At 46.4% G+C, this 71535-nt stretch overlaps 2 protein-coding genes and 1 pseudogene across 2 annotated transcripts; all 3 read right to left on the reverse strand.

The window, feature by feature from the left end:
* Positions 1-19339: 19339 nt before the first annotated feature.
* On the reverse strand, positions 19340-20356 carry LOC149521255 (olfactory receptor 5AP2-like; annotated as a pseudogene).
* Positions 20357-31576: 11220 nt separating this feature from the next.
* Positions 31577-32554, reverse strand: LOC102444880 (olfactory receptor 5AP2-like). Its single transcript, XM_075912164.1, has one exon. It carries the CDS (start codon positions 32552-32554, stop codon positions 31577-31579), a length of 978 nt encoding a protein of 325 aa, XP_075768279.1.
* Positions 32555-42502: 9948 nt separating this feature from the next.
* Positions 42503-58681, reverse strand: LOC102445121 (uncharacterized). The gene is made up of 3 exons (XM_089774408.1): positions 57726-58681; positions 57609-57651; positions 42503-43474 (listed from the first exon to the last, which is right to left on the reverse strand). The coding sequence occupies exons 1-3, from the start codon at positions 58664-58666 to the stop codon at positions 42503-42505; spliced, it is 1956 nt and encodes a 651-aa protein (XP_089630534.1). The 5' UTR covers positions 58667-58681.
* Positions 58682-71535: the final 12854 nt, after the last annotated feature.

Genomic DNA, 71535 nt, shown 5'->3' on the forward strand with positions numbered 1-71535 from the left:
GAATTAAGCTAATTCAAAGTAACACATCTATACACCAAAACTATTTCAAAATAGCGCGTCCACAATGAGTGGACCCTGAACCGAAGTTAAGGCTGGCCGAAACAAGTGCCGGCAGGGCATCAGGTTAGGACTTAGTGATTGGGGCTGCTGTCCCAGGCTAACTGAGCTCCGTGCTTAAAGGGACCTGACCCCCACCCCGGACAGACAGTTCTCAGGGTTCCCCACTTGCTTGTCTACCTTGATGAGGGAGAACAAAGCAGTCTTATCTTGGAGTGCCCTGAGTGCCCACACTTGGCACATCACAGCACTCGGCCACATGGAGTCAGAGTTGCCCCTGGGCTTGCTGGTGTATCTTGTGGGGATGTTGCCTTCAGCCCGGCTGCACTTGCTGCAGGCTGCCATCCGGGGGAGCCATCGAGGGGCTGTCAGGATCCAGGGGGCCCTGCGGGAGAGAGTTCACCCCAAGGAGCCCGAGGAGCCTCCCCAGTCCTCCCCACCGGGGGATCGTGCCCCATTCCTCCCCACCGGGGGATCGTGCCCCATTCCTCCCCACCGGGGGATCGTGCCCCATTCCTACCTCACGTCCTTCCACTTACCCGTCCCTAGCCCCCTTCCTGATGTCAAATAAAAGACACGTATGTTCAAAAATAGAAACTGGGTTTATTGAACAAAACTGGGGGGGATCAACCTCTGGGGAGACTGGGAAAAGGAGATGGGAGAGGAGAAGAGAGAGGGTGGAAGGAGGAGGGGGAAACCTGGGAGGAGGGAGCTGAAAGGGGGAAGCAAGGGGAAGATGAGGAAGGGGAAGCTCAGGGCTCAGGGTTGGGATCTCTCCAGACCAACTTGATTTTCATGCAAAGCTGCTCCTGGGTTCGCATGTGGCCTTTGGTGGCCAGGCTGGCAGCTATCCTACCATAGGCGGCTGTGTTCCTCCGACTAGGGCTGAGATCATGGAAGGTGGGGGCATCCCCCCCAAACCTGAATAAGGTCGATGATCTCCACTCTGGACCAGGAAGGTGTCCGCCTTCTCCAGCCCCTGTCAGGCTCCTACGAGCTGGCAGACTGCTCCTGGGGAGCGGTGGAGGGCTGGCTACCACTGGCTTGCTGGCTCATGTTTTGGGGCCAGTGGGTCAGGGGCCCCGGTGGCCACTGCTGGCTCTGGGCTGGCAGGCTTGGAGCTGGCACAAGTCCTGTGGCCAGGGTTGACCACTTTAATGTCTCCAGGGCTGGGGGAGAGGAGAGCAAGTTTTCCTGGTTGTGCCCAGAGTGGCCACCAGGGCTCCCTGGGAAGGGCTGGAGGCCCCCTATTTAGAATTAAGTGTCTACAAAGCACTAAATTCAAAATAGCTATTTCGAATTTGGTGTTACTCCTTGTAGAATGAGGCTTACCAAACTCGAAATAAGGGCTTCACTATTTTGAATTTATTTTGAAATAGCTGTTTGCCTGCATAGACGCTATTAAAGTTAATTCGAAATAACTGCTGTTATTTTGAATTAACTTTGTAGTGTAGATATACCGTTGTAGTCAACGATACAGACGTTGGTTCTGCCCCAGGATTATTAAACCGAAGTTGCTGGCATAAATGAAGCATGTATGAGCGAAAGAATGGCTTGGTCTCTATTTTGAATTGAGTAATTAGGTGCCATTTTATACCTTAGAGCAGGGGTAGGAATCTTTCTTGGGTCACGGGCAGCTGACCCACAGAAAATCAGTCAGGGTCACACACAAGACAGAAGCAATGCTCCCTCCTGCCAAAATTGGAAAACCCCCAAACCAACTCCTCATTGATATGACCCCCGACTGAGAAGGAGAAAGACACTCCTCATATTCCCCTTCCTCACCACAGCCTGGAAGGTCTGAGCTATAGCTTTTTGATATTCCGACCCCATGGGGCCATGGTAAGGGGCTGTAGCGTTCACACAGGCTTCCCAATGCTGGGGGGAGCCTCTAGCATCAGGGGCTGGATTTAGACAAGCCAAGAGTCACATCCATCTCCTGGCCCTTATTTTCCCCACCCCCACTTTCAGGGGCTAGGTGGTGATGTGAAGTTGACACATGTGGTACGTCTACACAGCAGTGTTATTTTGGAATAACTGATGTTTCAAAATAGCAAAGAACTACGTCTACACAGCAAGCCATTATGTGGCCATAATGTTGAGCTGGAGGACTTCTTACTCCGATTCCTGTCACCCTCGTTTCATGAGGCGTAAGGAGAGTGGAAGGACAAGCGCTCTTCTTTCGACTTCCTCCCGTGTAGACCGTGGCAAACAGCCGAAGAAAGCTCTTCCGATTTGAACTACGCAATTGACATTGCTGAAGTTGTGTAACTTCATTCGATTTTAGCTCTGCTGTGTAGACATACCCATGGAGCTATTGATCTGATAACATGGTCAACCAGTCCACCAGACATCATACTCTTTTCAATCATTTTACAAGCACTGCAATGTTACACAATATGGACGCATTCTATCATAAATCACTTCATGTATTTGGTTCCACTGTATTTTGACATCTACCATGTTCTTATGCTAACTTATGAAGAGCCAGCTGTTACCGGGGAACAGCCCCTTCTGCTCTTACGTATTGAGTAACGCAGGGTCCTACATCCAGGAGATAACTTTCTGTAGCTCCCAGAGAATCAAGGAAACATGTTTGTAACATGCAGCCCCTATGAGAAATTGCTCTGTCCCCAGCCAAATGACTGTCCAGTCCTGGACGTGCCAGAAGAGCACGCTCAGTTGTGCAACATGAATCTCCATGGGCACCAGCCTGCTCAAGTGCCCCACCGCCAAATATCAAGCAGGCCATGCCTGTGAGGGACTCACTGGCTGTTCTGTCTTGGAGCCTGGATCACCTGTTGGGAGGCCTGGTTTCTCCACCCTCCTTTGAAACCCTGATTCCCCGATAACCTCAAGGTGCTTTGGGCTACTTCTGCATGATGAAAAAGAGCAGGAGCAAATGGTCCATCTAAATGGGGATTAGTTAGATTGGAAGGGCTGTGGGGCAGGGACTGGCTCTTGGGTCTCTCTTTGCACAGGGCCTACGGCCATAATGCACAAGGTTATTAGGCTCGTGATCCTAGTAGCTGAGTAGCCCTGCCGGAGAAGTGGGAAGCACCTACAATGCACTCTTGAACATGCCTTCTTTACTTGTACCTATCAAAGGGTCAGGTTAGCTGTGTTACCGCATCACACTATTATAGCAACACTATCTGGCATTGCTACTGTCCTCCAGGGCAAGGGGTTCAGGAGGTGGTAGTCCTGGACAGCAACACACAGCAAATCTGTCAGGATTCTGCCCCAGTGAATCCTGAATTTACTGTCAGTGATGATAAGCCTTTGGCAACATATGAAAATGCAGTTTCGGTATCTCATGCCAGCTCGATGCAGGGAGCCAGCAGAATAGACTTCATGAGAGTCCCCAAAGACCACAGAGTCGGATAAGATAAGATGGCATCCAAACTAGGCTTATTGTTGAACAAAGGACATTAATAGGTTTCGCTAGCCAGATGGCTTCTGAGCCGCTATGTATTTGTATCCAGGACAATGGACCCAGATCTGTTAAAGGCCAAAGAGTTAAGTGAGGTACCCCAACATTTAAAGACAGAAATGAACAATTTGTGATACACACAAACATATCACACGTTTGGCACCTCCCCTTGGACTTTCCTCCAAAGCATTCACTGCTCATTGTTCTGCTTTCCCTCTTGTTGTTTTAAACTGTTTTTATTATGTACTTTGCTGGGGGTCCCTGTACTGTCCTGATAGCAGGTATTTCCACACTTCATGGGCAGCTAGCAGTGCCAGTTGATCTAGTGCTGAGAGACACGGACTTTCAGGCAAATATCTGCTATGAACACGGCCTATTACTCAGGGTATAACTCCTGCGGATTTTGGTTCGAGCAACAGGCCACGCTTCCAGCTCTCTGTGTCGCCTACAGGACATGGCATGAGTGGAGAATGAATGTTGTTGGAATCCGTGGGAGTTGAGAAGACATAGAACATTTCAAATATGTTAAACCCTGAAGAATTTGGGCAGTAAAGTTTACGTGCGGATAAATGAAATAGAGGAAAAAAAGAGATCAATTTGGTTAAAAATAATCATACGGTATCAAGGTGTGCATAAAGAGATGTGTATTAAATGTATAAAAGATGAATACTCCAAAAGTAGCAGAAAGCAAGAATGCAAGCAAGCAAGAACTGGAACATGTCTTAGGGTATGTTTATACTGCACGGATATTTTAGGATACCAGATATATCCCGAAATAGCTACCCTGCATCTACTCAAAATTTTCAAAATAATGGGCACCCTGTTTCACCATCTCAGTAAACCTCATTGCATGAGAGATGAAGCATTGCTTGAAATAGCAAGTTATTACAAAAGTTGGTGGTGCGTAGACGAGCCAAATTTCAAAATAAGTTCATTGGAGACAGATTTGAAATAAGATACACAATTTGCATAGTGCAACTTGCGTAGCTCATTTCAAGTTTAGGGTGTTGTGTACATGCACCCCACATATCTCAGTTCATGTCTATTACATTTTAGGCTAAAATTTATGCTTTCAGATTCTATTCCTGTGTCTGACAGCAAGCAGTGTACGAATAGCTTTTTTCAGTGACTCGTTGACCTCCTTGTTTCTCAGGCAGTAGATGATGGGGTTAATCATGGGAGTCAGGACCGTGCAGAAGACAGAAAATACCTTTTGTGATTCATTGGGAGTGTTGACTATTGGAACCACATAGACAGCAAACACAATTCCATAGTAAAGTGTCACCACCAAGAGGTGGGAGGAGCAGGTCGAAAAGGCCTTTTTCCTCCCGATACTGGAAGGGATTCTCAGGATGGTGGCGATGATACAAACGTAGGAAGCCAGAGTCATTACACAAGGTATAAGTGTCACGATGGCAGCATCAATAAATGCCACTAGTTGCAAAATCTGGGTGCTGCTACAAGAGAGCGGTAGCATGGGTGCGAAATCACAGAAGAAATGGTCAATTTCTTTTGAATCACAGAATGTTAATTGGAACAAGAAAATTTGTACTAGGGCACAGCCCAGAAGGCTACCTATCCAGGATGCTGACACAAGTTGGATACACACCCTGCCGTTCATCAGAGCAGCGTAGCGGAGGGGGTGGCAGATGGCTAGATACCGATCGTATGACATGGCCGTGAGGATCATATTTTCAATAGTTGACAGGATACTAAAGAAATATAATTGAACCAGGCAGCCCTTAACGGAGATGGCTCTGTCCCCAGTCAGGAGGCTGGCCAGCAGCCTGGGCAGAATAGTGCAGGTGTAGGAAGTCTCCAAGAAGGCCAAGTTTCCCAAGAAGAAGTACATGGGGGTGTGGAGGTGCCGATCAGCCACCACTAGCGCCATAATGAGGATGTTCCCTGTCAAAGTCACAAAGTAGATGACGAGGAACACCAAGAAGAGAAGGGGCTGGAGTTCTGGGCCTTCCCCAAATCCTAAGAGGATGAATTCTGTGATGAGTGTCTGGTTTCTTCCTTCCACTTTCTCCATCAAATGTCTCTAGAAAAAGAAGAACATTAAATATTGAGGAGCGCACAGTTGGGATGAGTGGTCAGTTTCATTGGTAGAATTTTGGGGTAGGTAACCTGCATCTCTCCACTGGAAAAATGAAATTGTTAATATACTGAGGAAGACTAAAAATAACTCTATAGACAGACTTGGAGGCGTAGTTGTGTTAGTCTGTAACTAAAAACTGGAAAGGTGTAACGCAAAACCAGCCTCGCCTACGTTTAGCAGCTCATTTTTACATCAAAAGCTAAGGATGGGACATTTTCAGTCCAATTAATTAGCCTCCTTATCAAAGTTGAGAGGTACCTTCCCCCCCTTTCATTTTCTCTTGTAAATTCGGAGTTTGTGTTATCCCTCTCCAGCGCATCTGAGGAAGTGGATTTTGCCCACAAAAGTTCATGATACTATAGATGTGTTAGAGACTAACAAAGGCGCTATAGGACTTCTCGGGTACGTCTAGACTACAGGGTTTTGTCGACAGAAGTTTTGTCGACAGATACTGTCAACAAAGTGTCTGTCGACAAAGAGCGTCTAGACTACATTCAGTTCTGTCGACAAAGCAAGCCGCTTTGTCGACATAACAGTGTGGATGCAAAGGACAGTGTAGATGCAATAATGCCTTCTATTGACAGGACAATGTAGCACTTTAAAGACTAACAAGATGGTTTATTAGATGATGAGCTTTCGTGGGCCAGACCCACTTCCTCAGATCAAATAGTGGAAGAAAGTAGTCTTCCACTATTTGATCTGAGGAAGTGGGTCTGGCCCACGAAAGCTCATCATCTAATAAACCATCTTGTTAGTCTTTAAAGTGCTACATTGTCCTGCATTTTGCTTCAACTACCCCAGACTAACACGGCTACATTTCTATCACTATTCTATTGACAGAACTCTGTCAACAAAAGGCGTTATTCCTCGTAGAATGAGGTTTACACACGTCGACAAAACTGCTGAGTTTTGTCAACATTATGTTGACATAACTCAAAGGCAGTGCGGACGCAGGTATAGTTTTGTCGACAAAAGTCCACTTTTGTCGACAAAACCCTGTAGTCTAGACACACCCCTCGTTATTTATCTAGACAGAATGAGAAAAAAAATACAGGTTGTGTGTGTCTGTGTGTGTGAGAGAGAGAGAGAGAGAGAGAGGGAGGGAGGGAGAGAGTTATAAGCAAACTATTCAGTTATGTTTAAACATGGTGTCACCAGGAGGGATTCGGCTTCCTTGATCACGGGGTGCTCTTCCAGGAAGGACTGCTTGGCGGAGATGGAGTTCACCTTTCCAGGAGCGGGAAGGCCTTGTTTGGACACAGACTGGCTAACCTTGTGAGGAGGGCTTTAAACTAGGTTTGTCGGGGGCAGGTGAGCAAAGCCCACAGGTAAGTGCTGAATGTGCGGGACTGGGAGATGGGTTGGAAATGGGGGGGACTACGGCCTATAATGGCAAGGAGAAAGGAGGGTCAGGGCACAACAGGGAGGCAAGATCAAATCAGTATCTTAGATGCCTATATACAAATGCGAGAAGTATGGGTAATAAGCAGGAAGAACTGGAATTGCTAACCAATAAATACAACTATGATATCATTGGTATTACAGAAACCTGGTGGGATGGGACGCATGATTGGAATATTGGTATGGAAGGGTACGGCTTGCTCAGGAAGCACAGACAGGGAAAAAAGGAAGGAGGGGTTGCCTTGTATATTAAAAATGTACACACTTGGACTGAAGTGGAGATGAACGTAGGAGATAGCTGTGTAGAGAGTCTCTGGGTTAAGCTAAAAGGGGTAAAAAACGAGGGTGATATCATGCTAGGAGTCTACTACAGGCCACCTAGCCAGGTGGAAGAGGTGGATGAGGCCTTTTTTAAACAATTAACAAAACTATCCAAAGCCCAAGATTTGGTGGTGATGGGGGACTTCAACTATCCAGACATATGTTGGGAAACTAACACAGCGAGGCACAGGCTATCCAATAAGTTTCTGGACTGCATTGGAGACAACTTTCTGTTTCAGAAGGTTGAAAAAGCTACCAGAGGAGAAGCTGTTCTGGATTTGGTTTTAACAAATAGGGAGGAACTAGTTGAGAACTTGAAAGTGGAAGACAGTATAGGGGACAGTGATCACGAAATAATAGAGTTCATGATCTTAAGGAAAGGTAGAAGGGAGACCAGCACAATTGAGGTAATGGATTTCAGGAAGGCAGATTTTGATAAGCTCAGAGAACTTGTAGGTAAGGTCCCATGGGAAGCAAGACTGAAGGGAAAAACAACTGAGGAGAGTTGGAAGTATTTCAAAGGGACGTTGTTAAGGGCCCAAAAGCAAACAATTCCGCTGTGTAGGAAAGATAGAAAATATGGCAAAAGACCAGCTTGGCTTAACAAGGAGATCTTGCATGATCTCAAAATAAAAAAGGAGTCATATAAAAAATGGAAACTAGGACAACTAACAAAGGAGGAATATAGGCAAGCAACACGGGAATGCAGGGGCAAGATTAGAAAGGCAAAGGCACAAAATGAGATCAAACTAGCTACAGGCATAAAGGGAAACAAGAAGACCTTTTATAAATACATTAAAAGCAAGAGGAAGACCAAGGACAGGGTAGGTCCACTGCTTAGTGAGGAGGGAGAAGCAGTAACAGGGAACTTGGAAATGGCGGAGATGCTCAATAACTTCTTTGTTTCGGTCTTCACCGAGAAGTCTGGAGGTGTGCCTAACGTAGTGAATACAAGCAGAGAGAGGGTAAGTTTAGAAGATAGGATACACAAAGAACAAGTTAAAAATCACTTAGGAAAGTTAGATGTCAGCAAGTCACCAGGTCCTGATGAAATGCATCCCAGGATACTCAAGGAGCTGATAGAGGAGGTATCTGAGCCTTTAGCTATGATCTTTGAAAAATCATGGCAGACAGGGGAGATTCCAGAAGACTGGAAAAGGGCAAATATTGTGCCCATCTATAAAAAGGGGAATAAGAACAACCCAGGAAACTACAGACCGGTCAGTTTAACGTCTGTCCCAGGGAAGATAATGGAGCAGGTAATTAAGGAAATCATATGCAAACACTTGGAAGGTAATAAAGTGATAGGGAATAGCCAGCATGGGTTTGTGAAGAACAAGTCATGCCAAACTAATCTGATAGCTTTCTTTGATAAGATAACGAGCCTTGTGGATAAGGGAGAAGCGGTGGATGTCATTTACCTAGACTTTAGTAAGGCATTTGATACGGTCTCGCATGATATTCTTATTGATAAACTAGGCAAATATAACTTAGATAGGGCCACGATAAGGTGGGTGCATAATTGGCTGGATAACCGTAGTCAGAGAGTTGTTGTTAACGGTGCTAAATCCTGCTGGAAAGGGATAACAAGTGGAGTTCCTCAAGGGTCTGTTTTGGGACCCGTACTGTTCAATATCTTCATCAATGATGTAGATATTGGGATAGAGAGTACGCTTATTAAGTTTGCAGATGATACCAAACTGGGTGGGGTTGCGACTTCTTTGGAGGATAGGGACATAATTCAAAATGACCTTAGCAAGTTAGAGAAATGGTCAGAGGTAAACAGGATGAGGTTTAATAAAGAGAAATGCAAAGTGCTCCACTTAGGAAAGAACAATCAGTTCCATACATACAAGATGGGAAGCGACTGTCTAGGAAGGAGCATGGCGGAAAAGGATCTAGGGGTCATAGTGGACCACAAGTTGAATATGAGTCAACAGTGTGATGCTGTTGCAAAAAAAGCAAATATGATTCTAGGTTGTATCAACAGGTGTGTTGTAAGCAAAACTCGTGAAGTCATTCTGCCGCTCTACTCTGCACTAGTTAGGCCTCAGCTGGAGTACTGTGTCCAGTTCTGGGCGCCACATTTCAAGAAAGATGTGGAGAAATTGGAAAGGGTACAGAGAAGAGCGACAAGAATGATTAAAGGTTTAGAGAACATGACCTATGAAGCCAGGCTTCTTGAACTGGGCTTGTTTAGTTTGGAAAAAAGCAGATTAAGGGGGGACATGATAGCGGTTTTCAAATATCTAAAAGGGTGTCACAAGGAGGAAGGCGAAAATTTGTTCCTCTTGGTTTCTGAGGACAGGACAAGGAGTAATGGGCTTAAAGTGCAGCAGGGGAGGTTTAGATTGGACATTAGGAAAAAATTCCTAACTATCAGGGTGGTAAAATATTGGAATAAATTGCCAAGGGAGGTGGTGGAATCTCCCTCTCTGGAGATATTTAAGAACAGGTTAGATAGACATCTGTCAGGGATGGTGTAGACGGAGCTTGATCCTGCCTTGAGGGCGGGGGGCTGGACTCGATGACCTCTAGAGGTCCCTTCCAGTCCTATTATTCTATGATTCTATGATATGTAGCAGATTTTTTTTCTGGTAAAAGCAAAAATTTTCGCAGCAATAAATCTGCAATCTCTTCCTTGCTTTTCTCTGACACAGATCTGGGACCAGCAATGGTGGAGTCACACCAGTGCAGCATAAATGCATAGCACAAAATTGGAAATCACTAGAAACCCATACAGAGATTAGGGGCACATATATACAGCGGCACTAATTTAGGACAACATCTGTTCTCCTGAAATAACATTCTGCGCTTCTTCCCAGCACACCCTTTCTTTTGAAATTCATTTGAAATAACAGGCTTCTTATTCCAGCTTCCTGTAAACCTCATTGCACAAGGATTAAGAAAGACCCCAGGAAATAGATTTATTTCAAAATTAGCACTGTGAAGATAGCGCCAAATTTTGAAATAAGCTATTTCAAAGTAAGCTATGCAATTTGCATTGCTCAAATTGCATAGCTTATTTCGAGAGATGCTCTGTTGTGTAGACGTACCTTAGGTTGTCTTTCAAAATAAAACTCCCAGGGTGAAAAATACAATGTCCGCCCAAGGAGCCCGTAAACAAGACAAATTCATGGAGAATGATTTCATCGGTGGCCACTAGGCAGGGAGGGAATTGTTGGTGGATCTGTTGGTTGCTCAGAAGTTGAGTATGGGGGGTATCATCACTACACGGAACATTAGACGAGTGCCCGTTCTGTTCATTTCCTCGGAAGCACCTGGTGTTGGCCACTTTCAAAAGACAGGATAGTAGGCTAGATGGACTTTTGGTTGGACCCAGCATGCTTGTTGCTATGTTGTAAATCTTTCTTAGGCAAGATTTGCTCTAACCCAGGGCTGGCCAACCTATGCCTCTTGAGCCATGTGGTGCTCTTCGGTTACCAGCACCTACTTATGGCCGGGCCTCTCTGTGCGGCATTCCAGCAGGAGCTCACAGCCGGGCCACTCTGCGCATGTGCCCGGTGCCTGGAGGGACATGGTAGCAGTGGTGGCAGTGGCTCTGGCTGTGGGACCCAGACATAAGGTTAGGAGGAGGAAGGGGGATTGGGTTAAAGTGTGTGGGAAGGTGTCCCTGGCTCTGGGAAAGGAGAGGGGAGGGGGATTGGGTTGTGGGGTGCGCGTAGCATCCCAGCCAGCATGTGCTCAAGGCTGGCCGCTCAGTGTACACGCCACAGGGCCTGGAGGGAGATGCGCATGTTGGTATCAGCAGTGGCTCTGGGACCCGGGCATTAGGTTATGGGGGAGAGGGACTGGCTTAAAGCCAGGGGAGGAGAGCTGTGTATGCCTGGATCTATGGAAGGGGAGGGGATGAGGATTGGGTGGGGGGGGGGAGTAGGAATCCCGGCACTGCATACCAGCTCCAACTTCTCACAAAGCCCATGGCTGTCATGGGGAGCAAAGGAACAGCATGCACTTCCTGAGACGTTGGAGCTGGCATGCAGTCCTGGGACCCCTACACACACACACACACACACACACACACACACACACACACACACACTCACCTGCGCAGGCAGGCAGCAGAGGGAAGGAAGTCTATGGCCGAGCAACAGACCTGGCGTTTCAGGAAGTACACCCACAGTTTAGGGGAGGGGTGGGGGAGAACAACCCGCATACTTCCTGAGCCCCGGGATTCCCACGTACTGGCCGAGCTGTCCCCTCTGCCTGGCCAGATCTCCCCCATGAGCACCCTTCCCCAGCACCCATCAGCACCCTGCCCCAGCATCTAACAGCACCCTGCCCCCTACTTCCCCCATGAGCACTCTGCCCCAGCATCCAACAGCCCCCTGCCCCCTACCCCCTACCCCTCCATGAGCACCCTGCCCCAGCACCCAATAGCACCCTGCCCCAGCATACAACAGCCCCCTGCCCCCTACCCCCTACCCCTCCATGAGCACCCTGCCCCAGCACCCAATAGCACCCTGCCCCAGCATCCAACAGCACCCTGCCCCCTACCCCCTACCCCCTACCCCTCCATGAGCACCCTGCCCCAGCACCCAACAGCACCATGCCCCAGCATCCAACAGCCTCCTGCCCCCTACCCCTCCGATGAGCACCCTGCCCCAGCACCCTGTTCCCTGCCCCCACCATCACAGTTCGGGCTTGTGTGGGTTTGGAGGGGTTGTTATTTTGCATCTCACTTTTGTGTCCCCGACTAACTTCTCTGTGGGTCAATGACTCCTGACTCAAAACAGGTTCCCCCGCCCCTCTTATAAATAAAGATAACACTGAAACATGTTGGCTTCATCTAGACTGGCATGATTTTCCACAAATGCTTTTAACTGAAAGATTTTCCATTAAAAGCGTTTGTGGAAAAGCGTCCGTGCCAATCTAGATGCGCTTTTGCGCAAAAAAGCCCCGATCGCCATTTTTGCTTCATTTGCATAATCACGTTATGATGCTATTATGAAATCGTGCTATTTTGAAACAAAAAGCACTGTGTAAACGCGTTATTTCGAGCGAAAACCCTTCTCTTGAAATAACGTTTATTCCTCATAAAATGAGGTTTAACAGTTATTTCGAGAGAAGGGTTTTCTCTCAGAATAACACATCTACACAGTGTGTTTTATTTTGAAATAGTGCCATAACGCGATTATGCAAATGAAGCATTGGATATTTAAATACTTAAGAACATAAGAACATAAGAACGGCCCTACTGGGTCAGACCAAAGGTCCATCTAGCCCAGTATCCTGTCTGCCAACAGTGGCCAGCACCAGGTACCCCAGAGAGGGTGGACCGAAGACAATGATCAAGCGATTTGTCTCCTGCCATCCCTCTCCAGCCTCTGACAAACAGAGGCCAAGGACACCATTTTATCCCCTGGCTAATAGCCTTTTATGGACCTAACCTCCATGAATTTATCCAGCTTCTCTTTAAACTCTATTATAGTCCTAGCCTTCACCGCCTCCTCTGGCAAGGAGTTCCACAGGTTGACTACACGCTGTGTGAAGAAGAACTTTCTTTTATTAGTTTTAAACCTGCTACCCATTAATTTCATTTGGTGTCCTCTAGTTCTTCTATTTAGGGAACTAATAAATAACTTTTCTTTATCAGCCCTCTCCACACCACTCATGATTTTATAGACCTCTATCATATCCCCCCTCAGTCTCCTCTTTTCTAAACTGAAAAGTCCCAATATCTTTAGCCTCTCCTCATATGGGACCCGTTCCAAACCCCTCATCATTTTAGTTGCCCTTTTCTGAACCCTTTCCAAGACCAAAATTGCTTCATTTGCAATTTCGAATGTCTTCATTTGCATCCCTATTTTGAAATAGGGTGCAAGTGTAGACATACCTTCATGGGTTGGCCACCCCTGTTCTAAACCATTTACATTCATTTCCACACAATCCTGTTCTTTCCGACATGGTGGATGCTTGAGCAGATACTTTTTTCTCTTTCTAAACACTTTCATTTTAACTCTGCTGCTTCCCATTTCATGCCCATGATCTATTGCCAGATGCTCTCTGACTCTGACCCTTCCTCTGAATTCCCCAAGACACAGTTATTGTCTTTACAATACATTTCCCATTTTCTTCTACCACGGATATTCTTTCATTCTCTTAGTAAACTGAGTTTGAGGTTCATACCTGGAAGTCTGGCTCCTACAGCACTTCTGGGTGCAGTTTGTCGATATTCTTGTTCACGAAAATGAATGCCCCTCCTGGTGGGATATATCTCCTTCATCTGAATGATGTAATCTCCCATGGTATTTCTGCTTTGGGAATTCACAATTATTGCATAGAGGACAGTCAGTGTTAATATGTGAGGGGAAAATAACAGCACTAGGAAAGTATCATTATTAACCTCCAAGGGGAAGTCATGGAAAACAACTGATTGAACTGGGAAAGTGATGGGGACTGGGGAACTGTTAATCCAAGAGACAAAGCAACGGGGAAATCAATGGAGATAGATTTTCACTCATCTTAGAAGTTCTGAGTTCATCTGATGCACTAGATGAATAGTTCTGCTAGGAACAATAGAAAACAATCAAACAATGTGAAGTCTATGTTATAGAAAGAACTAAATTAAATGTTGCTAGGATAAACCAATTCTGGGCTCTAGCTCCTGGGTCAGTCTGATCTCCGGACTTAGAACTCCAAAGACAGGCCAAGGACACATTTAAGACACCGCATCAACCCAATTTTAACCCCCTAGTTAACATTGGCTGCCATTTTTTAAAGAACCTAAGGGCGTTAGGCTAAGGAGTCAGGTCCCTAAGATTTCTATGCTTGTTTAAAAATCCCTGATGGACTAATTCGCACTTGTCCATCTGCTCTTGGCTAAAAGAGAGAGAGGCCCCTCCTCCCACAGTGAACATAAGAACGGCCAAGGGTCCATCTAGTCCAGCATCTTGTCGGGTGACAGTGGCCAGTGCTCGATGCCCCAGAGGGAATGAACAAAAGAAGGAATCACCACGTGATCCCTCTCCTTTCCCTCATTCCCAGCCTCTGACAAACTGAGGCTAGGGTTTGTCTCTTGGATTAACAGCTATATCCCACCAGGAGGAGCATTCATTTTCGTGAACAAGAATATCATCATTCCTACCCATCCTGGCTAGTAGCCACTGATGGACTTATCCTCCATCTATTTCTTTAGCTCTTTTTTAAATCTTGTTTAAGTCGTGGTCTTCACAAAATCCTCTGGCAAAGAGTTCCATGGGTTGACTGTCTGTTGTGTGAAGAAATACTTCCTTTGGTTTGTTTTAAACGTGATGCCTATGAATTTCATTTGAACACGCCTACTGTGTTACGGGAACAAGTAAATAACTTTCTCCAGTGTGGGGGAACATGCAGTGTATGCGCAATGGGAAAGGTGGAAGTGGATTCCTGTATTGTAAAATGTGGACATGGTCTATAACGCTTCATTTTGAACATGGACCCAGGAGACATGGATCCTTGGACCTATCTAATGTGGACAAAATCACTGTTGCCTTTCCTCCGTATGGAGCCCTGGCACAAAATCCCTTGTAGTCAATGATACAGACTTATGCTCTGCCACATGATTCTTATACTGAAGATGTTGACGCATATCATAGAATCATAGAACCATAGAGCTGGAAGAGACCTCAGAAGGTCATCAAGTCCAGCTCCCTGCTCTAGGCGAGACCAATTCCAACTAAATCAACCCAGCCAGGGCTTTGTCAAGCCGAGACTTAAACACCTCTAGGGATGGAGCATCCACTACTTCCGTAGGAAACCCATCCCAGTGCTTCACCACCCTCCTAGTGAAATAGTTTTTCCTAATATCCAACCTGGACTCTCCCACCACAACTTGGGTATGTCTAGACTACAGGCTTCTGTCGACAGAAGTTTTGTCGACAGATACTGTCGACAAAACTTCTGTCAACAAAGAGCGTCTAGACTACATTGAGTTCTGTCGACAAAGCAAGCTGCTTTGTCGACATGGTAGTGTGGACGCAAAGGACAGTTTACATGCAATAACACCTTCTGTCGACAGAAACTCTGTCGACAGAAGGTGTTATGCCTCGTAAAATGAGGTTTACCAGCATCGACAAAACTGCTGAGTTCTGTCGACGTTATGTCGACAGAACTCAGCGGTAGTGTGGACGCAGGTATAGTTTTGTCGACAAAAGTCCACTTTTGTCGACAAAACCCTGTAGTCTAGACACACCCCTTGAGACCATTGCTCCTTCTTCTGCCATCTGTCACTACTAAGAACAGCCTCTCTCCATCCTCTTTGGAACCTCCCTTCAGGAAGTTGAAGGCTATCAAATTGCCCCTCACTCTTTGCTTCTGCAGACTAAACAGACCCAACTCCCTCAGCCTCTCCTCATAGATCATATGCTCCAGCCCCCTAATCATTTTGGTTGCCCTCCACTGGACCCTCTCCAATACATCCACATCCTTTTTGTAGGATGAACCACAAAATGAATGATAGGGAGAGAAAGAATGGTTTGAACTTTCCTTCTGTACCAAGTCATAGGATGCCACTTTATACTTTAGTGTAGAGGTGGGACTCTTTTGGGTCAGGGGCTGCTGATGCATGAAAAATCAGTCGGGGGCTATACACAAGTCAGAAGCAACCCCTCCCAAAACATACAAAACCCCCCAAACCAACTCCTCACTGATATGACCCCTGACTGGGAAGGAGAAAGACACTCCCCATATTCCCCTTACTCATCAGAGACTAGCAGAGCCTGGGCTAGTATATTTTGTATGTTCTGGCCCCATGAGGGAATGGTAAAGGGCTATCGTGGTAACATGGGCTCCCCACTGCTGGCGGCAGCCCTGAGCCTTATGGCCTGGATTCAGGCAGGCTGGGGGCCACTTCAAGTAGCCTCATTAGCACCCGGCAAAGTACATAATAAAACAATTTAAAACAACAAGAGGGAAAGCAAGGAGCCATCAGAGTAGACTACAGGGGTACGTCTAAACTGCATGGCTCCGTCCACGGAGCCATGTAGATTTGTTGTTTTGGCAAAGGCAAATGAAGCCACGATTTAAATGATCGCGACTTCATTTAAATTTACATGGCTGCTGCGCTGAGCCAACAAACAGCTGATCAGCTGTTTGTCCGCTCAGCGCGCTAGTCTGGATGCTCCCCTGCCGACATCAAAGCAGCCCCAGTAAACCTCATCCCACGAGGAATAACGGGACTGCCGATGAAGGGCTTTGATGTCAGCAGGGGAGCATCCAGACTATCACACTGAGCGGACAAACAGCTGATCAGCTGTTTGTCAGCTCAGCGCAGCAACCATGTAAATTTAAATGAAGCCGCGATCGTTTAAATCGTGGCTTCATTTGCCTTTGCCTATGTGTCTAATCTACATGCCTCTGACAACAGAGGCATGTAGTCTAGACACAGCCCAGGAGAGCCCCCAAAGAGTACAGACTCTGAGAAGATGTGAAGGCACCTGAGTCAGGTTCATTGTGGAACAATAGTCATCGATAGCCAGATGACCTCCAGACCTCTACGTATTTGCACCTGAGACAATGGGGTGGCTCATTCGATAGTATGGATTTAACTATCGCCCCCTAGGTCGGCCAAAGACTTAAGTGACACTTCCCAACATTCATAGACAGAAATGAACAGTCCATGATACCCACCGTATGCATGGTCTTACGCATTAATGACACTGCCATGGCTCCTTCCCCACTCTGGCATGATACATGCGGAAGTGGGGGCCAGCAGTTATCCCAAAACCTTATCTACTAGGCTTTGGTATAAAACTTCCCCCCAAAATCTTAAAAACTTAGATTTTGGGAATAAAACTTCCACTGTCACCTCCCAAATATTAAAAAAGAAGTCAACGGAAAGATCATTAGGGAAATCTCACCCCTAAAGTAAAAATCAGGGCACACAATTAACCAATCCCAGGTTTATAAAAAGAAAAGAGAAAGAACTTTTATTCCTGTTGCAGGCATAATGACTAGATGGGAAGGTAACAAAATATACTGATGGAGAAACTCCATGGGCCTAGAACTTAGTTACAAAGAAAAGCCAAAACATCTTTTAAAAAGTGCACAGAAATCAGATCCCATACCCAAATCATAAAACAAGAAAAACGGATTTATCTAAACTTTACCCTATTTACAGAAAGTGAAGAATTGTTTCTTGGAGAGAGAGAGACATGTTTGTCTCTCTCTGTAGCTGCAGAGGAACTCAGAGTGGGGAGTGGTGGAGGGCTGGCTGCCAGGGGCTTGCTGGCTCCTGTTTTGGGGCCCCTGGTCAGGGGCCCTGGTGGCCAGTGTTGGCTCTGGGCTGGCAGGCTTGGAGTTGGCACAGGCACTGTGGCCAGGGTCTACCCCTTGAATGGCTCCAGGACTGGGGGAGAGGAGAGTAAGTTTTTCTGGTTGTGCCCACAGTGGCCACCAGGGCTCCCTGGGAAGGGCTGGAGGCCCCCTATTTCGAATTAAGTGTCTATGCAGCACTTAATTCGAAATAGCTATTTCAAATTTGGCGTTACGCCTCGTAGAATGAGGTTTACCAGATTCAAATTAAGCGCTCCGCTATTTCGAATTAAATTCGAAATAGCGGTTTGCATGTATAGATTCTATTGAATGTTATTTTGAATTAACTTTGCAGTGTAGACATACACTTAGGGACCTTTGAAATTATCCCCACAGCTCCTGCCCTCATCCAGAATTTCAAGGGCTTCTCAAAGGGGCGGAGAGGACTTTGATGTCCAATGCCCTGGCACGTCTACCAACTCCTGGCAACCCCACCGGCAACTTAAGCCCACATTGTTCTCTTGGCTGCATTGGGAGTTGGTGTTATGAGAGGCAGTGACCAGGACTCAAGAGACTTGGGGTCTAGCCACTCTTTTCTCTGGTCACATGGAGGTTAGGTCCATCAATAGGTATTAGCCAGGATGGGCAGGAATGGTGTACCTAGCCTCTGTTTGTCATGCTGGAAATGGATATCGGTGAGGGTCACATGATGATTCCCTGTTGTGTTCACTCCCTTTGGAGCATCTGGTGTTGGCCACTGTGCACAGACAGGGCACAGGGCTGCATGGACCTTTGGTCGGACCTTGTCTGGCTGTTCTTGTGTCTCCTGGATGTTTCATCACCCCATAACTGTACCAGGTTTCTATCCACCTAGATACTTACTTCCCACTGGCTTTCCTGATGCCCAATGCCCCCCTGTGCCATTGAAAACCCCTCTCCCTGGGAGCGTGACCATGACAGTGTTGGAAAATATAGATTTGCATAAAATGAAAATCCTTCCCCTCCACATGAGAAAACATCCAATTTGCCTTGCTCCTTTCCTAATGATTTGTATGGTCTGTTCACCGTTAGTTTTAAAAAACCAAACTCATCTTGCTTCAAGTTGCAATGTAATAGTACATGACACTGAAGAGCTGTGATTCACATCTGTGTCTTAATCACAAGATGTGCAACAATTGATGAGGGGAAAAAAAAACCATTGAAACGCATTTCTGTTGTGCCTGCTATTCTGCAGCAGAAGATGACAATTAGACCTCGGTGAACCACATTTTCCACTTCTCTAGCACTTCTGAAACACACTTGCCTTCTCACCAGGCTAGGAAGTCACACTCACTTGTTTTTCCTAGCCCACAGACTAGCCATTGACTTTGATGATGAGAATGAATAGTCATTGGGTGAGCAAGCAAGTCCAACATGACTCTGGAGCTTGGACGGTAAAATGCACACTTTGGCTGGGGTAGATCCAACTTCAAATCTCCGTACCATTGACTCTTTAATTATATATTGAACATGGAACCACTTCAACAGAAGAGAGAGAGAGAGAGAGAGAGAGAGAGCGAGCTTGGGTCAACCCTATTCTGTAGGCCAAGGCACTTCTTTCAAACGTAAGAGACTGGTGACTTTGGAAGGAAGGAAGGGAGGAAGTGACAAAGGAGGGAAAGAAGTGAGAGAGGGACGAAGGAAAGGAGGAAGGGAGGGACGGACGAAGGGAGGGATGAAGGAAGGAAGGAAGGAATATCAGTACAGGGGAACCCTGTACCCAATGACTCATATCAACTACACCATATCAGTTCAACTTTATTTTACTCCACGCTAAAATTTGTCTTTCTGATTCCATGCCTATGTCCGACAGCAGTCAGTTTATGAATAACTTTTCTCAGAGACTCATTCACCTCCTTGTTTCTCAGGCAGTAGATGACTGGGTTGATCATGGGAGTCAGGACTGTGTAGAAGACCGAAAATATTTTACGTAGGATCTGGGACATGGTGGCTGTTGGAACCACATAGATAGCGATCACGATCCCATAGTAAATTGTAACGATGATGAGGTGGGAGGAACAGGTGGAAAAGGCCTTTTGCCTCCCGGTGGCAGATGGGATCCTCAGGATGGTGGTGATGATACAAACGTAGGACACCAGGGTCAGCAGACAGGGCACAAGTGACCCTGGGGCAGCGAGAATAAACATTAAGAGTTGCAGAATCTGGGTGTCATCACAGGACAGTCTGAGCATGGGTGCGAAATCGCAAAAGAAATGGTCTATTTCATTGGCGTCACAGAACGTTAGTTGGAACAAGAACACTATTCCTATGGTACAGAGTGGCACGCTGCTTATCCAGGACCCCGCCACGAGCTGGCCACAAACCCGGCCGTTCATCAGAGCAGCGTAGCGGAGGGGATGGCAGATCGCTAGGTACCGATCGTACGACATGGCTGCGAGCAGCAGGTTTTCCGTAGTTGCTGTGACACCAAAGAAATACACTTGCACAAGGCAGCCCTTACTAGAAATGGTTCTGTCCCCTGTCAGGAGACTGGTCAGAAGCCGGGGCAGGATGGTGGAGCTGTAGCAGGTCTCCAAGCAGGCCAAGCTAGCCACAAAGTAGTACATGGGGGTGTGAAGGTGCCGATCAGCCGCCACCAGCACAACGATGAGGAGGTTCCCGGCCAGAGTCACAAAGTAGATCAGTAGAAACAGCAGGAAGAGGAGGGGCTGCAGTTCTGGTTCATCTCCAAACCCTAAGAGGATGAATTCCATGATGAGTGTTTGGTTTCTTCCTTCTTCCTTCTCCATTACACGTATCTAGAAAACGAAATCCATGGAATAGCAATGAAATTAACATAGGCAGCTGGTACCCCTGCATCCCTTCAGTGGAAAAATGAAGTTGTCAATAATCAGAGGGAGACTTATATGATAGATGTTGGGGAACCAAAAGCATGGGGACCCATTTAAATGACAGAAATGTCACATCTACCTCCCATCAGTGCTCTTGCTATTTGCATAATGACTTTTCACTTGGGATTTTGATCTAAGTTTATCCCATCGAGCAGTTGTGTGGCACCTTAGGGAACGTCTACACTGCAAGCTTATTTTGGAAAAAGCTATTCCAAATAATATCTTCTGAAATAGCTTATTTCAAAATAGAGTGTCCACACTACAGGGAAGCCTCCAACTTAGTCCAAGGCAGGCTTCCCTAATGTGGGCGCATCACCTCGATTTAGAGCCCCAGGAGGCACTGGGGAGGAACAACTTAGAATGGCTCTGGAGAGGAGCTATTTCGACATAGAAGCAGTGAAGCATCAACAGAGACCCTCTTCCAGAAGAGCTTTTTCAGAAGAGGTATTATTCCTTGTGCAATGAGGTTTACCAATGTCGGAAAAAGCCCTCTGTTATTTTGATTTTCTTTCAAAATAACACAATTGCTGCATGGATGCTAGTATTGTTTTTTCCAGAATAACAGCCGTTATTCCAGAATAACAGTGCAGTGTACGTTCACTCTTAGGGTGTGTCTAGACTACAGGGTTCTGTTGACAAAAGTGGACTTTTGTCAACAAACTATAACTGCATTTACACTGCCACTGAGTTCTGTCGACATAACTCAGCAGTTCTGTCGATGGTTGTAAACCTCATTCTAAAAGGAATAACGCCTTTTGTTGACAGAGTTCTGTCAACAGAAGGCATTATTGCATCTACCGTTGCTTCGACACTGTCATGTTGACAAAGCGGCTTGCTTTGTCAACAGAACTGGCTGTAGTCTAGATGCTCTTTGTCAGTATCTGTCGACAAAACTTCTTTCGACAAAAGCCTGTTGTCTAGACGTACCCTTAGAGACAAACACACATACAGCCTCTTCCCGACTTACGAACCAGATACGGACCAAGCAATTTGTCGTAACTCGGTTTGTTTGTAAGTCGGACCCCATATAATTACAGGCGTCCGCACTGTTTGTAAGCGTGGATTGCATTTGTAACTCGGGGTCCGCCATTTACGACAGCTTCGGTGGTAACTCCGAATGGTCGTAAGTCAACCATTCCAACTTGCGAATCGGCTGTCTTAGGTCATGAGCTTCCATGGCTAAAACCCACTCCAAACCTCATGATCTAATATATTTGTTAGTCTCTTGGGTACGTCTACACAGCAGGGATAATGCTGAATTAGGCTCCACAACTTCAACTATGTCAATTGCAAAGCAGAAGTCAAAGAAACTTAATTTCACTTTTGGCATTGTCTTCACAGCAGGGAGTTGAAAAAAGAACATTCTTCCTCCGACTTCCCTTACTCCTTGTGAAATGGGGGTTACCAGGAGTTGGAGTAAGAAGTCCTCCAGCTCAACATTATTTTGAAATAAAGGCTTGCAGTGTAGTCGTGCACTCTGTTATTTTGGAATAACACTGCCGTGTAGATGTACCCAAGGTGCCATGGGACTGCTGGTTGTTTTGAAAGTTACAAACAAACATGGCTTCTGCTGGGACACTTTTTATCATGTCAGTTTTCTATCACTAAATCTGGAGAACACGACAAAAAATTAAAAGATCGGAAAGAAAAGACATTTAGATTTAAACCTTGGGCTCCTCAGTCCTGCAGCTGGGAGATGTCATTCACAGCATGGGGAGATAGACGTACACTAACTTGGATCAAGTTTGCAGGAAAATATTAGCAGACACTTGAAATAGCCACCTACATCGGTCCTAGGATCTTTGATGGAATTTTCCTTGGGAAACTAGTCTGTACAGCTATGGCTACACATCTATTTTGAGCACTCTATCTTGAAGATTGGGAGTGTTGCATACCGACGCAAGGAATCACACTGCCCCACTACAAGATAGACATACTCCATCGGAAAAGTACCGTAAAACCAAAGAGGCTGTGGTTTGTACCCTGATCTATTTAGCAGTCTTCAATTAGAGCAAATTTTAATAAAATATGGCAGCTTTTATTAGATGAAGCTGAGAAACAAGAGAGACACAACTCCCCCCAAATAGGCCCGATGGGACATTTCATTATTGTAAGTACATGACTGTCTTTGGCATCATGTGGCAGATTTGCACAAGCACAACTGAGATGAGATTCCAACCCCAGAGACAGAATTTTAAGGGAAATGAAAATGAATTCAAAGAGAAAGGAGCGAATCATTTTAATCCACAATGGGAATTTGCCTCAAGACAAGTGGGAAAAAAATGGAGAAAAAAGGAAGACATCGATAGATAGAAAGAGATCAAAAGACAGAGCGAGAGGGAGAAAGAGAGATTTTGTATTTTCCAAATATTATGAGCAATCAAATACCGATATTTATAAAGAGAAGTACAAGTCCATCTGTTAATGAAAATGTGTTCGAGCCAATAAATCTGAAATCTCTTCCTTGCTTTTTTCCTACACACACCACTAGGTAAATTCATGGAGGTTAGGTCCATCAATACTTATTAGCCAGGATGCATAGGAATGGTGTCCCTAACCTCTGTGGGTGCATCTAGATTACATGGCTCAGTCAATGGAGCCATGTAAAGGAGTTTACTTGACATAGTCAATGTCCCCGCTTCATTAAAATAAAAATGGCTGCTGCACTGTGCCGACAATTTAAATTTTTTTAAGGAGTAAGGATTATTTTGAAAGAAGACTTTTTATTTAAATAACCCTGTCTAGATGGCGTTTTTTTTTTTTCGAAACAGGGTATTTTGAAAAAGCACCATTATGCAAATGAAGCGTGGGACATTCAATTCCGTGCTTCATTTGCAATTTTACTCGGCTGCATTTCCATTCCTCTCTCAAAAGAGGAACGCAGTGTAAACAGACACTATGTGGTTTGAAGCATTCTCCAGTAATTTCTTCTCTTCTGTTCCCCATCCCTTATAGTCACTTCAAATCTACCTGGTATACTAAATAAACTCAAAAGAGGAACGCAAAGTAGATAAACCCAAACCGAGCTCACACACGGGTTAGACTGGCAATGCAAAAGCAGTTACTCACCTGCCAGGTGATACCAGGAAATCAAAAGGGTCTCAAGGCAGAGATTACACTTGCCTGGGTTTCCATAAACTGGGGAAAAATCACCTTAGCCGGGTCCAGCACTTTCCCCAGCGCCCTTTCTGTTCCTCACGTAAATCCTCTCATGTGGGGAATGAAGAAGACAGATGAGATCCCTCCCTGCCTTATATAGCTGTAGCCCAGGGAGGGAACCCTTTGTCTTAAACTGTGGTACCCAGACCAATGTGCGTAAAAACACAGACATCCCCAGATGGAGCCTAGAGACACAGGGCCTGGTCACCTGCCCATGGAGAGTCACAACGGACGAACTCTCTGAGGTGTTCACCAGGTGGGAGAGAAGTTTTCCTTAAGGACTCTTGTTTTCCCTAAAGCCTCATTACCCGGAATAGGCCCTTCCCAAACAGAGACCTGGACTGCAAGCATTTGGCCTTTTGGGAGTTCCTCAGGTGTAACTACATCTGACCTGCAGATGCAAAGTCAACATTCACCCTTCTAGAGAGGAAGGTGATGCCTGCCTACATGTAGGATGATCTTGTGCTGCAAATCAGAGCTTTTCACAGGAAACCCTCAAAGATGCACCATACACAAAAGGTATCAACATTCAGCTATCGTAGATTCATAGGGTATGTCTAGACTACATGGCTCTGTCGCCAGAGCCATATAGATTAGTTTACTAGACATACCCAAATGAAGCGGCAATTTAAATAATTGCCGCTTCATTTAAATTAAAATGGCTGTCGCGCTGAGCCGATCAGCTGTTTGTCGGCTCAGCGCGCTAGTCTGGATGCTCCACGGTCGATATCAAAGGCATTTGTCGCCCGCCCCATTATGCCTCATTATGAGGGTTACCAGGTCAGTCGAAAAATGCCTTTGATGTTGACTGCAGAGCGTCCAGACAAGCGTGCTGAGCCAACAAACAGCTGATCGGCTCAGCACGGCAGCCATTTTAATTTAAATGAAGCGGTGATTATTTAAATTGCTGCTTCATTTGGGTATGTCTAGAAACAATTCTACATGGCTCTGGCGACAGAGCCATATAGTATAGACATACCCTATAGGCTACGTCTAGACTGGCAAGATTTAGCGCAAATACTCTAAATGCAAGGAGTTTTTGTGTTAGAGTATTTGAGTAAGAGAGCATCTATACTGGCATGTGCCTTTGCACAAAAGATTTGCTTTTGTGCAAAAGCATCCATGCCAGTGTAGACGCTCTGTTGCGCAAGAAAGCTCCGACGGCCATTTTAGCCATCGGGCTTTCTTGCTCAAGAAATTGATGTTACCTGCCTACACTGGCCTCTTGCGCAAGAACACTTGCACAAGAGGACTTATCCCTGAGCGGGAGAATCAGAGTATTTTCACAAGAAACACTCATTTCATACATTAGAACGTCAGTGTTCATGTGCAAATACTCTCGGCCAGTGTAGACAGGTAGCAAGATTTTGCTCAAAAGCGGCTGCTTTTGAGCTAAATCTTGCCAATGTAGACGTAGCCATAGAGTCATAGAACAGTAGAACTGGAAGAGACCTCAAGAGGTCATCAAAACCAGTCCCCTGCCCTCACAGCAGGATCAAGCATGGTCTATATCATCCCTGACGGGTGTCTGTCCAACCTGCTCTTAAATATCTCCTGTGATGGAGATTCCACAACTTCCCTCAGCAATTTATTCCAGTGTTTCACCACCCTGATATTTTTGATGTTTTTCCTAATGTCCAACCTGAACCTCCCTTGCTACAACTTAAGCTCATTTTTTCTTGTCCTATCCTCAGAGGACAAAGAGAACAGTTTTCCACCTCCTCCCTGTGACACCCTTTTAGACACCTGAAAATTGCTATCATGTCCCCTCTCAGTCTTCTTTTTTTCAAACTAAACAAGCCCAATTCCTCATAGCTCATGTTTTTTGGACCTTTCATCGTTTCTTTTTTTTGCGCTTCTCCGGACCTTCTCCAGTTTCTCCACATCTTTCTTGAAATGCGCTGCCCAGAACTGGACACAATACTCCAATTGAGGTCTAATCAGCGCAGAGTAGAGCGGAAGAATAACTTCTCGTGTCTTGCTCACAGTACTCCTGTTCATGCACCCCAGAATCATGTCTGGTTTTTTTTGCAACAGTGTCACGCTATTGACTCGTATTTAGCTTCTGGTCGACTCTGACCCCTAGATCCCTTTCTGCACTTCCCATTCTATAATTCAATCATAACAATATCATTATGTAGAATATTGGGTGCAGTGTCAAACTATCCATCTTTATTTCCATACCCCCGGCTTGAATGAGCAATCCCATTCTTTTTGGCATGCGGGATAGCTGCTCATGTACTTTGAGTGCAGCTACCAATAGATCACCAGTATGAAAGGTAAGCAACACAGCTTTACAACTCAGCAAACTCCGAAGTTTCCTTCATATATTTTGAGATATGATTTAAGTCTTTACACTATTATCCAATCTCTTCTTCTATTGGCCAATGTTAGTTAACTAAGTCAACTGAGCTTTGAGTTCCCACCTGGATAACTGGATCCTACAGCACTTCATGGTGTATTTTTTTAATCCCATTCACTGAAATCAACGTCTCCCCTAGTTGATCATTTCTCCTTCCTAGGAGGTGATGTAACCTCCCTTGATATTTGTGCCCGTGGAATTTCAAATGATTGCACGGAGGAAAGTTTATATTTCTTTTCAGAAAGAGAAAACAACGATCTGAGCCCTGTGTTCTTATTAGCCTCCCAGGGGAAATTATGGAAAATCACTCAATCCAGAGGGAAAAGCAACAGAGCCAAGAGAACTGCGGACAGAAATGCCAGAGAAAGAAACAAAGGGGAATGTCTGATCTGAAATAAAAATGATGTATTAGCTAGAATCACAGAAAAATTAAAGCAAACTCTTTTACAGAAGGGAGGAAATGAAAAGCTCCGAAGTGAAAACATTCAGGGATAAAGTTCCCAGAACTCTCCGACCTCTGGATCGAGATTGCCAATTCCAGGCTAAGACGACCCCTGAGCTGACACATGAGCAAAAGTTAGTTCTGTTTGTTGACAGTTCCCTGCGATAGTCAAAGGAACCCAAGGGAGTTAGGTACCTAACAGCCTTTGACTGTCAAAGAGAGTGGGGCACCTAACTTTAGTGTGCTCCTTTGATAATCCCTGCTTTGATGCTTGATGGCCTATCTTACCATCCCCCCTCCCTTTGTTGAAGGAGAGAGGACCTCTTTCTGCCCCTGCAAGAGGGATGCTGTGGTGGGTGTGGAATGGGACAGGTGGAGGTGGACGGCTGTATTGTGAAATGTCAGTGCAGGCTGCGACTGTTTTTTCTGAGAGTGTGGGGAAAACATCTATCCCAGCCAATCAATAAATGCATTCAAGGGACAACCGATCTCCGTCAAGTTCATTGCAGTAAACCGATAACAGTAGAGCACAGACAATAGGTTTGGAATAGGAGACCATCTCCTGTTGTCATGCACCGTTCAGCTCACAGAGAAGATGAGCTCCTTGAGTTCCACTTCCGCAGCCATCTTTTTCTGACTGCGCTGGGTACAAGTAAAAGTCTCGCGCACGTCTTTGGACGCCATTCAACTGCGCACCCTGTTTCTCTTCTACCATGGTGCACCTCCGATGTCCTTGGTCTGAGAAGACACATTTGAAATTCCAAACAGCTTATGTGTTCGGAATTTGCTGCGTTTGCAAAAACGTCCAGGTGCCTAACCTCTGTTCCATGTGAGGTGTCCATGCACGTTTTTGAAAATCCCACTAGGTGCCTAAATAATTTTTTTTAATAAAAGTTGTGAAAGGAATTACTTTGAGGTCCGTTCTCTGGTCTGTGTTGTGCAGGAGGTCGGATTTAATCACAAGATTGGTCCCTTCTGGCTTTGGATTGTATAAAGTTTCTTTTCCCTCAAATCCAAGGGATTTGATTACTACATTAAAATTAAACAAGTGATACAACATTTATTTTTATCTTATTATCTGCCCTGGATTGCCATTTATATCATTCACATTTACTCAGTGTTGCTCAGGTCCTTAACTCCATTAAGGGGTTTTCTCCCTTTGATCTCTTTTCTATAAGGTTTATTGAGAAGCAACCCTATTTATCATCTCGTCGGGGCCACAAATGTAGTAGCTCAGGACAGTGATATCATAAATTCAGGATTCACTGCTGTGGCGCCCTGACAGGTCTCCTGCTCCATCAGTGATGATAAATGTTCAGCTGTGTGAGTTTTTGTGGGCTTCTGCAGTGTATCATGCCAGCTCTGTGCAGGGAACAAGCAGAAGAGACCTCACAAGAGCCCCCAAAGAGCATAGACGCGGGTAAGATATGAAGGCACCTGAGTCAGGTTTATTGTAGAACAAAGTACGTTAATAGTCGACAGTAGCCAGATGGCCTCTGAGCACCTATGCATTTGTACAGGGCAATGTACCTTGCTCAGTCAATTGTACAGATTTTATTATTGCCCCTTATGCCGGACAAAGATTTAAGTCGAGATACCCCAATGTTTATAGTCAGAGACAAACAGTCGATGACACATGCCTTATGTATCATCTTACATGTTAACGATTCGTTTGGTACCTCCCCTTGGACTTTCCTTCAAAGCATCCCTATTCACTACCTATTGTTAGACTTTCATGCCTGGCCTATGTCTACACTGAAGGCTTCTTGTGCAAGAGTTCTTGAGCAAAAGGTCTTGCACAAGAGCATGTTCACACTGCCATGTGCTTTTGCGCAAGAGCGTCCATGGCGGTGTGGATGCTCTCTTGCACAAGAAAGCTCTGATGGCCAGGTTAGCCATAAGGGTTTCTTGCACAAGAAACCCCTGTTGCCCGTCCACACTGCCTTCTTGCACAAGAGCTCTTACATGTTAATGACTCATTTGGTACCTCCCCTTGGATTTTCCTTCAAAGCATCCCTATTCATTACTCCTTGTTAGACTTTCATGCCTGGTCTATGTCTACATGTAGGCTTCTTGCGCAAGAAGTGTTTTGCGCAAGAGTTCTTGTGAAAGAGGGCTTATTCCTCATGGGGAGAGGAATAACTCTCGTGCAAGAAGCCCTCTGTTCTGACGCCTTGGGGTATGTCTAGACTACAGGGTTTTGTCGACAGAAGTTTTGTCGACAGATAACTGTCGACAAAGCTTCTGTCGACAAAGAGCGTCTAGACTACATCCAGTTCTGTCGACAAAGCAAGCCGCTTTGTCAACATAACAGTGTGGACGCAAAGGACAGTGTAGATGCAATAATGCCTTCTATCGACAGAACTCTGTCAACAAAAGGCGTTATTCCTCGTAGAATGAGGTTTACATACGTCGACAAAACTCCTGAGTTTTGTCGATGTTATGTCAACATAACTCAAAGGCAGTGTAGATGCAGGTATAGTTTTGTCAACAAAAGTCCACTTTTGTCAACAAAACCCTGTAGTCTAGACACACCCTTACTGTAAATTTATTTGCGCAAGAATGCGCATGCAGTGTAGACGTTCCACAAGTTTTTGCACAAGCATGGTCATGCTTGCACAAGAAGTCTGCAGCATAGAGGTAGCCCTGTTGTTTTCAGACACGCGATCACTATTCAAACTGTTTTATCATATGCTAAATTGGGGTGTCCTTGTACTGTCCTGGTAGAATGCGTTTACGAATTTCATGTGCTTTAAGCTGTGCTAGCTGTTCTAGTGCCGAGTTCATGTCCCAGACACTGGCTTGCAGACAAACATCTGCTTATAACAATGCCTGCCTGTTACTTGTGGTGTAACTCCTGCTGACTTCGGTTCCGGTCTCTGCTCTTACACCAGGACCATGCATCAGGCTCTTCCTTTCTCCGACATTAGGCCCATCTGGTTTTTCTGACTCCTCTTGGTTCAATCTCTTTCAACATTCACCGAGTTATGTCAATTTTGAGGGCTGTATTTACACTGGTGATTCTGTTTTCTGTTTGGTTTTAGGAGCAGCGATCCCATTCCAGACACATCCCATTTTCCTGTCGCCACCAAACCCCGTGTTTAAATGGTGACATTTTCCAAAGAGTTTGTATTAAGGAAAGAATGAAAGTGATTCAAACATCTGAGAGAGCTGGTTGGTGGACAGTATTGGCCATTTTTCTGTCTCTGGTTAGAATTTTAAAAAATGATGATTCTGCATATTTCGGAGCAGGGGTGGGGTGCAGAAGTGAGGGTAGAGGTGGCAGAAGGTAGGGGGGTTGCTGGAGTCAACCAGCTGGGGTGGAGGTGTGGAGAAGCTGCGGGATCATGGCAGGGAGTGGGGATGCAGGAGTCAGGGAAGGGGGTTGGGATGTGTGGGGAGCTTAGGTCAGGGGTTGGGGGTGCAGGATTCAGGGCAGGGGTGGGAGTCTCAGGGCAGGAGGTTGGGTGTGGGGGGATCAGGGCAGGGAGTGGAGATGCAGGGAAGGGGTGGAGGGCTCAGGGTACAGGGCGGGGAGTACAGGAGTCAGGGAATGATTCTGGATGTAGGAGGGTACAGGGCAGGAGTTTGGGTGTGTGAGGGAGCCCAGGGCAGGGGGTGGGTGCATGTGGTGGGGGAGTAGGTTGGGAGGGGGGACTCAGGAGAGAAGGTGGATGGCTTAGGGAAGAGGGTTAGGGGTGAGAAAGGGCTCAGGGCAGTGGGTGGGGGTGAAAGAGTGGGGTGAGTGTTCAGGGGTGAGGAGAGACTCAGGGCATGGGGTAGGTGACCTAGAGCAGGGGGCCAGGAGATGTGGGGGGCTTAGGGCAGGAGGTAGGGGGCTCAGGGAAGACGGCAGAGGCACAGCAACCAAGGCAGGTGGGAGGTGCAGGAATCATGGCAGGCTGCCCCCCAATCTGCAGCTGCTCCGGGGCCAGGGTTCATAGGCTAGCTCCAGCCGCCTGCCCTGAGCCCTCCGGGGGATTAGGGGAGAGGTTCTGCAAGGTGGACCTGGCTTCCAGTTACACCCCACTGGCCCTGCCTCTGTTCCATGAGTGGCAATGCTCCGCTGGCCGGCTCTGGCCTTGATCTGCCCCACAACCGGCCTTCAGCCTGTTCGCAGGGGAGGGGTAGGCTCTGCTGGGTAGCCCCAGTATCCAGCACCCCCTCTGGAGCCAGTCCATGGTTCCTGACCCTGGCCTCTCTTGGGCTATGTCAACACTGCAGCGCTATTCCAGGATACCTGTGATGTCCTGAAATAGCTATTCCGCGTCATTTGAGCAATCCTGTTATTTCAAAATATCATGGGCTCACTATTCCACTGTCCCTATAAAACCTCATTCCACGAGGAGTAAGAGATGTTTCGGAAGAGCGATTTATTTCAAACTATGTGCTGTGTAGATGGCGCCAGATTTCAAAATAAGCTATTTCGAAATGGACTCGAAATAAGCTGTGCGATTTGCACAGCTCAAATTACGTGGTTTATTTTGAGCTACGGGTGCAGCATAGATGCACCCTCGCAGACAGACAGATGGATGCACAGACAGAGAGAGGTGGTAATATCCGTAGATTTGCAGTGAAGGAAGAGGAAACCAATTGTCATTTATCACTAATACCTTGATGGGATCTGAGCAACTTTATGAAATGCATAGCCTGCTCTTTGGGGTCTTGTCATCTACCTTCCCAGCACAGTTGTCAGTTCATCAACACCTCTCTTTTCTAGGGACAGTTGTTTTGCATTGGAGACCTGCTGAAAAATTTTTAACATCCACTGGGGACCAGTTTATTGTCTGATCTGGGATAACATTCGTTCTTGCCAGAGCCATTCTCATTTGCTTTTCCTACCACGATGATGGATTACTCATGGTAATTCAGGATGAGAATGAATGGTCATTGATCCACAAAGCAAGTCCAAGGATGACTTTGTCATATGGTAGTTTAGAGGTACTCATTGGTCGCAGGAAGTTCTACCACTTGAATAAATGAGATATGAAGCCCCTGGACTCATATCCTTTGTAACCTCATGGTTGGTGTGTGTACCTTCCTCCAAAGACCTTTTCTTGCCCCTATGCTCAAGTGCACAATAAAAGATCACCCTGTTCTTGTTAATTCTATGGGTCATGTCTCAGAAACAATGTCAGTCAACCTTTATGTTACACTAAAATTTGTCCTTTCCAATCCTAAACCTGTCTCTGACAGCAAGCAGCTTATGAGTTGCTTTTGTCAGGGAGTTGTTGACCTCCTTGTTTCTCAGGCAGTAGATGACTGGGTTGATCATAGGATTCAGGACTGTGTAGAAGATTGAGAGAATTTTGTGTAGGACCTTGGACGTGCTGGCTGTTGGAACTACGTAGGTCGTAATTGTGATCCCGTAATAAAGTGTCACCACAATGAGGTGGGAGGAGCAGGTGGAAAAGGCCTTTTGCCTCCCGGTGGCAGATGGGATCCTCAGAATAGCGGCGATGATACAAACGTAGGACCCCAGGGTCAGTAGACAGGGCAGAACTGTACCTAAGGCAGCAAGAATAAACAGCAGCAACTGAACAGTCTGGGTGTCGCTACAGGACAGCTTTAGCAGGGGTGCCACATCACAAAAAAAATGGTCAATTTCTTTGAAATCACAGAAAGTTAATTGGTACAAGACTGTGATTCCTATGGTGCAGGATGGCATGTTGCTTATCCAGGACCCTGTCACCAGCTGGCAACAGACCCGGCCATTCATCAAAGCAGCGTAGCGGAGGGGTTGGCAGATCGCTAGATACCGATCGTACGACATGGCCGTGAGCAGCAGATTTTCTGTAGCTGATATCAAGCCAAAGAAATACAATTGCATCAGGCAGCCCTTCAAAGAGATGGTTCTGTTCCCAGTCTGGAGACTGGCCAGCAGCCTGGGCAGGATGGTGGAGCTATAGAGGGTCTCCACAATAGACAAGTTCCCCAGGAAGAAGTACATGGGGGTGTGCAGGTGCCGATCAGCCACCACGAGCCCAACAATGAGGAGGTTTCCAGCCACAGTCACCATGTAGAAGAGTAGAAACAGCAGGAAGAGGAGGGGCTGCAGTTCAGGGCCATCCCCAAACCCCAAGAGGATGAATTCCATGATGGGAGTTTGGTTTCTTCCTTCCACCTTCTCCATAATCTCTATGTAGAAAAAGAAAACCATGGAATGCTGATAAAATAAATGCAGTTAGGTTGTGGTGTTGGTGACACCATCTGAGACTTGCAGCAGGTTGGTTTCTACCCCTGCATCTTGTCAGACAGTGTCAAATTTCAAAATAAGCTCCTTTGATTTAGAGGCAGAATAAGCTACGCAATTTGCATAGCCCAAATTGTGTAGCTTATTCCGACAGAAGGGTGCTGTCTAGATGGACTCTTGGGGTATGTCTAGACTGTATCCCTCTGTTGGCAGAGGGATGCAGATGAGGCAGGTCGACATTGCAAATGAAGCGGGGATTTAAATATCCCGTGTTTAATTTGCATAAAATGGCTGCCATTTTTGCTGACTCAGCACTTTGTCGGCAAAAAGCGGCTATCTAGAGGGGGATCTGTTGAGAAAGATCCTGTAAATCCCCTGCAGGAGGCCTAAGGGAAAAACGCTTTCTTTTTCGACAGATCCCCCGCTAGACTGTCTCTTTTTGCCAGAAAAGTGCTGAGTCGGCAAAAATGGTGGCCATTTTTATGCAAATTAATGCGGGATATTTAAATCCCCACTTCATTTGAAATGTCTACCTGCTCAATCTGCATCCCTCTGCCGACAGAGGGATGCAGTCTAGACACACCCCTGGGTACACAATTGGCTACGTCTAGACTGGCATGATTTTCCGCAAATGTTTTTAATGGAAACATTTTTCCGTTAAAAGCATTTGTGGAAAGGAGCGTCTAGATTGGCACGGATGCTTTTCCGCAAATGCACTTTTTGCGGAAAAGCGTCCGTGCCAATATCGACGCGGTTTTGCGCAAGAAAGCCCCGATCGCCATTTTCGCCATTGGGGCTTTTTTGTGCAAAACAATACCACATTGTCTACACTGGCCCTCTTGCGCAAAAGCATTTGTGCAAGAGGGCTTTTGCCCGAACGGGAGCAGCATAGTTTTTCTGCAAGAACACTGACAATCCTCCATGAGATCATCAGTGTTCTTGTGGAAATTCAAGTGGTCCGTGTAGACAGCTGGCAAGTTTTTCCGCAAAAGCAGCTGCTTTTGCGGAAAAACTTGCCAGTCTAGATACAGCCAATTATGTGTTGCATCAGTTTCATGTGGATTTACACGAGTGGAACTGAGCAGGGGCTCCAATCCCATAGAAAGAAATGTAAACAAAATTCAAATGAAAACCCGTCCAGAGAGAAATGAGAGAATCATTTTAATCCACAAGGAGAACTTGCCAGGAGAAAAATGAGAAAAAGATGGAGAAGAAAATGAGAGTGATATAGACAGAACGAGATCAAAATTCAGTGAGAGAGGGAGAAGAAGAGAAATTTGGTATTTTCCAAATATCCCGAGCAATAAACTACAAATAAGCATCTCTCTGTGAAAGTAAATGTCTCCCAGCCAATAACTATGAAATCTCTTCTTTGCTTTTTTCCTACACACATCAGGGCAAATCCTACCATCTGATGCTTTCCTTCACTGTCTTACGATGCGCTCATGAGGAGTGGTGGTGGTACAGTGACCTTAGGGCAGCTTTGAAGTAGGGCAGAAAAATGGAAGTCCAGTGGTTCCCACACACATAGACAGAAGAGACACAACTTTGGGTTCCAAAGGGTTTGCAAGTGTGGGGGAAATCTCGCTCCCCTGGGGTACAGAGGCCCCAGAAAGGTCCAAGGCTGGAGGTCAAAGCAGTGAGGCAGGAGAGAAACCTAGAAGGAAAACTTTATTATGCATGCGTGCAGGCTGACCACTACCAGAGTTAGCAGCCAGCCCTGAGAGACAGTTTCAGGGATTCTTTATACAGTATGTTCAGACAGTAGTTGTTGATTGTTTTTCTTTAACATATCAAAGTCTCAGCAGAAGTACTCTGAGATGTTTCTGTTCACACCAGGGCTGTGTCTAGACTGCAGGCTTCTTTCGAAAGAGCCTCTTTCGAAAGCATCTTTCGAAAGAGCCTCTTTTGAAAGATCGCGTCTAGACTGCAGGCGGATCTTTCGATAGAGGAAATCCGCTTTTTCGAAAGAGAGCACCCAGCGAGTCTGGATGCTCTCTTTCGAAGACGGCCTCTTTACATTGTAGAATGCCTTCTTTCGAAAGAGGAACTTTCGAAAGAAGGCGTTCTTCCTCGTGAAACGAGGTTTACCGCCATCGAAAGAAAAGCCGCGTTCTTTCGAAATAATTTCGAAAGAACGCGGCTTGAGTCTGGACGCAGGGGAAGTTCTTTCGAAAAAAGGGTACTTTTTTCGAAAGAACCCCTGAGTGTGGACACGGCCCAGGAGTGCTAGAAGTAAGTTTTACAGAACAAAGGCACATGAGAGAGTTTACATGACAAATTGTGACAGACTAGGAGTATCCATGAACTTGAGATAGGCATTGTAAGGGTCTTGATTAGAGTTAATTTGATTTCTCTGTTACAGGGAGAGAGGCCTGGAAAACTTTTAACCCTTACAGCAGTTTTCTTTTAGAGAGTTTTGATTTCATGCACAGTCCCCCCTTTAGACACAATTGGAGTTTATTTGATTTTTCTCCCACACAAGCAATAAAACTCATGTGGTGAAAAATAAAAAAAAAAGAGTCCAATGAACTAGCTATATTCATGGAGGGGTTACGGTGGGGGCGGTCTAGTATGAATATTAGGAAAAACAATTTCCCTAGGATGGTGGGGAAGCACTTGGATGGCTCCCCTAGGGAGGGGGTAGAATCTCCAGCCCTAGAAGTCTCAGCTTGACCAAGCCCTGGTTGGGATGATTGAGTTGGCGTTGGTCCTGCTTTGGACAGGGAGCTTGACTCGATTACTCTGCCAGCCTGGGATTCTATGAATTCTATGATTCTATGAGTGGTCAATCAATGGCAGTTTGGCAGGATGGGCAGGGATCTGTTTGCCAGTAGTTGGAAACGCGTCCCATGAAATGGGTAATTTGGTAATTACCCATTTGGTTAATGCTTTCTGAAGCACCTGGCATTGACCACTGTTGGAAGAATGGATTTTCGAGAGTCTGGAAGTTCGATGAGAGCTATTATGGCTGCGCTTAATGTCCTAAATCGTAGAGTTATTCATTGCTCTTACTTAGGTAGCTTGTGATATAACCAATACTTTTTTATTCATTCCCTTCCTCCCCCAAACAATTCAGTGCTCTTTGAGAGCATGTCCACACGGCAAGGCAAAAGTCAAATTAAGCTGTGCGACTTCAGCTACGTCAATTGCGTAGCTGAAGTCAAAAGATCTTAATTTGGCGTTTGGTGCTGTCTACATAGCAGGAAGTCAAAGGAAGAACGCTCTTCCTCCGACTTCCCTTACTCCCCCGTTCAATGAAGGAGTAAGAAGTCCTCCAGTTAGAAAAATAATAGAAAAATTATTTTGAGATAATTTCGATTATTCGAGCAGACCTACGGTGCTAATCCATCGGAGGATCAGAGATTTCTGCTGAGATCATGTCAGGGTACGTCTACACAGCAGCATGATTTCGGAATAACATAGTGCACGTCTACACAACAAGCTGCTATTTTGAAATAATTTTGAGCTGGAGGACTTACGTTATTCCTACATAATGCTGCTGTGTAGATGTACCCTGACATGGAGGATGCTCGAGGAGGAATTTTTCGTTTGTAAATCAGATGATTTCGTTTCTTTACTGTGTTGCTTTAACTTTCACACTGGTGATCAATGCATCAGCTGCATCCCACCTCAAATCTTTTCTTTAGATTTTCGGAGATAGGACTATAGTCATTCCGCTATACTTTCTATTGTCTCCTACGACTGGTCATCTTCAATTGCCTCAGTAAACTGAGCTTTGGGGCTAAATGCTAAAGCACTTCTAGGTGCATTTTGTTCGTTTCCCATTCATATTAATTAATCTCTCTCCTGGATTATCGTTTCTCCTTCTACTCAGATTACTAACATTTCCATGATATTTCTGCTGGTGGGAATTTGAAAGTATTGAAGAAAAGAAAGTGAATTCATTTTTTTGAAAGGGAAAACAACGGGATAAGGGCTGTCTCCCACACCTCAGATGGGAAGTCATGGAAAACAACTGATTTAAAAGCAAAAATAATGGAGACTGGAGACGTGTCAACCGAAAAGACAAAGGAAAAGCAATCAAAGGAAGTTCTCAATCCAAAGGAAAACAAAGGAGACGGAACGTCTGATCTCAGCAGAAATCTCTGATCCTCCGACGGATTAGCGCCGTAGGTCTGCTCAAATAAGAGAAAAATAGAATCAGTGTCCGTTCTGCTTTATAGTGAGAAGAAAATTAAATGATCCCAAGTCACAATGTGCTTTGCAAAAGCTCCCAGGTCGATCTAATCTCTGGCCCTGGAACTACAAACACAGGCCAGGAAGACCCCTAAGCTGCCACAGGAGCTAAGTTTCCATCTCCCTGGCTGTCAGATTGAAAGGAATCCATGAGAACTTGGTTCCCAACTAGATTTGAGTGTCCAAGGGATTTGGGCCCCTCACCTTTGTAGTCTCCTTTGTCCCGCATTGACGCCTGGGGGCCCAACCCATACCCTGGTTTCTGGTCTTTGCTGAAGGAGTTAATGGCCCCTGGCCAGGCAGCGTGGGCATCTTCTTGCTTGCTGTGTGGGGTAGAAGGGCATGGATGTCAGGCTGTGTTCCTCTCCTGCTTCCCTGGCCCATCTAGCCATGTCGGTAGTGTGGGGTGGGGGGGAACAGGGCTTGGGAGCAGGAGAGAAGAATCATATGGTCTGAGCCTTCTGCTTTGTGTGCATTAAAGAGACACACAGTGCCTTGTCAATTTCCCCAGCAGCCGGCATGCCCCCTCTGTCTCTGTTCTACACACACATACACACACACACACTGCATCTGACGAAGTGGGTCTTTGCCCACGAAAGCTTATGCTCCTACACTTCAGTTAGTCTATAAGGTGCCACAGGACTCCTCGTCAGTTTTACACACACACTGTCTCTGGCTATGTCTAGACTGCCAGCCTCTTTTGAAAGAGGCTTTTTCGAAAGATACTTTCAAAAAAGCCTCTTTAGAAAAAGAGCGTCTAGACTACAAGCAGATGTTTCAAAAAAGCGAGCTGCTGTTTCGAAAGAAAGTCTAGACGCTCTCTTTTGAAAAAGCAGTTTGCATTCAATAGCGCCTTTTTTTGAAAGAGTACTTTCGGAAAAAGGCATTATTCCTCGTAAAATGAGGTTTACCACAATCAAAAAAACTGCCATATTCTTTCAATTTACTTTCGAAAGAACACAGCTTGTAATCTAGACACACCCTCTGTTACACACAAATATTCCCCCTGTCTCTGTTACACACACACACACTCACCCACACACTCTGTTTCTTTTACACACACACACACAATCTCTGTTACATACACACATACATATGGTGTGTTTGTGACATACACACATATGACATACACTCCTTCTGAGACTGACTCAGAGAGACACTGTCTCTTTCACACTCACCTCCCAGCACACACTTGTGTTGTTGTTACTTTCTACAATACACATTGATTCTCTTTACTGCTATTGTTCGTTTAAAATCTTCGTGTAGTGCATTCCACAATGCCTAACCTGTCATCATGCCGATCAATTAAAATTATCTATCTATCTATCTATCTATCTATCTATCTATCTGTCTGTCTGTCTGTCTGTCTGTCTGTCTGTCTGTCTGTCTATCTGTTTTTGGTTTTGGTTGTTTGTGCTGGGGACACAGATCCGCACATTACCACAATAACAATTTGTGGATGGAAAAAATATTAAGGGAACGTTGGTGTGATTGCAGATGCTGGGAATGTGGGAGGGGAAAGGCGGAGAGGGAGTTCTGTGCAAAAAATGGGACCATAGCCTGTGGCTGTTTCTTCTGAAATTGGCTAGGGATGCTAACTCATATCAGACCTGGAAAAAATAGCAGTCGCCTTTGCCATGTGGGGCCAGACGCAAACCCCCATTGATTATAAAATCAAAGCCTGAGAGTTCTACCCGTGGCTACACAGGAGTTTGAATCTGGCTCAAGATTTTGGAGCATGGGAGCCACAGAGAGATACACAGTTCTTAGACCCTCTTTTCTCTCTACTTACAGGAAGACACTTGACATAGTGGGACTTGGGGATGGGAAGCTGACTTGTAGGGGTGAAATTGATCTGATAGCATGGGCAATCCCATCCAACTGATACCATGCTTGCTTTCACTCTATTGCAGCCAATATCAGGTTGCTTAGTGTTGACGGATTCTCTAGTCAATCCCGTCAACAGTTTGGTTCGTTATAAATGACAGTCAAGAGACAAAATAACTAACGTCAGTCCCGTTCATTGGTGTGAACCAATCGGAAAGAGGGAATGGGTAGCAAGAGGTGGATGGTTTGATGATTACCTGTTCCAGTTAATCCCTCTGAAACATCGGGCGTTGGCCACTGTTGGAAGACAGGAAACTGAGATAGATGGACAATTGGTTTGAATGAGGAAGCCATTTCAGGCTTGTTCTTACGCATGTCTTGCTATAACCCATCCATGATGGGTTCTCCCGGGGGTGCTACCTGTAATTGGGATTCTACTGAGCTGGGTTCTCTCTCTCTCGCACTCTGTTTCTGTTTCAAACTGCAGACTTGCACCCACTTCACACAGGGAAGGACACACCTAACCGGGGCTACACACACCCATTCTCTGATCAGCCCCTGCATGAACCAACAAAGGAGAAATGACAGTCAAGAGAATTACCTGCTCCCCAGCATAAGTCCGCAGAACTCTAGCACCCTGCCCTGTCCAAAACACTGAGAATTAGGGTTTTGTTACATGTTTCGCCTCTCCCTCAATGTGGAGAGGACCGTGCATACTTGTTTTAACCAACCCCAGATTTTTCCCCCCAGATATTACACTTCAATGTACACTGCCACAGGGTGAACTGCAAACAAGTTTATTAAATATACCAGATAGATTTTAAGTGCCTATAAGGGGTAGGAAACAGATCAGAGCAGATTATCAGCAAAAGCTGCATTTGCTTTGCTGTTTGGGTTTCTCGGTTTCCGCACACGGGGGAGAAATCGTTTTACCTGAGTCCAGCACTTCCCCTAGTACCCTCTGTTCCTCAAGTGTTTGTGGGCGTCCTCTGGTTTGGGGAGTGAAGAAGAATGGATGAGATCACTCCCTGCCTTATATAGCTTTAGCGTGGGGCGGGAACATTCTGTCTCAAACCTTGTTACCCAGGCCAGTGTGTGGAAAAATGCAGACGTCCCCAGATGGAGTCCAGAGAGACAGGGCCTGATCACCTGCCCTTGGAGAGTCAAGGCGACCATTAATTACAGTCAACATACACCCTTCTAGAGCGGAATTAATGATGTTCTGCAAAACAGAGCTTTTCAAATGAAAGATACAATGACACATATCGCACAATAGGCATCATTCAATCATAACAGTACCATTATGCAGAATACGGGGTGTGGTGTCAAAATATCTGCCTTTATTTCCATACCCCCTGGTTTGGACAAGTAATCCTGTTCTTTCTGACATGGTGGACGGTTGTATAAGTACTTTGCTGTGTTGTCGCAAAGCTGTGTTGCTTTCACACTGTTTGTCTACTGATGGCTGCACCCAACCCCAAAGTTTCCTTCATCTATTTTGAGATATGATTTTAGACTTTACACTGTATTATCCGGTCTCTTCTTTCATTGACCAACGTTAGTTATCTTGGTCAACTGAGCTTTGAGATCCCACTTGGATAGCTGGATCCTACAGCACTTCATGGTGTATTTTTTTAATCCCATTCACTGAAATCAACGTCTCCCCTAGTTGATAATTTTTCCTTCCTAGGAGGTGATGCAACCTCCCTTGATATTTGTGCCTGTGGAATTTCAAATGATTGCACGGAGGAAAGTTTATATTTCTTTTCAGAAAGAGAAAACAACGATCTGAGCCCTGTGTTCTTACTATCCTCCTGGGGGAAATTATGGAAAATCACTCAATCCAGAGGGAAAAGCAACAGAGCCAAGAGAACTGCAGACAGAAATGCCAGAGAAAGAAACAAAGGGGAATGTCTGATCTGAAATAAAATATTTTGTCTGCTTGATTTTTATCTCAGCTGCAATATCCGTTCCTCTGATGTATTAGCTAAAATTAAAGCAGACTATTTTACAGAAGGGAGGAAATGAAAAGATCCGAAGTGAAAACATTCAGGGATAAAGTTTCCAGAACTCTCCAGTCTCTGGATCGAGATTGCCAATTCCAGGCTAAGACGACCCCTGAGCTGACACATGAGCAAAAGTTAGTTCTGTCTGTTGACAGTTCCCTCTGATATTTAAAGGAATCTAAGGGAGTTAGGCCCCTAACTGCCTTTGAATGTCAAAGGGAATGGGGCACCTAACCTTAGAATGCATCTTTGATAATCCCTGCTTTGACGCTTGATGGCCTATCTTACCACACCCCCTTCAGGCCTTTCTTGGAGGAGAGAGGACCACTGTTTATTCTGAGAGGGTATGTCTGCACTTGCCCCCTAGATCAGACTAGGGAGGCAAATGAAGCATACCGAAGTTGCTAATGAAGTGCAGGATTTAAATATCCCATGCTTGATTAGCATATTCGTGGCCAGTCGCCATTTTAAAATGACGGTTGCCCAGTTTAACTTGCAGTAGTCTGATCCAAAACCCTTCCTTCGAATTAACTGTTACTCCTCGTGCCTCTGGGTTACTCCTCCAGCCTCTTTCGAAAGAAAAGCAGAAAAAGATATGGAAGTATCTTTTTCTGACTTTTCTTCGTAGTCTAGACGTAGCCTCAGTGAGCTTTTATTCCTTAACTATTGTTAAATATTGTTATTTCTACAGCACATTTCTATTTGGAGTGACTGAGGCCGGGTGACAAAAATGTAGGCTGAGATTTGCAAAGGCGCCTAGTGCTTTTGCGTGTTCATTTCCTGTTCGTTGTCATTCATTTGTTTCTTTTTATTTGAGTGGGTGAGGGACATGAAGTCTTCTGAGCTTTGAAAATGTTGACTATACATTTTGTGTTTCAGTTTTACAGACCGATATCGATATCAGCATTGACAAAGACAGAAATATTTTAACGTTGCCTTTACTCTACAGAAATATTGGAACAGGCAAGAAGTCTCATATGGCAAGACACTGAGACTCCCAAGTACCCAAAGATTTTCAATTTTTTCATCTAGCTACCAATCTGCCCACCCAGTCACAGTTCTCCACTCACAATGGTGTCAACATTTCTCCTGTATTTCAAAGGTGTCTTGGGGAAAAAGGACCCTCATCAGTGCAGAATAAGTACCAAGGGATTCCATGGTGAATAGACTCAGAATCACTCACAAGATTTTTCAACTCCTTGCCAAATTTGGCCAGGAGCATTCGTATACAGATGACGGATGCAGAGTAGTTTACTGAAACATATGTCTGTGGGGAAAAAAGACCACTTTTCATGAAGAATGTTTCTCATCATATCAAGCTTTTATAAAGAATTCTGTATTAAATATATGAAATGAATGCTGCAAAAATGACAGAGTGAAAGAGAAAGAAAGAAAGAAAGAAAGAAAGAAAGAAAGAAAGAAAGAAAGAAAGAAAGAAAGAAAGGGTACGTCTAGACTACAGAAGTATCCCGGAAAAGCTCTCTCACGTCTAAGGAACGCATCTGCATTTCTGAAAAAAAAATTGGAAAAGCAGAGATATTTTGTCGGCATCCTTGTAAACCACGTTTTACAAGAAAGAAGGGATGTTCCAAGAAAGCATTTTTTCCCAACTTTTGGCCCCATGTAGATGGGCCAAATGTCGGAAAAGCCTCTTTTGGAAGAAAAATGGAAAAAGATATGCAAATTGAAAAGCGTAATTTGCGTATCTTTTTCCGACTTTTCTTTGTAGTATAGACACAGTGAATGAAAGGAAGGAAGGAAGAACACTAAGGGGTAATTTTCCTCATAGATTCAAATGGATCTAAGAAACTACACGTGTTGTTCTGTGTTTCACTATGTGGTGAAATGTGGCTTTTCAGATTCTAGGCGTGTTTCTGACAGCAACCTGTTTATGAAGAGTTTTTCTCAAGGACTCTTTGACATCCTTGTTTCTCAGGCAGTAGATGAAAGGGTTGATCATCTGAGTCAGGACTGTGCAGAAGACTGAGATTATTTTTTTGGGTACCTCAGCAGGGTTGACGATTGGAACCAAATACACAACGATCACAATCACATAGTAAAGCATCACCACGATGAGGTGGGAGGAGCAGGTGGAAAAGGCCTTTTGCCTCCCGGTGGTGGACGGGATTCCTAGGATGGAGCTGATGATACAAACATAGGATGCCAGAGTGAGGAGAAAGGGCACCAGTGTCCATAGGGCAGCAACAATAAATGCCAGCAGTTGCAGAATCTGGGTGTCATCACAAGACAGCTTGAGCATGGGGGTGAAATCACAGAAGAAATGGTCAATTTCATTGGAATTGCAGAATGTTAATTTCCACAAGAAAATATTAACAACGGCAGAGCCCAGAAAGCTACTTATCCAGCACCCGGCCACTATCTGGCAACATACCCGGCCATTCATCAGAGCCGTGTAGCGGAGGGGATGGCAGATGGCTAGGTACCGATCGTATGACATCGCTGTGAGGAGCAGATTTTCTGCTGATGACGTGACGGAAAAGACATATAACTGGATGATGCAGCCCTTGACAGGAACGGCTCTGTCCCCGGTGAGAAGACTGGTCAAAAACCTGGGCAGGATGGTGGAGGTGAAGCCGGTCTCTAAGCAGGCCAGGTTTCCCAGGAAGAAGTACATGGGGCTGTGAAGGTGCCGATCAGTTACCACTAGCAGCACGATGAGGAGGTTCCCGGCTAAAGTCACAAGATAGATCATTAGAAACACAAAGAAGAGGAGGGGCTGCAGTTCAGGGTCATTCCCAAACCCTAAAAGGACGAATTCCACGATGGGCGTTTGATTTCGTCCTTCTCCTTTCTCCATACCACGTATCTAGAAAAAGAGAATATTGATGGAACAATCAGTCAGGTTGTGTTCTGAGCTGCACTTTCAGAAATTTGGGGTACGCGACCTCCTGCCATGGCACCTCTCAACTAGAAAAAGTGGTCAATAAACAGAGGAAGACTCATATAATTGGGGGTGTTCAGTTTCCACTACATGAGAACCAGGAGCGTGGAACCCCATTGAATCACAAAAAAGTCCCATCTGACTCCCTTAAGCTCTCTTGAGATTTAAATGAAAGCTTTTGGGGATGTGGAAAGAGCTCTCTCTTATGAGTGGCGTAGCAACTGATGTAGAAGCCTGCAGCTGGAAAGTCAAATTCCCTGCTTGGGTGGGCCAGCATGAACTAACTTTGATCATAAAAAACAACAAATAGTCTGGTAGTTTGTTGTTTTTTAAGTTTATCCTGTACAGACTAACTTGGCTACCCCCTGTAACTTTGATGACGTTATCGGGATAAAACTAGGAGTGAGAACAGGGCAGCACAGATAGCTGCTTGGAATAGCCACCTGTGTGGCTAGGATCTCAGAGGGGATTGGGGCTGGACAGTTAGTCTGTGTGGCGGAGGCTACACTGCTATTTTGAGCACAACAGCTCATCGAATCCTACAACACTAGAACTAGAAGGGGCCTCGAGAGGTCATTGAGTCTCCTCCTCTGCCCTCATGGCAGGACCAAGCACTGTGTAGATCATAGAATCCTAGGGCTGGAAGAAATCTCAGGAGGTCATCAAGTCCAGCCCCTGCCCAAAGGAGGATCAATCTTAACAGGTGTGTCTGTCCAACCTGCTCTTAAATATCTCCAGTGATGGGGATTCCACAACCTCCCTGGGCAACTTATTCCAGTTTTTAACCACCCGGACAGGTAGGAAGTTTTTCCTAATGTCCAACCTCAACCTCCCTTGCTGCAGTTTAAGCCCATTGCTTCTTGTCCTGTCCTCAGAGGCCAAGGAGAACAATTCCAGCCCCCCGTGTGACACCCTTTTAGATACTTGAAAAGTGCTATCATGTCCCCTCTCAGTCTCTTCCTTTCCAAACTAAACAAGCCCAGTTCTTTCAGTCTTCCATCATAGCTCAAGTTGTCTAGATCTTTCATCATTCTTGTTGCTCTTCTCTGGACCTTCTCCAATGAAAGTCAATGAAAATTGTGATTGTGGCTCTCCCAGAGCAGGGAATCATAGTTTTCAGATGCAGTACAGACATTCCCCATAAGAAACAAACCGAAACATCCAAGAGGCTTGGTTTGCACCATGATCTACCCAGCTGCCCTCTATCACAACAGATGCAATGAAAAGTGCGCACCATTTGATAGATGATGCTGAGAAACAGATTTGCACCCACACACATGCCCCTGTAAACACACACCCAGCTTCTCACATGCTGGTAAATGTCATCAGCTTCATGTGGAATTACATACGTGCAACTGAGATCTGACGCCAAGCCCATATAGAGAAGTGTAAGTGAAATAAAAATGAAACATCATCAAGAAAGAAATGAGAGTCATTTTTATCCAGAAGGAGAATATGCCTGGAATAGTTATTCTGGAATAGCTTATTTTGAAATTGTACGTCTACACTGCAGGGAAGCCTCAAAATGAGTCCGAAACCATTTCCCATAATATAGACTGAGCTCTTAATCGAGATAGCATAAGAGGAATAACTTAGGGTATGTCTAGACTACACCTCTGTCGACAGAGAGATGTAGACTAGGCACGTTGAAATTGCTAATGAAGCAGGGATTTAAATATCCGGCACTTCATTAGCATAAACATGGCCACTGCTTTTTTTCGACACGGAGCTTTTTTGAATAAACAGCAGTCTAGACGTGGATCCGTCAACTATAAAGCCTTTTTCGACAGATCCTGTAAACCTCATTTTTTGAGGAATATAGGTTCTGTCAAAAAAAAAGCTTTAGTGTCAACAGATCCACGTCTAGAATGCCATTTTTTTTGGAAAAAGCTCCGTGTCAAAAAAAAGTGGCGGCCATGTTTATGCTAATGAGGTGTGGGATATTTAAATCCTTGCTTCATTAGCAATTTCGACATGCTTGATTTGCATCCCTGTTGACAGAGGGATGCAGTCTAGACGTAGCCTTAGAATGGCCCTGATGAGGGGCTATTTTGAAAGAGCAACAGTGGCGTCTACACCCGCCTTATTTCAAAATAGCTATTTCAGAATTGGCATTATTCTTCGTAGAATGAGGTTTACAGAAGTCAGAATTTGCCATCTGTTATTTCAAAGTTGTTTCAAAATAACGGAATTGCTGTGTACATGTTCACATAGTTATTTCGGAATAACAGCCGTTATTCTGAAACAACTTTGCTATGTAGGCACACCCTTAGGGTATGTCTACACTACAACGTTAATTCGAACTAACTTAGTTCGAATTAGTTAATTCGAACTAAGCTAATTCGAACTAATGGATCTAGCCTAAAAAACCAGTTTGAATTAATGTGGACATGCTAGTTCGAATTAGCAAAACGCTAAGTGGACCCTGAACCGGGTTTAAGGATGGCCGGAAGCAGTGCCGGCAGGGCATCAGAGGAGGACTTAGAGCGTGGAGCTGCTGTCTCAGGCTAGCCAAGGGCTGTGCTTAATGGGTCCCAACCCCCACTCCGGACAGACAGTTCTCAGGGGTGCCCTGCTTGCAAAGCAGTCCTGGCTTGGAGTGCCTGGAGTGCCCACACTGGGCACATCACACCACTCGGCCATCAGCCCGGCTGCACTTGCCGCAGGCTGCCATCTGGGGAGAGGGGGCAATCGGGGGGCTGCAGGAGAGGTTCCACCCCAAAAGCCTGCAGAGCCACCCCAGTCCTCACCATCGGGGGCGTGTACCCCATTCCTCCCTCACCTCCTTCCACTTACCCTTCCCTAGCCCCTTTTCTTGATGTACAAAATAAAGGACAATTGTGTTCAAAAATGGAATCTGTCTTTATTGAACAAAACTGGGGGAGACTGGGAAAAGGAGGTGGGTGAGGTGGAAGAGAGAGACTGGGAGAGGGGAGGGCAACTAACATGATCAGGGGTTGGGAACAGGTCCCATATGAAGAGAGGCTAAAGAGACTGGGACTTCTCAGCTTAGAAAAGAGGAGACGGAGGAGGGACAGGATAGAGGTCTCTAAAAGCAGGAGTTGGGTGGAGACGGTGCATACAGAAAAGTTCTTCATTAGTTCCCATAAAGAAGGACTAGAGGACACCAAAGGAAAGGAATGGGTAACAGGCTTCAAACTAGTAACAGAAAGTTGTTCTTCACAAAGCAAATAGTCAACCTGTGGAACTCCTAGCTGCAGGAGGCTGTGAAGGCTAGAACTAGAACAGAGTTTAAAGGGAAGTGAGATCAAGTCATGGAGGCTGGGTCCATGGAATGGTATTAGCCAGGGGGTAGGAGTGGTGTCCCTGCCCAAGGTTTGTGGAAGGCTGGAGAGGGATGGCACGAGACAAATGGCTTGGTCACTGTCTTCGGTCCATCCCCTCCAGGGTCCCTAGTGTTGGCCGCTGTCGGCAGACAGGCTACTGGGCTAGATGGACCTTTGGTCTGACCCAGTACAGCCATTGTAAGCTCAGGGCTCAGGGTCAGGGGTCTTAGTGGACCACCTTGATTTTCATGCACTCCTGCTCCTGTGTGGCCAGGCTGGCAGCTCTCCTGCCCTAGACGGCCACTTTCCTGTGCCTAGTGCGGAGATCGTGGACGAGGTCCACGATGTCCGCACTAGCCGAGGCGGGTGCCTGCCTCTTGCGGTCCCGGGCAAGCTCCCGGGAGCCGCCAGCCTGGTCCCGCGAAGAGGGGGAGGGCTGGGGGGCATCGGGTGGGTGGCTCGATCTGTGCCAGGTGCAGGGTCTGCTGGCTGGGTGCTGGCAGGCTTACACCTGGCACGGGCACCGTAGCCAGCCCGTGCCCCTTTAAGGGGTCCGGGGCCGGGAGGGGGGCAGACGAGTTTCCCTGGTGTTGGCCAGAGTGGCCACCAGGGAAACCTGGGGAGGGCTAGCCTCCCACTAGTTCGAATTAAGGGGCTACACAGCCCTTAATTTGAACTAGTAAATTCGAACTAGGCTTAATCCTCGTGGAATGAGGATTACCTAGTTCGAACTAAGCGCTCCGTTAGTTCGAATTAAATTTGAACTAACGGAGCGCTAGTGTAGCGCCTATGAAAGTTAGTTCGAACTAACGTCCGTTAGTTCGAACTAACTTAGTAGTATAGACATACCCTTAGAGACAGAGATATAGAAATTTGTTTCTCTAAATTTTATGAGCCATAAAATACAGACATGTTTAAAGAGAAGTAGTTCAGATTAAACCTCCAAAATCTTGGGTCTCTCTGGTCCAGCAACAGCCGTGCTCTTAAAGCAAAGATATTAGAGCCCCTAAATCTGCTTTCCCCCTACACAATTTGTGACATATCCTACCATCATCTCTTCATCCCCTGATGTATGACGCACTCACGCACCGTATGCCTAGGCTGCGAGTGGCGTCGGTGCATTGACTCTGGTGTAACGTAAGAGTATGGCTAGACTGAAGGGGACTTTCGGGATACCAGAAGTATCCCGAAAAATCTCTGCCATGTCGAGAGAACGCATTTGCTCTTCTGGGTTTTTTTGCTTATCTTTTTTCAATATATCCTCGCAGTCTAACTGTACCCTAACATATGACAGAAAACTGGAAATCAAGAAAACATGCACACAGAGCCCAGAGAGAACTTTCTTGTTTCAACTTGTTATGAGCCTCAAACTTCCCATGGCAAACAATAGAATACAAACACCACAGCCAATACACAAGAGTCGTTGAGGGAGAGTAAGTCCACAAGTGGCGATTAGGCAGGGTGGGCAGCGATGGTGTCCATAGTCTGTGTTTGTCAGAAGTTGGGAATTTTAATAGGGAAGGTGTATTTTGACTTCAGGAAATGGGAAATTAACTTTCCACCTGTGTTGTTCAATCAAAGAGAGATATATATCCTTTGGCCTGGTCTACACTAAAGGGGAAAGTCAACTTAAGAAACTGAGGTAAGATTAGAATCTTTGCAGTACATTTTCCAGTCTCCTCTACAACTGTTAGGGTATGTCTACACAGCAAAGTTATTTTGAAATAGAAGTTGTCTTGTGTAGACGCTAGGAAAGTTATTTCAAAATTAATTCAAAGTAGCGGAGGGCTTATTTTGAAATTGTAAACCTCATTCCATGAGGAATAGCACCAATTTCAAAACTGCGATTTCGAAATAAGTGCTGCGTAGATGCTTATTTCGAAATAGGGGGCCTCCAGCCCTTCCCAGGGTGCCCTGCTGGCCGCCCTGGCCACTAGGTAACTTCTGACCTGATGCCCTGCCGGAACCAGTTCCGGCTGGCCTCAAATGCGATTCAACGTCCAATCAGTGTGATTGAGCTATTTCAAAATAGCAAAAAGCTATTCCGCAATGCATTTTGTGTGTAGATGCCTTATTTCAAAAGAAGGTATTTTGAAATAACTATTTCAAAATTAGATATTTTGAAATAACGCCATGGTGTAAACATACTCTAAGTCTTCAATTATCTCAGTCAATGGAGCTTTGAGTTCCTACCTGGAAGCCTGGATCCTGGTGAATTTGCTTTTCTTCCCATTCACAGAAAAGAATGTCTCTTTTGGTTGGTTATTTCTCCTTCCGCTGAGATGAGGCAAACTCCCTTGATGTTTCTGATGTGGGAATTGAAAATTATCACATGCATGAAAGTTACTATGGGTTTTGAGAAAGGGAAAGAACAACTGTATACGGACAGTCTTGCTGCAAACCTCAAGGGAGAAAATTATGGAAAACAAGTGGTTAAAAAAGGGAAGAGTATGGAGAATGCAGAACCGTTGACCCAAAAGGAAAAGCAAAATAATAATAAAAAGGGAATGTCTCGTTTCAGAGAAAAATAATGGAGACAGATTTTCTGATCTCGGTGCGAATCTCTGGTCCTCTGATGTATTATATAGGTATCTGGGAGAATAATAGCAAAATGGAACCAATGTCAATTCTGTTTTATAGTAAGAAGAAAATTACTTGAGCCCCAGTTCAAAATTACTTGACCTGGCTAAAGCTCCCAGGTCAATGTGATCTCTGGACCTGCAACTCCAAACACTGGCCAGGAAGATTTCTAAACTTCCACGTGAACAAAGTATCGATCCCCTTTTTGACATTACAAGAACTTCAGGGAACTCAGTTCCCAACGGCTTTGGAATGTCCAATGCATCTGATCCCCTAATCTTCCAGCATCATCCTGCTTGCTGTGCACAGTGTGTGTTGTGTGGGGAGGGGAGACACAGGGGGTGCTGATGTTAAGGCATTCCCCTCACCTCTCTCCCTTCTGTCCATGTATGGCATCTCTGCAGAGCAGGGTGGGGAACCACACACACACACACACACACACACACACACACACTGTCTGGAACATAAACACACACTCCATCACTGACTGACACACATCGATGCTGGGGGATCGATACTGATCAGCTGTTTGTCGGCTCAGCATGCTAGTCTGGATGCTCTCGTGCCGACCTGAAAGCCCTTTATCGACCTCTCTGTTATGCCTCGTAGGATGAAGTTTACCGGGGAGGTCGATAAAGGGCTTTTATGTTGGCGCGGGAGCGTCCAGACTAGCACGCTGAGCTGACAAACAGCTGATCAGCTGTTTGTCGGCTCAGCACGGCAGCCATTTAAATTTAAATGAAGCCGCGATTATTTAAATCACGGCTTCATTTCCCTTTGCCAAACAAACAAATCTACATGGCTCCGTTGACGAGAAGAGTGAGGGGGGATTTGAGAGCAGCCTTCAACTTCCTGAAGGGGGGTTCTAAAGGCTCTCAGCCCAGCTGCTGCATGAACCAACAGTGATGCGGAGCTTCCCCAGCCGAGGTCCCCAGGACTGTATGAACTTGCAGTAGGATTCTGTTACCTGGTTCATCCTCCTCTCAATGTGGACAGGAACATGCACACTACTGTTAATCAAGTTGTGATTTTCCCATGCACACTTTACTTCAAGCCACTTCATAGAATCATACAGATCATAGAGCTGGAAGAGACCTCAGGAGTCATCAAATCCAGCTCCCTGCCCAAAGCAGAACCAACCCCAACTCTATCAACCCAGCCAGGACTTTGTCAAGCCAAGACTTAAAAACCTCTAGGGCTGGAGATTCCACCCCCTCCCTAGGGAACCCATCCCAGGGCTTCCCCACCCGCTTAGGGAAATAGTTTTTCCTAATATACAACTTAGACCTCCCCCACTGTAACTTGAGCCCATTGCTCCTTGTTCTGCCATCTGTCACTACTGAGAACAGCCTCTCTCCATCCTCTTTGGAACCCCCCTTCAGGAAGTTGAAGGCTGCTCTCAAATCCCCCCTCACTCTTCTCTTCTGCAGACTAAATAAGCCCAAATCCCTCAGCTGCTTCTCATATGTCATGTGCTGCAGCCCCCCGAACCATTTTGGTTGCCTCCGCTGGGCCATCTCCAATGTGTCCACATTCTTTCTGTAATGGGGGACCCAGAACTGGAAACAAACAAGTTTCTTAACCACGTTTTTTTCAGCGATTGGAAGGGACAGCAAACAGATCAGAGCAGATTACTAAGAAATGCACAAAACCACAAACTGAGCATAACACACTGATTAGACTGACAATACACAGGCCGTTTCTTACCCTGAGTGATGACACCAGCAAAGCGGTAGATTCTCAAGGTGCAAGCTATAGTTTTTTTTGGTCGGGTTTCCATGCACAAGCTAGAAATCGCTGTCGCCTGGATCCGGCACTTCCCCCAGCTCAGTCTTTGTTTTATCAGGTCTTTCCAGGGGTCCTCGTGTGTGTGGAGTGAAGAAGAATCAATGAGATTACTCCCTGCCTTGTATAGCTGTAGCATGTATATAAGGAAAAATACAGACATCCCCAGATGGAGACGAGAGACACGGGACCTGTTCACCTACCCATGGAGAGTCCCACTAACCATTAATTACAGGCTCTCTGGTCTGTACTTAGAAAGGTTCACCAAGTGGGGGATGATTTTCTCTGAAGGCCTATTTTCCCCCTAATGGCTCATTACACTGAATAGATTCTTCCCAGACAACTGTCGAGACTTGCAAGTACCACACCTGGTGGGAATTCCTCGGGTGGAATTACACTGGACACACAAATACCTAGTTAATATTCACACCTTCAGACACAAAAAATGATGCCCATATTTTTCTTCTCAAAATCATTTGGTTTCATTACCTTTCACATGGAGGATCTTGTATCAGCTGCAGACTAACTCTAAACCTTCCTTTAGACGTTCTGAGATCGGATTTTAGTTTTTCCACTATATTATCCAGCCACTGCTACCACTGACAGTGTCCAGTTATCTCAGTCAGCTGTGCTTTGCACTCCTACCTGGATGTCTGGATCCAACAAAGTGTATTTTGCTTTTATTCTCTATGGGTATGTCTACACTACCCCGCTAGTTCGAACTAGCGGGGTAATGTATGCATACCGCACTTGCTAATGAAGCCCGGGATTTGAATTTCCCGGGCTTCATTAGCATAAGCGGGGAGCCGCCATTTTTAAATCCCCGCTGCTTCGAACCCCGTGTAGCGCGGCTACACGGGGCTCGAACTAGGTAGTTCGGACTAGGGTCCTATTCCGAACTACCGTTACTCCTCGTGAAACGAGGTGTACCGGTAGTTCGGAATAGGCACCCTAGTCCGAACTACCTAGTTCGAGCCCCGTGTAGCCGCGCTACACGGGGTTCGAAGCAGCGGGGATTTAAAAATGGCGGCTCCCCGCTTATGCTAATGAAGCCCGGGAAATTCAAATCCCGGGCTTCATTAGCAAGTGCGGTATGCATACATTACCCTCCTAGTTCGAACTAGGAGGGTAGTGTAGACATACCCTATCATAGAAATCAGTGACCCTGTGGTTGGAAATGTCTTCTTCCTACAGGATGATGTAACCTCCCTTGATGTTTCTGCTGGTGGGAATTTGAAATTATTGACTAGAGGGAACGTTATTATTTGTTTTTAGAAGGTGAAAACAACGATATAAGCACCAACTCATTGCTAATGGCGAAGGGGAATTTATGGAAAACTACTGATTCTCAGGAGAAAGTAATGGAGACAGGAGAATAACTGACTGAAAAGGCAAAGAAAGAGATCAAAGGGAATGTTACAATAGAAAACTTGAACCAATGTCAATTCTATTTTGTAGGCCGAAGAAAATGAAAATTCTTTGTTAAAGCACTTATCACACTTTGAATCGTGTACTGTAATACCTTGCCTATTATTAACATGAGGAAGATTCAAATTCCTTTGTAGTTTGAGGAAAGAATCATTGGCTTCAAGGAGAGTGCGCCCCAAGGGTCGGTTCTAGGGCTAGTTTTGTTCAACATCTTTATTAATGACCTGGATGAGGGGATGGATTGCACCCTCAGCAAGTTTGCCAGTGACATGAAGCTAGGGGGAGAGGTAGATACATTGGAGGGCAGGGATAGGGTCCAGAGTGACCTAGACAAATTGGAGGGTTGGGCCAAAAGAAATCAGATGAGATTCAACAAGGACAAGTGCAGAGTCCTACACATGGGGTGGAAGAATCCCAAGCATTGGTACAGGCTGGGGACCGACTGGCTAAGCAGCAGTTCAGCAGAAAAGGACCTGGGGATACAGTGGATGAGAAGCTGGAGATGAGTCAAGAGTGGATCCTTGTAGCCAAGAAGGCTAATAGCATGTTAGGGTGCATTAGGAGGAGCATTGCCAGCAGATCCAGAGAAGTGATTATTCCCATTTATTCAGCTCTGGTGAGGCCACTTCTGGAGTATTGCATCCAGTTCAGGGGTCCCCATTATAGAAAGGTTGTGGATGCATTGGAGAGGGTCCAGAGGAGGGCAACCAAAATTATTTGGGGCTGGAGCACATGACCGAGGGTATGTCTACACAGCAAATTTATTTTGAACTAACAGCTGTTATTTCAAAATGACTTTACTAGCATCTACACAGCCAAACTGCTATTTCAAAATTAATCTGAAGTAGTGAAGCACTTATTTTGAATTTTGGTGAACCTCATTCTCCGAGGAATAATGCCAAATTCGAAATAAGTGCTGTGTAGACACTAATATTGAAATAGGGGGCCTCCAGCCTTCCCAGGGTGCCCTGGTGGCCACTCCAGCCTCAACCAAGAACATTCCTCTCCCACCCCACTCACCAGAGCCCTTAAAGGGGTAGACTCTGGCCACAGTGCCTGTGTCAGCTCCAAACCTGTCAGCCCAGAGCCAGCAGTCACTGCCCCTGACCCAGTGGCCCCACAACAGGAGCCAGTAAGCCACTGCCAGCCAGCCCTCCACCGCTCCCCAGGAGCAGTCTGCCAGCTCCCAGGAGCCTGACAGGTCCCGGAGAAGATGGGTGACTTTCCGGTCCAGGGTGGAGATCATGGACCTTATTGAAGTTTCGGGGGGATGCCCCCAACATCCTTGATCTCCGCATTAGATGGAGGAACCTGGCCGTCTATGGCAGGGTAGCTGCCAGCCTGGACACCAAAGGCCACATGTGAACCCAGGAGCAGGTTAGCATGAAAGTCAAGTTGGTTCGGTGAGACCCCCAACCCTGAGCTCTGAGCTTCTCCTCCCCCTTCTTCCCCTTGCTTCCCCCTTCCAGCTCCCTCCTCCCAGGTTCCCCCCTCCCCTCTCCCACCCTCTCTTCTCTCCTCTCCCGCCTCCTTTCCCCAGTCTCCCCAGAGTTTCATCCCTCCCCCCAGTTTTGTTAAATAAAGAGAGTTTGTGTTCATGAAAATATGTGTATTTTGTTTGACATCAGGAAGGGGGGTTAGGGAGGGGGAAGTGGAAGAACGTGAGGGAGGAATGAGGCACAAGCCCCCAGTAGGGAAGACCAGGGACGCTTTTAGTGCTCCTCAGGGTAGATGCTCTCCCGCAGGGCCTCCTGGATACTGACAGCCCCCCGATGGACCATCCGGATGGCAGCCCGCAGAAAGTGAAGCCAGGCTCAAAGCAACACATCCAAGAGAAGCAACAGAGTGCCCAGGGGCGGCTCTGACTCCATGTTGCAGAGTGCTGTGGTGTCCCGAGTGAGGGCAACCAGCGCACGCAGAGACAAAATGCTTTTCTGTCCCTCATCGAGGTAGGCAAGCAAGCAGGGAAGCTGGCTGTCTGGGGGGGTCCCTTTGAGCACAGGCCTCAGAGTTCCTTCAGGAAGTTGAAGGCTGCTCTCCAATCCCCCCTCGCTCTTCTCTTCTTCAGACTAAACAAGCCCAAATCCCTCAGCCTCTCCTCATAGGTCATGTGCTCCAGCCCCCTCATCATTTTGGTCACCCTCTGCTGGACCCTCTCCAATGCATCCACATCCTTTCTGTAGTGGGGGGCCCAGAACTGGACACAATACTCCAGATGTGGCTTCACCAGAGCTGAATAAAGGGGAATAATCATTTCTCTGGATCTGCTGGCAATGCTCCTCCTAACGCACCCTAATATGCCATTAGCCTTCTTGGCTACAAGAGCACCCTGTTGACCCATCTCCAGCTTCTCATCCACTGTAATCCCCACGTCTTTTTCTACCAAACTGCTATTTAGCCTTCCTTGGAGGCCAGGGGGACTGAGAGACCAGTGCTGGCATGTCTCTGGCCCCGGGCATTCCTGGCAGCTGGGGGGAGAGCTGGGGCTGCCTATCCCCATCAAGGAGGGGCTGGTGAGGATGCAGCCCCATAGTCCATATAAAAAATCCAATAATGCCACATGAGGAGCTCTAGTTTTGTTGTGGTTTGGTTGCTTCATGGTGTGAAGGAAGATAAAGAAGATATTTTACTGGTGAGAATGGGAGGAGAAGGCTGGGTCTCTTGTAATGGGGATAGGAGTGCATTTGAGCAATAGCAGGCTGGCATGGGAAGCAGGATGGGGCACTAACGTTCAGGCTTCAGTGTCTTACTCTCTGCAACTTTCTGTCGGAGTTTGGAGACCCGTGACTCTGTCCTCCCCAAGTGAACGCCCTACCCCCTAGGCCAGGACAGAAGCTGCCCCACCACCTCACTTTCACTGGGGCTCCGGTTCCCCATTCAGTAGAAGCTGGGTGCCTAAATCTGTGGAGAATCCCAGCCCACTTGTTGACTTTTAAATTGCAGCAAGGGGAGGGTGGAGGTTGAGTTGGACCCTACGAAAAACCTCCAATGGTCAGGGTGGTGAAACACTGGAATAAATTGCCTCAGGAGGTTGTGGAACCCCCATTTCTGGAGATATTTCAGAGCAGGGTAGATAGATTCCTGTCGGGGATGATCTAGATGGTGCATGGTCCTACAGGGAGGGCAGAAGACCGGACTTGATGACCTCTCAAGGTCCCTCTAGCCCAGTGTTCCCTGCTCCTTGCGAGGTAAGACCACAGAATCCTTGAATTCCAGGGCTGGCAGAGCCCTCAGGAGTCAGCGAGTCCATCCCCCTGCCCAGGGCAGGAGCAAGTCCAACTCAATCATCCCAGCCAGGGCTTTAAGCCGGGACTTCAGAATCTCTAGGGATGGCGATTCCATCTCCTCCTTAGGGAACCCAGCCCACTGCTTCCCCACCCTCCTAGGGAAATAGTTTTTCCTAATATCCAACCTAGACCTCCCCCCCCCCCACAACTTGAGACTCTTGCTCCTTGTTCTGCCATCTGTCAATATTGAGAACAGCCTCTCTCCATCCTCTTTGGACCCTCTGCAGGTAGTTGAACGGTGCTCTCAAACCCATCCAGCCTTCTCTCTCCCTCACGTTCCCCATACTGCACCCATTTATAATGCACCCTGCAGCCACGGAGGATGTGGTGGGGCTATGGGACAGGACTGGGAGCTGCAGAAAACGTGAGCTCAGGCCCAGGATAGGAACAGACGAGGGGTGCAGACAGAGCCCCAGGGTGTATTTGAGGGGGGCATGGATGGGGTGGCAGAGATGTAGGTTGGGATTGATGCTTAGTAGCAGAGCAGTTCAGGGGAAGCCAGGAGTGGATAGGGGAAGGGGAACGGGCTGATGAGGATTGAAGGTCAAAGGTGGATTATTGGGGGCGCAGGGCCAATAGCCCATCTTATTCCATCTTCAGCAGCCCTTGGTGGGACCAGTCCTATTCAACATATTCAGAAATGATCTGGAGAAAGGGTTAAACTGGGGAGGGGGGTGTGACAAAACGTGAAGATGATACGATACGCCTCAAGATAGTGAAATCCCAGGCAGGGTCTGAAAAAGCTACCCGTGTAATGGGTCATGTGAGATATTCTTCGAAAGGGTATAACATTCTGAATATGATTCTATGCTTTGCATACATCTATCATTTTTGTTTCCGAAGTTAAAACTATTGTATTTGTGGCTAGTACAAATATGGTTACCCCTCTTTGGGTCATCTAGTCATTTACTGTCCGCCGGGGTCATGATGGAATGAAGTTTAAGAAGCCCTGCTCTGTATCTATCCCTTGAAATATGGGCTACTTATCTCAACAAGGTGATGCAACAGGTATTAGCTGAGACACCCATTTTGCAGACACCCATTTTGTATCCGCTTGAAAGTTTGAGTCCCCCACTCGCAGAAAGAATAGAAGTTATTATCTAATCCACCTTGTCTTTCTAATATCCGGGGTCCATCACAACCACATCAGCGTAGGACATATTGGCTGTGTCTAGACTGGCAATTTTTTCCACAAAATCAGATGTTTGAATTTCCACAAGAACACTGACGATCTCATGTAAGATCGTCAGTGCTCTTGCGGAAATACTGTGCTGCTCCCGTTCGGGCAAAAGCCCTCTTGCATAAATCATTTGCGCAAGAGGGCCAGTGGAAACAGCTCAGTGCTGTTTTGCGCAAAAAAGCCCCGCTGGCTAAAATGGCGATCGGGGCTTTTTTGCGCAAAACCACGTCTAGATTAGCCACGGATGCTTTTCCGAAAAAATTGCTTTTGCGGAAAAGCGTCCTGCCAATCTAGACGCGATTTTCCGAAAATGCTTTTAACAGAAAAGTTTTCCATTAAAAGCATTTCTGGAAAATCATGCCAGTGTAGACGTAGCCATTTTGACTCTTTCTAGATCAACATTTTCAGAATTCAGGTTCTAATTTACACATTTTTTCTGTTGTTCAGATTTCTGTTGTTTTGGTAAAAAGTTAAAACCTGCCCCACCCCTGTGCTCACACACACACACATACACACATACACACACCTGTTATATTCTGTTTTTCTGTATCAGGGCCCACTCAGACTCTCCTTCTTTCATAACCAAAACAGGGTCGATTGGTCCTTGTTTTATTCAGGTAATCTTTATGAAGGCCATACACTTCCTGCCCATATTTCGCAGGGCTTCCTTGACCTCTCTGTTTCTCAGACTGTAGATGAGCGGATTAGCCAGCGGAGTCAGAACCGTGTAGATGACCGAGAACACTTTGTTGAGGGCTTTCAGCGTGTTGGATTTCGGTAGCATGTAGACGATCATGATGGTCCCATAGAAAAGTGCTACAATGATGAGGTGGGAGGAGCAGGTGGAAAAGGTCTTCTGCCTCCCGGTGGAGGATGGGATTCTCAGGATGGTGTTGATGACACAAACGTAGGAAGTCACGGTTAATAGAAATGGGGAAACTGCATCGAGGAAGGAAAATACATAAAGCACCAGCGTGAGGAGGCTGGTGTCGCTACAGGAGAGCTTTAGCATCGGCGCGTAGTCGCAAAAGAAGTGGTCCATTTCATTGGAACCACAAAAAACCAACTGTGACATGAAAGACATCATTAGTGTACACGGGAGAAAGCCACTTATCCAACACCCGGCTGCTAGCTGGAGACACAGCCGGCCATTCATGCGGGTTCCATAGTGCAGCGGTTTGCATATGGCTAAATACCGATCGTAAGCCATGGCAGCCAGGAGGTAACACTCTGTGGTTGCAAGAAAACAAAAGAAAAAGAACTGGGTCATGCAGCCCACCACAGAGATGGTTCTGTTCCCTGTCAGGAGCCCGGCCAGCAGCCGGGGCAGGATGGCGGAGCTGTAGCAGCTCTCCAAAAAGGACAGGTTGCCCAGGAAGAAGTACATGGGGGTGTGAAGGTGTTGATCAGTCATAACTAACGCAATGATGAGGAGGTTCCCAGCCATGGTCACAATGTAGATCGCTAGGAGAACCAGGAAGAGAAGGATGGGCAATGCAGGGAGATCCCCAAACCCCAGCAGGATGAATTCGGTGACCGTTGTTTGGTTTCCTCCTTCCTCCATCTCCATGAGCTGTATCACGAGACAATGGAAAGAGTAATGAGCAGTGAAAGATTTGGCGGCACCATGACATTAGACAGATTTCCTGAACTGATTTTTTCGACAAAGAAAAGGCAGTAGGTGTCATCTGCCTGGATTTCATCTGACCATAAGAATTGACACATTGGGTCAGACCAATGGTGCATCCAGCCCAGTATCGTGTCTGCCGACAGTGGCCAATACCAGATGCCCCAGAGGGATGGATCACAACAGGGAATCCTCACACGATCCCTTCCCTGTCACCCACCTCCAGAGAAACAGAGGCTAGGGACACCATTCCTACCCATCCTGGCTAATAGCCATTGATGGACTGAACTGCCTTGAATCTAACTAGCTCTTTTTTGAACCCTATTAAAGTCCTGGCCTTCACCGCATCCTCTGGCAAGGAGTTCCACAGGTGGACTATGCGCTGAGGAAAGAAAAACTTCCTTTTGTTTGTTTGAAACCTGCTGCCTATTAATTTCATGTGGTGATCCCTAGTTCTTATATTGTGGGAATAAGTAAATAACTTCTCCTTATTCACTTTTTCCACATCAGTCATGATTTTATAAACCTTTATCATATCCCCCCTTAGGGATTCCGATTTAAAGCCCTAACTCTAATTAGCTGGTATTCCTCCTGCAATGAGGTTTACCAGCTAATTCGATTTAGGGGCTTTAAATTGGAATCCCATTTCACTGCCGCATGTAGATGCGGGCAGTTACTTTGGACTTCTCTTTAAACTCTGTTCTAGTTCTAGCCTTCACAGCCTCCTGCAGCAAGGAGTTCCACAGGTTGACTATTTGCTTTGTGAAGAACAACTTTCTGTTACTAGTTTGAAGCCTGCTACCCATTCCTTTCCTTTGGTGTCCTCTAGTCCTTCTATTATGGGAACTAATGAAGAACTTTTCTGTATGCACCCTCTCCACCCCACTCATGCTTTTAGAGACCTCTATCCTATCACCCCTCCGTCTCCTCTTTTCTAAGCTGAAAAGTCCCAGTCTCTTTAGCCTCTCTTCATATGGGACCTGTTCCAAACCCCTGATCATTGTAGTTGCCCTCCCCTCTTCCACCCTCTCTCTTCCCCTCTCCCGCCTTCTTTTCCCAGTCTCCCCGAGTTTTGTTCAATAAAGAGAGATTCTATTTTTGAACACAATTGTCCTTTATTTTGTACATCAGGAAGGGGGACTAGGAAGGGGTAAGTGGAAGGAGGTGAGGGAGGAATGGGGTATGAGCTCCCGATGGAGAGGACTGGGCTGGCTCTGCGGGCTTCTGGGGGTGGAACCTCTCCTGCAGCCCCCCGATTGCCCTCTCTCCCCAGATGGCAGCCTGCGGCAAGTGCAGTCAGTCTGATGGCCGAGTGCTGTTATGTGCCCAGTGTGGGTACTCCGGGAAATCCAAGCCAGGACTGCTTTGCAAGCGGGGCACCCCTGAGAACTGTCTGTCCGGGGTGGGGGTCGGGTCCCTTTAAGCACATCCCTCGGCTAGCCTGAGACAGCAGCTCCATACTCTAAGTCCTCATCTGATGCCCTGCCAGCACTGCTTCCGGCCATCCTTAACCCTGGCTAAGGGTCCACTTAATGTGGACATGCTAGTTCAAATTAGCAAAATGCTAATTTGAACTAGTTTTTTAGTCTGGATGCGTTAGTTCGAATTAGCTTAGTTCGAATTAACTAATTCGAACTAAGTTAGTTCAAATTAGCGCTGTAGTGTAGACATACCCTTAGATTGGTGAGAACTTTTTGAAGCTCTTCACAGCCTGCTTTGGTCTTAACTATCTTGAGCAGTTTGATGTCAACTGCAAATTTTGCCACCTCAGGCTATGTTTACACTGCAACGTTTTTGAGTAAAAACCTTTGGAGCATCCACACCTCAAGTGTGATTTTGCACAGGGAAATCAAGAGTAAAACAGCAGAAAAGAAGGCTTTTTCTGACATAGGTAGACCTCCTTTTACGAGGCATAACTCCCTTTTGCGCAAGAGTTCTTGCACAAAAAGGCAAGCGTGGACGCTCCAGAGGGGCCTCTTGCACAAGAAACCCCTAAAGGAAAAAGCACAAGTGCTCTGATGGTCATTCTGTGCATGGCCATCAGAACTTCCTTGCACAAGAGCGTCCATGCATTGTGGACGATGTGCTTTTGCTCAAGAGAGAGTTCACACTGCATGGACACTCTCTTATGCAAAAGCACATTGTTTTTGTCATGTACTTTGAGGTGTGAACATGCTCTTGTGCAAGAAGTTTTTGCAGAAAAGCTCTTGCGGAAAAGGCTTCTTGCACAAGAAGCATGTAGTATAGACATAGCCTCACCGTGATCATTTATAAATAGGTTGAAAGGGATGGATCCCAGGACAGATCCTTGGGGAAGCCCGCTAGCTGCCTCTCTCCACTCTGAAAACTGACCATTTATTCCTACCCTTTGTTTCCTATCTTTTAACCAGTTATCAGTCCATAAAAGGCTCTTCCCTCTTAACCCATGAGAGCTAACTTTACTTAAGAGCCTTTGGTGAGGGACCTTGTTAAAGACATTCTGGAAATCTAAGTACACTACATCCACGGGATCCTCCTTGTCCACTTGTTTGCCTAACTAGGGGTATGTCTACACTACAAAGTTAGTTCGAACTAACTTAGTTCGAATTAGTTAATTCGAACTAAGCTAGTTCGAACTAACGCATCTAGAACTAAAAACTAGTTCGAACTAGCGTTTTGCTAGTTCGAACTAGTAAGTCCACATTGAGTGGACTCTGAACAGGGCTTAAGGATGGCCGGAAGCAGTGCCGGCAGGGCATAAAAGGAGGACTTAGAGCATGGAGATGCTGTCTCAGGCTAGCCGAGGGCTGCGCTTAAAGGGTCCCGACCCCCACCCCGGACACACAGTTCTAAGGGGTGCCCCGCTTGCAAAGAAGTTCTGGCTTGGAGTGCCCTGAGTGCCCACACTGGGCACATCAAACCACTCGGCCATCAGCCCGGCTGCACTTGCCGCAGGCTGCCATCTGGGGAGAGGGAGTAATTGGGGGGCTGCAGGAGAGCTTCCACCCCCAGAAGCCCGCAGAGCCAGCCCAGTCCTCCCCATCGGGGGCTCGTACCCCATTCCTCCCTCACCTCCTTCCACTTACCCTTCCCTAGCCCCCCTTCTTATTGATGTACAAAATAAAGATAACGTTTCTTCCAACATTGACTCTGTCTTTATTGAACAAAACTGGGGGAGACTGGGAAAAGGAGGTGGGAGAGGGGAAGAGAAAGGCTGGAAGAGGGGAGGGCAACTAACATGATCAGGGGTTGGGAACAGGTCCCAGATGAAGAAAGGCTACAGAGACGGGGACTGTTCAGCTTAGAAAAGAGGAGACGGAGGGGGGACAGGATAGAGGTCTCTAAAAGCAGGGGTTGGGTGGAGAGGGTGCATTCATAAAAGTTCTTCCTGAGTTCCCATAAAGAAGGACTAGAGGACACCAAAGGAAAGGACTGGGTAGCAGGCTTGAAACTAGTAAGAGAAAGTTGTTCTTCTTGACAAAGCAAATAGTTAACCTGTGGAACTCCTTGCTGCAGGAGGCTGTGAAGGCTAGAACTAGAACAGAGTTTAAAGGGAAGTGAGATCAAGTCATGGAGGTTGGGTCAATGGAGTCCTATTAGCCAGAGGGTAGGAGTGGTGTCCCTGCCCAAAGTTTGTGGAAGGCTGGAGAGGGATGGCACGAGACAAATGGCTTGGTCATTGTCTTCGGTCCATCCCCTCCAGGGTCCCTAGGGTTGGCCGCTGTCGGCAGACAGGCTACTGGGCTAGATGGACCTTTGGTCTGACCCAGTACGGCCATTGTAAGCTCAGGGCTCAGTGTCGGGGGTCTCAGTGGACCCCCTTGATTTTCATGCACACCTGGTCCTGGGTGGCCAGGCTGGCAGCTCTCCTGCCCTAGATGGCCACTTTTCTGTGCCTAGTGCGGAGATCGTGGACGAGGTCCACGATGTCCGCACTAGCCCAGGAAGGTGCCCGCCTCTTGCGGTCCAGGGCAAGCTCCCGGGAGCCGCCAGCCTGGTCCCGGCAAGAGGGGGTGGGCTGGGGGGCATCGGGTGGGTGGCTCTGTGCCGTGCCAGGTGCAGGGTCTGCTAGCTGGGTGCTGGCAGGCTTGCACCTGGCACGGGCACCGTAGCCAGCCCGTGCCCCTTTAAGGGGTCCGGGGCTGGGAGGGGGGCATAGAGTTTCCCTGGTGTTGGCCAGAGTGGCCACCAGGGAAACCTGGGGAGGGCTAGCCTCCCACTAGTTCGAACTAAAGGGCTACACAGCCCTTAGTTCGAACTAGCTAGTTCGAACTAGGCGTTAGTCCTCGTAAAATGAGGTTTACCTAGTTCGAACTAAGCGCTCCGCTAGTTCGATTCAAATTCGAACTAGCGGAGCGCTAGTGTAGCACCTATTAAAGTTAGTTCGAACTAACGTCCGTTAGTTCGAACTAACTTTGTAGTGTAGACATACCCTAGCAGATTAGTAAGGCAGGATTTCCCTTTATAGATACCATGTTGACTTTCCCCCAACAAATTATGTTTATCTGTGTGTCTGACAATTTTATTCTTTTTTATAGTTTCAACTAATTTGCTCAGTACTGACGTTAGACTTACTGGTCTCTAATCTAGAAGATCGCTTGTAGATCCCATTTAAATATTGGCATCACTTTAGCTATCTTCCAGGCAGTAGGTACAAAAGCTAATTTAAAGGATAGCTTACACACCACAGTTAATAGTTCCGCAATTTCACATTTGAGTTTTTTCAGAACTCTTGGGTGAATGTCATCTGGTCCCGGTGACTTGTTACTGTTCAGTTTATCAATTTGTTCCAAAACCTCTTCTAATGACACCTCACTCTGGGACAATTCTTCAGATTTGTCACCTAAAAAGAATAGCTCAGATTTGGGAATTTCCTCAATAGCCTCAATAATAAAGATGAAGCATCTCCACAATGTCTTTGAGATGCTAAAGGAGCACTCAAAGATGATAATCATCCAGTAGCCCCACTGGTTGTTTTTCTGGCTTCCTGCTTCTGATGTACTTAAAAAACATTTTAAGTTTTTTGAGTTTTTGACTAGCTGCTCTTCAAACTCCTTTTTGGATTCTCTTATTGTATTTTTACACTTGATTTGACAAAGTTTATGCTCCTTTCTATTTTCCTCACTAGGATTTGACTTCCACTTTTTAAACAATGCCTTTTTACCTGTGCTTCTTTTACTTAAATGTATACCCCAAATTAAAAAACTCAAGGAGAACCAAAAAAGTGTCACTGTGGCTTAACAACTAAGTTGGGCCTCTGTTATGGTGTCTTTGAAAAGTTTCCATGCAGCTTGCAGAGATTTTACATTTCTCACTGTACCTTTTAATTTCTGTTTAACTAACTTCCTTGTTTTTGTGTAGTTCCCCTTTCTGAAATTAAATGTTAGGCTGCTGAGGTATTTTTCCCACCACAGGGATGTTAAATTTTATTACATTATGGTCACTATTTCCAAGCGGTCCGGTTATATTCACTTCTTGAACCAGATCCTGTGCTCTACTTAGGCCTGAATGAAGAATAGCTTCTCCCCTTGTGGGTTTCAGAGCCAGCTGCTCCAAGAAGCCGTCAATTAAGGTATCAAGAAATTTAATCTCTGCATCCCTTCCTGAAGTGATGTGTGCCCAGTCAATATGGGGATAGTTGAAATTCCCCAACTATTATTGAGTTTTTTATTTTGATAGCTTCTCTAATCCCCTTTAGTAATTCCATGCTCCAAAAATAAGAATATAGCAGTAGAGATATATTACCGACCACCTGATCAGGACAGTGATAGTGACTATGAAATACTATCTGTAGAGATTCTATGGAACATTTTGGCTCATTTAAAATTTTTACTTCATTTGGTTCTACATTTTCTTTCACATACATTGCCACTCCCCACTTGCACAACCTGTTCTGTCCTTCCAATATATTTTGTACTCTGGTATGACTGTGTCCCATTGATTGTTTTCATTCCACTAAGTTTCTGTGATGCCTAGTATATCAATATCCTCCTTTAAAACTAGGCACTCTAGTTCACCCGTTTTATTATTTAGACTTCTAGCATTTGTGTATAAGTACTTTAAAAATGTGTCACTATTTCTCTGTCTGCCATTTGCTGATGTGTTAGACTCTTTTTCTTTTGATTGTGTCTCATCTGATCTGACCCATACGTCCATCCTCCCTTCCTGACTAGAACTTAGAGCATCTCTATTATTAGACCCTCCCCTAAGAGATGTCTCTGTCTGATCCATATGGTCCTCCATACCCATCGGCTTTCCCCCAGCCCTTAGTTTAAAAACTGCTTTGCAACCTTTATAATGTTAAGTGCCAGCAGTCTGGTTCCATTTAGTTTAGATGGAGCCCATCCTTCCTGTATAGGCCGCTCCTATCCCAAAAGTTTCCCCAGTTCCTAATAAATCTACACCATCATCTCATCCCCTCATTGAGACTCTGAAGCTCTGCCTGCCTACCCAGCCCTGCATTTCAGGAACTGGAAGCATTTCAGAGAATGCCACCATAGAGGTCCTGGATTTCAGTCTCTTTCCTAGCAGCCTAAATTTGGCCTCCAGAACCTCTCTCCTACCCCTCCCCATGTCATTGGTACCTACAGGTACCATGACTACTGGTTCCTCCCCAGCACTACACGTAAGATTATCTAGATGTCTCGAGATCTGAAACCTTCGCACCAGGCAGGCAAGTCACCATACAGTTTTCCCGGTCATCACAAACCCAGCTATCTGTGTTTCTAACGATCGAATCACCCAATATGAACGCCTGCCTTTTCCTAACGACTGGAGTTCCCTCCCCCGGAGATGTATCCTCAGTGTGAGAGGAGACCACAACATCCTCTGGAAGGAGGGTCCCAACTATGGGAAGGTTTCCCTCTGCTCCACTTGACTGTTCTCCTTCCCTGAGTCTTTCATCCTCCCAAACAGCACCGGGGCTGTCTGACCGGGGGTGGGACATTTCTACGGTGTCTGAGAAAGCCTCATCTACATACTTCTTGGCTTGTCACTTACAAACTCCCGTCACTTATGAACTCATCTTACAGTAGCTCTATCTAGATTGAATCTCCATAGTTTGTTAGCGGGAAAGTCATGCAAGATTGTATCAAAAGCCTTTCAAAAGTTGGGATATACCGCATCTAACCCTCCACCCCTATACAGAAGGTTTCTTGCCCTGTCAAAGGATGCCTTCATCAGATTTGTTTGACACAATTTGTTCTTGACAAATCCTTGCTGTTACTTTTCACCTTCTTTTGTTCTCGATTTTGCAGCTGGATTCCTTAATTACTTGCTCCATTATCTTTCAGGGTAGCAACGTTAAGCTGCCTGGTATGGAATTCCCTAGGTTATCCTAATGTTTCTTTTTATAGTTGGACACTAGATTTGAGGCTGGGAGGGAATTTTCCTTTGGGTCAGATGTTGCCAGGACCTGGGGCTGGAGTTGTGGAGGAAGAACGGAACTTCTGCCTGGACAAATGACTTCTCTGCCCCCTTTACTGCTGTGATCAAATGCCTCACTATCTACAACTTGTCGATCTTCCCACTAATTCCCACCCTAACGAGCCGCCCTGAGAATCCCACCAGGTGCTTCAATACTTTTCAAAATATGACTCACCCAAGGTTGCCTGGAAGGGCTGCAGTTCTGTGGAGAAGAGATCCCAAGTCTTCGAAGTTGGAGGCTGGTGTCCTTAACGCTCTCCCAGCCATCCTCTGGAATGAATACGAAGGTAGAGCAGCAGGCAACGGTTGTGACAAAGACATAGGTATCGTGGCCGCCGGATCTGGAAGGGTCCCACTGTCTAATCCATAGTTTTAGAAGGGACTTTCCAGTGGACAACCCAGTTCCACCCCAAAAAAGCCAACAGCCCACAAAACTCCACAAAGGAGACACGGAGCAGGAGACACGGACCAGCTTAGGATAGGGCTGGGAAGGTGTATGGGAATTGGCCCCCCACAAAGTCTGGAGAAGCAGCTGAGAAGTCATGGGGCAGGGTCCACAATCAGACAATGAACTGAAGAGGGGGGCAGAAAGCGGGACAATGCAGGAAGACAGAACTAAGAGCTGGGTATCCTAAGAACATAACAATGGTCACACTGGGTCAGACCAAAGGTCCATCCAGCCCAGTGTCCTGTCTGCCCACCATGGCCAATGCCAGGTGCCCCAGAGAGAGTAAATAGAAGAGGGAAGCATCAGGTGACCTCTCCCCTGTCACCCATTCCCAGCCTCAGGCAAACAGGCTAAAGACTGTTCCTACCATCCTGTCTACTAAGTATTGATAGATCTAACCTCCATGAATTTATCTAGTTCTTTTTTGAACCCTTTTAAAGTCCTGGTCTTCATGATAATTAGGGTTCCCGTATCTGAAATTTCAAAAAAGAGGGAGTGTATCTGTATCAGGATCTACAAACTCATGTTGTATTCATATAAAACGTTAGCACAACGTAAGTTGGTCGATACTAATACAGATACACTCCCTCTCAGTAGAACTTTTTTTTGAATGTTCGGATATGGTAACCCTACACAACATCCTCTGGCAAGGAGTTCCACAGCTTCACTGTGCACTGTGTGAAGACAAACGTCCTTTTGTTCATTTTAATCCTGCTATCTATTCTTTTCATTGGGTGACCCCTAGTTCTTATCTGATGAGAACAGGTAAATAACTTTTCCTTCCTCACTCGCTCCACACCAGTCATGATTTTATCGACCTCTATCCTATCCCCTCTTAGTCTCCTCTTTTCTAAGTCCCAGTCCTTTCGGATCCATCTGTGCCTCTTGCTGCAAACTGCAAAGAAACCGCCTCTGAATTCCTTCCTCCAGCAGATCTTCCAGCCTGTGAGGACACTGCCCAAGAGGATGTCTCAGAGCAGGAACCTGAAAATCTATCCCGAAGCTAGTAACACTCACCTTCAGCCCTCAGCGTGCAGCAACATGCTCTCCATCACCAAGGTTGGGGGATGGTGTCCGGCAGCCGTTGTGTCCCAGTTCATGGGCAGACCCCTGCCTGTGGCTGCAAGGATGGGCGCCTGCCCTACGGAGACTACGGCTCTGAGTTCGTGCAGAGTTTATCAGGGAAACCAGCCACCCCTGGCTGTGGCTGTTGCTTAGACCTCCCTTAGGACTGGTGACATTCACTGTTATCTTCAGAGGGGAGTTAGTGGGACAGCAGAGCAGATGTAGTTAGAATCCTGACCCCCAGAGAAATCTCCCTTGTTTCCATGTGCTGATCGTGTGGGAAGCAGCTGACTGAATGGGGAACTAGCCTACACCCCTTCAACGATTGTAGTTACTCCGACCCACCCTGTTCCTCTCAGAGCACATCACAGGACACATCCTCCCCATTTCACAGCTGAGGGAAACTGAGGCATGGAGGAGGGAGGTAGTGCCCTCCCTCCCTTGTGGTAGCCAGGAATACAGCACGTTGACACTGGCTTTGACCACACACTGCAAGGCTCTTGACCTATTACATATGGAAATCATTAAAGTTTATCTCAAGGATCTGTACCGCTGCCCATCTGCACCACACCTTAGCGCCTCCCAGGATGACAATAAGGGAGATCCTCACAGGTGTCAGGAAGTTTCCAGTTCTTCTAGAGTCCTAGAATCCCAGGGTGGACAGAGCCCTCAGGAGTCATCGAGTCCAGCCCCCTCCCCAAAGCAGGACCAATCCCAACTCAATCATCCCAGCCAGGGCTTGGTCAAGCCGGGACATAAACACCTCGAGGGATGGAGATTCCACCCCCACCCTAGGAAACCCATCCCAGTGCTTCCTCATCCTCCTAGGGAAATCGTTTTTCCTCATATCCAACCTAGACCTCCCCCACTGAAACTTTATTCCAGTGTTTGACCACCCTGACAGTTAGGAACTTTTTCCTAATATCCACCTAAACCTCCCTTGCTTCAGTTTCAGCTCATTGCTACTTGTGCTATCCTCAGAGGTCAAGATGAACAAGTTTTCTCCCTCCTCCTTATGACACCCCTTTAGATACCTGAAAATGGCTATCATGTCCCCCCTCAATCTTCTCTTTTCTAAACTAAAAAAAAACCCAGGGTATGTCTACACTACAAAGTTAATTCGAATTAACAGCCGTTAGTTCGAATTAACTTTCATAGGTGCTACACTAGCGATTCGCTAGTTCGAACTTAATTCGAACTAGGTAAACCTCATTCCACGAGGACTAACGCCTAGTTCGAATTAAGCAGTTCAAATTAAGGGCTGTGTAGCCACTTAATTCGAACTAGTGGGAGGCTAGCTCTCCCCAGTTTTCCCTGGTGGCTACTCTGGGCACTACCAGGGAAACTCTTCTGCCCCCCTCCCAGCCCCGGAGCCCTTAAAGGGGCACGGGCTGGCTACGGTGCCCATGCCAGGTGCAAGCCTGCCAGCACCCAGCCAGCAGACCCTGCACCTGGCACGGCTCGAGCCAGCCAGCCGCTGCCACCCAGCCCTCCGCCTCTTCCCGGGACCAGGCTGACGGCTCTCGGGAGCCTGCCCAGGACCGCAAGAGGCGGGGGCCCGCCTGGTCTAGTGCAGACATCGTGGACCTCATCCACGACCTCCGCACTAGGCACAGGAAAGTGGCCGTCTAGGGCAGGATAGCTGGCAGCCTGGCTACCCAGGAGCAGCTTGGCATGAAAATCAAGGTGGTTCACTGAGACCCCCGACCCTGAGCCCTGAGCTTAGAATGGATGTACTGGGTCAGACCAAAGGTCCATCTAGCTCAGTAGCCTGTCTGTCAACAGCGGCCAACACTAAGTACCCTGGAGGGGATGGACCGAAGACAATGACCAAGCCATTTGTCTCGTGCCATCCATCTCCAGCCTTCCACAAACAGAGGCCAGGGACACCATTTCTACCCCCTGGCTAATACCACTCCATGGACCCAATCTCCATGAATTTATCTAACTTCTCTTTAAACTCTGTTCTAGTTCTAGCCTTCACAGTCTCCTGCAGCAAGGAGTTCCACAGGTTGACTATGTGTTGTGTGAAGAAGAACTTTCGCTTATTAGTCTTAAACCTGCTGTCCATTAATTTCATTTGGTGTCCTCTAGTCCTTCTATTATTGGAACTAATGAAGAACTTTTCTTTATGCACCCTCTCCACACCACTCATGTTTTTATAGACCTCTATCATATCCCCCCTCCGTCTCCTCTTTTCTAAGCTGAACAGTCCCAGTCTCTTTAGCCTCTCTTCATATGGGACCTGTTCCAAACCCCTGATCATTTTAGTTGCCCTCCCCTCTCCCACCCTCTCTCTTCCCCTCTCCCACCTCCTTTTCCCAGTCTCCCCGAGTTTTGTTCAGTAAAGAGAGTTTCTATTTTTGAACACACGTGTCCTTTATTTTGTCCATCAGGAAGGGGGGCTAGGGAGGGGTAAGTGGAAGGAGGTGAGGGAGGAATGGGGTACAAGGCCCCGATGGGGAGGACTGGGCTGGCTCTGCAGGCTCCTTGGGGTGGAAGTTCTCCTGAAGCCCCTTGATTGACCCCCCCCCCCCCGGATGGCAGCCTGCGGCAAGTGCAGCCGGGCTGATGGCCAAGTTCTGTGATGTGCCGAGTGTGGGCACTCCGGGCACTCCAAGCCAGGACTGCTTTGCAAGCGGGGCACCCCTGAGAACTGTCTGTCCGGGGTGGGGGTCAGGTCCCTTTAAGCGCAGCCCTCGGCTAGCCTGAGACAGCAGCTCCACGCTCTAAGTCTTAATCTGATGCCCTGCCGGCACTGCTTCCGGCCAGCCTTAACCTTGGTTCAGGGTCCAATCAGTGTGGACATGCTAGTTCGAATTAGCAAAACGCTAATTCGAACTGGTTTTTAAGTCTAGATGCGCTAATTCGAATTATCTTAGTTCGAATTAGTTAATTCGAACTAAGCTAAGTTAGTTTGAATTAGTGCTGTAGTGTTGACATACCCCCAATTCCTTCAGCCTTCCTTCATAGGTCATGTTCTCTAGATCTTTCATCGTTCTTGTTGCTTGTTGCCAAACAGGAACCCCCCTGTAACATCCATTTTTGCTTGTCTGGAGCATGCAGGGCACACAGAGCAGTAAAAGCCTTGAACAGAAGGCCCGGGCTGCCAGCTGTGATCCTGAATGGCTGTAAACAGAGATACGCCAATTGCTGACCAAGAGGCTGCCGAGGAGTGCCCTTGACTTAACCCATATTGATATGAAGCCACACTGTCCGTGGGGGGAGGAATCTCTCACCCAGTAAAAAAAATGTCCAGTGCTCACAATTTAGTTCTCTCTCTTGCAAGTGTAAATTAACTTGAAACTTGCTTGTAAGAACTGGCGCCACAAACGGACCAGTACAATTTGGCATCTTAGATAAGAAAGAGGATACGGGCCCCCAGGGGTATATAGATGGGTCCAGCAGCACATTTACTCTGAGTGTCAATCTACCATCTATCTGCTGGTCGGGTTAGGTGTTTGATCTCCCGAGGTTCCAAGGGGATGCCCACCTCGTATTCGTCTTTCCTAGGAATTGAGGGACCGGCCCTGGCTTGACCCGCTGGAGTCGAGAGGCACAGAAAGGGGTAAAAATTGTACCTGGATGTGTCCTTTGTCTTAAGTGTACACATAGACTTAGAGCTCTTTAAAGATTAAGCTGTCACTTAGAAAATAGAAATAATGGCACCATCTTTATTTTCTTTGTAACCATTTTTAATATCTATATTTGTTAGCAGTTAAGGAATAGAGCAATAGCCATTGTAACCATATGATTTATAAGCTTCTTTAATAAACCTGTAACTGTTTAAGCTTTAACCTGACTCCTTCAGTTGCTGTAACAGAACCAAGCACAATTTAAAAGAACTTCAGCCGGTCATAAGGGTCAGGTATAGGAAGAGCTTGGGCGTTTGGAT

The sequence above is a fragment of the Pelodiscus sinensis genome, chromosome 30 (genome assembly GCF_052426305.1).
Source record: "Pelodiscus sinensis isolate ZL-2025 chromosome 30, ASM5242630v1, whole genome shotgun sequence".
Taxonomy (NCBI): domain Eukaryota; kingdom Metazoa; phylum Chordata; order Testudines; family Trionychidae; genus Pelodiscus; species Pelodiscus sinensis.

Excerpts from the sequence above, each read along its gene's own strand:
- LOC102444880 (XM_075912164.1), bottom strand. The coding sequence starts at position 32,554 with ATGGAGAAGGTGGAAGGAAGAAACCAAACTCCCATCATGGAATTCATC.
- LOC102445121 (XM_089774408.1), bottom strand. The coding sequence starts at position 58,666 with ATGGAGATGGAGGAAGGAGGAAACCAAACAACGGTCACCGAATTCATC. Across the intron at positions 57,652-57,725 it reads GGCAGGAAGTGTATGGCCTT|CCCTGATACAGAAAAACAGA; the intron begins CATAAAGATTAC and ends AGTCTGAGTGGG. Across the intron at positions 43,475-57,608 it reads TAACAGGTGTGTGTATGTGT|ATACGTGGTATGGAGAAAGG; the intron begins GTATGTGTGTGT and ends CTCTTTTTCTAG.